We start from the raw sequence: 72,089 nt of genomic DNA, 5'->3' as shown, positions 1-72,089 counted from the left end.
AGGGGGTATAATTTTTATATGGTTGAAAATAATTTTGTCCTACTTGCAAATATATTGTGCAAAATACATTTTCAAATGAGAGAAGAAACATATTGACAATGTTTAATTAAAGAAAGTAAGAAGGGCGGGAACTTCTACAAGTTCTAATATTAAAGTAAATTATTCTTTTTTTACTTACAAATACCATTTTTCAAATATTTTGTATACTCAACTACAGTAAAGACAGAAAAGGAAAAAAAAAAAAAGAGGAAAATACAAACAAAAATATATCTTTTGTTTAGTTGAAGAGAAAATAAAAATGATAATGAACCAAAAAGATAATTTCTAAAAACTATTTTTTTTTCTTAATTTTCTCCTTCTGAGTCAAACAGAGGACATGTCTTTAAGAGATAAAAAATTATTCACAAGTGCTAATTGTCGCGTCTTGTTCTCTCTCCCTATAAGAATGAGGTGGGTAACATCAAATACGGCCCAAATGAAAAGTAGAGAATGAAAAAGAAATAACCTTTTGCAGTTGAATTATTACTGCGTACACTCTTCCCTTTATTTGAGTGCACCCCGTTCCTCTTCTTTTTCCCAAACTACCCTTACTAAGAACACTTACATCATCTTCTTCTTCTTCTTTAGTAACTTCATTATGAAGGAAAACGGAAAAAACTCATTCTCCCACATGTCAAGGAATTGGTACCAAACTTTAACAAACGGGCTTTACTACTTAAAAATCACGGAGCTATTTCTTACTGCAATCCGACAATTACTAACTGCACCTCCCAAAATCATAGTAAAAGCTCAAACTCCCTTTATCACTGCATAGCACCACTGTTACTGTCACCATTGTGTCGCTTCCATCATCATAGTCTTTGAAGAGGAAGAAAAAGAGAGAAATGAAAAAAAAAAAATGTTTCAAAAAGTTTTTTTCCGAAACACATTTCATTTCATGTAAGAGTGTTTTAAAAAATTCATTCCATAAGATATTACATATGTTCCAAAGAAAAATTCCCAAAAAGCCTATGCCAAAATGCACTTATTCCAAAAGGTTTTCAGAAATTGTGTTTCTAAAGTTTCATTCCAAAAGTTCTGTTTTGAAAATCTCGTTCCGAAAGTTTCGGGAAACTTATTCCGGGAAGTTTCCGAAACATGCATTTTTTGAAAGTCGGTTCACGAATGATAAAATTATCATTTTAAAATTTTGAGGTGGTGCACAAAGAAATCATAGAGGTGCAGAAAGTAGAATTCGAATCATGTGCGTGGCAGTTACAAGTTGGGCATTTTTCCTACATCTTCATGATTTTAATCTGCACTCCCATAGGATGGTGAAATAATCAATTTGCCATGAAATATATAATTTTAAACCTAAATTCTCTCATGTTCTTCATTGTTCACGCATCCCCCTCTCTCTTTATCTTCCTCGAGTCTTTGTTTTAGGTTTATTATGAAAAAAACCCTATGTTGTTGTTAAAGAATGATCTTGGAATAGGGATGGGTCTGACCCACAGGTCCGTAAAAAAAAATCACGGGACGGGCTAAGATAATGAACCCACAGGTCCGTAGTAACCCGACCCATATAAGCTCGGCCTGTGCAGGCTGATCCACAAGCCTGCATAAAAAAAAACTTGCACTTGTGTATATTAATTATTTTTTTATGGACTCTTGCATTAACGTTCCAAATTCTTGTATAACTGAAAAATATAAGTATTATGTATTTTTAATGTGCTGAAATTTAAAGAATACATTGTGTATGTCATAGTATGAATATGATGAAAATGATGAATTATCAATTTACCACCGAACTTCCCAAAGCCTTTACTTAATTGTGTGAACTTCTTAAAGTTTCCAAATTTTTAAACATTGAAAGTTTTATCATAAGAATTAAAAATAATTAAAAAAAATAGGTCGGCCCACGGACCCGCGTGCCAAGTGATATGCAATGTGGACCAATGATTGCAGCCCGTATAAATTGGGTGGGACGGGACTGGCCAACTTGCGATGTGCGGACCGGACCTAAATGAGCCAGGCCGGCCCATATTGCCATCCCTATCTTGGACACCTATTACCTCACCTTTTCGGTTCAAGAGATTGATTTTCATAAGGCTTAAATATATTTTTCGTCCTCATTTTCGTAGTGTTTGTTGTGGATGGTCCTCATTTTGACCGAATGTTTAAAATGATCATCATTTTCGCAATTTGTGTTTTAATTGGTCCTTTTCTATGACGCCGTTTAAATCAGTAACGGAACATCGTACATGTGGCACTGTTTGTATTACGTTGCATTAGGGTGTGTTACGTGTACTGTACAAATGGCTAATCAACGTTAACTTTTCAATTTGGGGGAAATTTTGCAGTTAGGGTTTAAGTTGGATTGCAGTCGCACTCTTCATAATTGGAGGCGATTTCTTCATCTTCTTATTTCTTGAGCTCGGATTTGCAGAGGAGGCAGCTAATACTTGCCATTTCATCGTTGGATTGCAGTCGCGCTTTTCATTTCAATTCTCCAGTTAATCATCATCAACGAGGTAAGTGGGTTTAGGGTGTTCTGGGTTGTGTTTGCTCGTGGGTTAGGGTTTTTGTAATTCTATTTCAGGGTTTGTTTGTGCTTGGATTGTTGTGATGTTCTGCATGGTTTCTAAATTACCACACCTGTACAGTACACGTAACACACCCCAATGCAACGACGTAATCCAAACAGTGTCACCCGTATAGTGTTCTGTTACTGATTTAAACAGCGTCACAGAAAAGGACCAAATAAAACACGAATTGCGAAAATGATGACCATTTTAAACATTTGGTAAAAATGAGGACTATTTTAAACATTATGTCAAAATGAGGATCATGCGCAACGAACACTAGAAAATGAATACGAAAAAGGTATTTAAGCCTTTTCATAACTATTTTGTTGTGTGATTATTCAAGAAAACTTTTAAATTTTACAATCTAAACTTTATTTTCAAAATTTGAATAAATTCTAGATTATACATCTTGAAATTCAAAAAAATTATGGATTATACCACAACCTTCACAAATATATGCAAACACTCTAACACCAATACACTGCCCGCTGTAATGATTTTATTTTCAGAGGGCTATATTTGAAAAATTGAAATTATAGGGTGCGGGGAGAAATTGCTTAAGTAACAGAAAAATAACCCTCTCAATATAGGCCAAGCACTGGGCTTTAGTTGTTAACTTGTTAGGTGCATAGAAAACAAGATGAGTCACTGATTGATTCAAAAATTATTACGACTTGATTATTAAAAAACAATTGTGTTTTTTTTTTCATAATGCTTTTAGATCAACTATGCTGACAAATTATTGAATAATATAAGTCCATTATCTTTTAATGGTGAACATTTAAAATTAATTTATTATAAAAATTCAATAAATCTTTTATAGTATTTCAAAAACAAAAAGTAAATAAAAATAAAAACCGACGAATTATTAAATTAAATAAGACACCAATTTAGATTTTGGGCCACACGTTTCTACATATGACGCCTAGAAAGCGTGTCTACGTCACCGTATTGGATAGATTATGCAAGTGATCATTTTGAAGACACTTTATAATACGAAATGAAAAGGATACTTTTTTTTTGTTATTATTTAAGTGGTATTTAATATAAAAAAAAAAAACAGAGAGATGAAAAAGTTATTTAAATGTTATACTATACACATAATAATCCATATCAGTAAAGAAAAAAAAAGTAGCAACATATGGTCGGTTAAAATAAAACTAAACCTGAATACCTAAAACAAAATTTGATTCAAGTTTCGTAGGTAACAAAATTTGTTTAGAAAATTAGTCATCATAGTAAACCCAGAAAAAGTACACAGAGCAATCAGAAAAGAACAAAAGTGAGTAATAGGTAGATGGTAGAACCGTAGGAACTACGAATGAAAATGGCTAAAGAAGATGATGCATAACTACGACCCCAGCACCCTTTGGCAATCATCACACGCCATACACAAAAGTCCAAACCTGGCCCTCCCCTTCGACCCTTCCCTTGGAAATCCCGATTAAAGCACTAATACAATAGTCTTTAAATCAAACACTTGCGAAACTCCCAAAACAACGCTTTGAAAATCATCATATACCACCCTTTTTTTACTCCCTTTTTTACAATGTTAAAGTCTCTTTCATATGTGTCTACTGTGACATGAGTTTCACTGGAATTGGTCTTGCTGCTTGTAGCTGATAGGGAGTTGAAGTTTTGAAGCTTGGAACAATCAAATGGATTCAATCCAAACACAGAAAGTTTATGTTGCTGTTGGTAATGATGCACAGGATGGATTTAAGACTTTGAATTGGGCTCTAAAGAAATGGAATTCTCATCCAATTTCCGTTGTTATTCTCCATGTCACACACAATACTCCCATGGATTATGTCTATACACCATGTAAGTTGGACTTGTGTATCGGCTTTGTTTTCATTCTCTGCATTGAAATTCAACAGGGTTTAGCTTAGTTTTGTGATTCTTTTGCAGTTGGGAAACTGCCAGCAAGATCTGTGAGTGAGGAGAAACTACAAATTCTCAGGAAAGATGAACAAGAGAAAATCAACAAGCTGTTTTCCAAGTATGTTGCTTTCTGTGGCAAGGTGTGTACATTTTAAGTCCAATTAATTACTCAGATCATATGAAATGAAATTATGTTACAGTGTTTTCTGTTTCTGCATATAACAGGTGCCAGCAGAGATTCTTCAAGTTGAGAAATCAGATGAGCCAATGCAAAAGCGAGTCATAGACTTGATCTTTGGTCTAGGAATAACCAAACTGGTCATGGGATTTTCATTCATGAAGCCCTCCATGTATGTAACTTCCTTGGTTTTCTTATCAAAGAGTTTCATTTTGCAAGTAGAGCTAAATTGTCTCGTTTTTCCTTAATATGTGTTCGGTCTCTTGATTAGGAAATCTAAAGGTGCTATTAGTGGATTGTTCTATGTTCATCAGCACAAGCCTTCCTTCTGCGAACTGTTCATTATTTGTGGGGGAAGCAAATTTTCCTGAGAGGAAAAAATGATGAGAAAATCATGGAGGATGATCATGGAGTCATGGTTGCAAGAATAAGAGATAAGATAACCTTCAAAGATTGGTTAGACAAATGGTTCAATGACAAAACCCACGATTCTCCAGATAAAAGTGAATCACTTTCCTCAAGCAATTTGGAGTCCCCGGTGACCAGAAACCAGTGGGAATTTTACCTGCAGGAAATTGAAAATTATTATCAAGAATTGTTGTCTTCCAAGTTGGAGGAAGGAAACTGCGGGCTAGATAATGACGACTCACAGATTGGTCCAAACGAGCCACATGTCACTGAACACAACAATTATAATATGGTATCTTACAACAATGACAGATATTTTTCCTCAAATATGTGTGTGGCCTTCATTAATGCTAACATTTATCTTCTTTGTTTCCTTTCGTTTTGTTTCTTGTAGAGAGTTGTTAGATGATTGGTTCACTTTTTGCATATAATATGATTTGTTTTCATTGTACAATATTGAAAAAGAAGGCGCCTCTTTGTGAAAGTCCAAATACCCATCTTTCTTAAGAAAACTCTCACTTTGACTCTTGTTAACATTTGATATGTATGTTGAAAGAAATTGATGCCCATTGGTATTTATACTAATATTTAATGTGTTTAGTTTTCAATATGTGGAACCAATTTTCAACACTCAATCTATTGGTTTGTGTAAATTTTTTGAAAATATTACCACGAGTTTGAAAATGAATTCACTTTATGGATGTTCTTGTTCCCTTTTGAAATTTCACATGGTGTTGTCAAAAGTAATGCCTAACACTGTATCCTACTCAGAGTGGTGCAGAGAAAATTGAAGATCTGAAAAGTCAGCTGAAGGAAGCTCAGAAGACCATTCTATTGAAGAGGAAAGAGGCCAAAGATAGTAAAGAAAGGCACGCAAAAGCTGAATGGGCAATTTGTCTGTGCAACAATAGAGTAATACTCTAAATTTTTATTGAGATTAGAATTTTGTATATTGATATATGGATTAAAGAAAACATCAAAGATTAATGCATGCATGTAATGTTATACTTTAATTTTATTCATTGATTGTGATTATAAACATAATCTATCTTCTTGTTCAGCATTCTAGGGATTTGTTTTTCTTGCATGTGAGATTCACGTAAATTGTAATGTATGAATGCGATGGTTAGGCTGAGGAGGTGGAAGGTCGAATTCGAGAAGAGGTGGGTGCTAAGGAGGAGCTAAAGAAGGAATGGGAAGCGGAGAGGGAGCAGACGGAGGAGATGAGGATGGAGGTGGAAGAGAGGAGGAGGAGGCTCATTTCTCTGACGGAGGTGCAATCGGAGCTCTCCAACAAGCTTCAAATATGGATGCTGGCCAAGACGCGGGCGGAGACGCAGCTCGAGAGGGCGGTAGGGGAGAGAACGGAGATGGTGAGGGAGATCGAGGAGCTCAGGCGCCAGAGAGACGTGCTTAACCGAAGGATCGAGTTCTGCAAGCAGAAGGACGCAATTGGAATGGCCGCCAGACTCGCCGACACGCGCTGCACCTTCCGCGAGTACACGGCGGAGGAGATCCGGCTGGCCACCGACAACTTCTCCGAGCGGCTGAGGTTGAAGTCCGGCGGAGATTGGAGCAATGTGTACAGGGGACGCTTCAACCACTCCACTGTTGCCATCAAGATGCTCCCTTCTTTCTCCCTCCAACATTTCCAATCGAAGGTGCATTTTTTTCGTTAGGTTAAATTCTTATACAATTCATTCAAATTCCACGTTCAAATCTAAATCTACTAAATAATATGTTAATTTAGAATCAGAATCGATTATAGGAAATTAAAAACAAAAGTTAATGTGCATAGAATACTAATTTAGATTGCATTTTCAGGTGAGGCTTCTTGGTGATATTAGGCATCCTCATCTGATTGCCATGGTGGGGTTTTGCTCCGAGCCCAAGTGCATAGTTTTGGAATACATGCGCAACGGAAGCTTAAGAGACATGCTGTTTTCTAGGAGAAAAAACCGCGCTTTAAGATGGCACGACCGAATACGAATTGCCATAGAAGTTTGTTCAGGTCTGGGCTTTCTCAATGGAGCTGAACCAAGGCCCGTCATTCACTGCCATTTGACTCCATCCACAGTCCTCCTAGACCGCAATTTGGTGGCAAAGATCACGGGCTTTGGGCTCCATGATTGCACTGACGAACAGTGTAACGTCGAGTCAGATTTGCAGGCTATAGGGGTTTTGCTGATGCATCTTTTGACAGGAAGAAATTGGGCCGGGCTCGTTGAGGAGGTGATGACAGTGGATATGGACAGAGAGGCTTTGGCTAGCGTTCTTGATGAGATGGCTGGACAATGGCCATTGGATCTAGCAATAGAACTTGCAGGCCTGGCTTTGATGTGCGTGTCCACCAAAACCAAGCCTAACTCAGAACTGAGCATTGCAAAGGTGTTGGAGGAACTGAATGAGATAAGAAGAAAGGGGGATGAAATAGTTGGAAGGGAAGGACGAAAAGCAATTCTTGGTGGGTGTATAGATAGAGAGGGAACCAGTGATGTGCCTAGTGTTTTTCTTTGCCCCATACTTCAGGTTGGTTTCTTCATCTTTCAAAGAACTTTCTTTTACATATCCTAAATAAGGTTTATCCTTTCTTTTTGTTTCATGCACTTAAGGTTGTGTTGTTGGCTGCAGGAGGTAATGAAAAACCCACACTTGGCAGCAGATGGGTTTTCCTATGAGCTTGAAGCAATAGACCACTGGCTGCAGTCTGGGCGTGACACATCACCAATGACAAATATGAGGCTGAAACACACATTTCTCACCCCGAATCACACTCTCCGTTCCCTAATTGAGGATTGGCAGACCAATAAATCACCTAAACTTACACACTAATACCGAATTCTTTTTAGTTCATTAGATCATATGTACAGATTAGTTTGTGACTAGTGCTGATTTTTTGTTCTCATTGCCACCGGTGGACCATTAACTCCAAATAAAAAGTTACCAATTGAATTAGCATGTCATGGGTAGGTTCAAGCCTCCTTTCTGACTTACTATTCTTTTTTACTGTCAGAGTCAGAGACTTGCAACAACTATGAAGTATTAACTCAACATGAAACAGCAAAAATGGAATACTTATTCATATAAATATATCAATACAAGTATAGTATCTGGTTTTTCAGCAAGACAATTTGACAAGTAAAAAAATGCAATTTCCCAAGCATAATAAATGTTCTACAGCTATCACTCTATGGCCAACCTAATGTCACTATAACTATATTACACTGCATAATTTACGTTTGCCTTCACGAGCGGCAATACACATATCCAGGAGTGACCTTTATCTTGAAGGAATATTACCAAGATTAAAATGTCAGAGTGAACCAAGCATTATACTCCCAAACATTTAAAATTGAAACAACAGCAACACCGGGCGACCTTCTTTGGCAGCGAATATTCAGATAGCAAAGAGGGATCAGTGGAAATGTCTTCGGCTCTTGACCAGACAAACACCCCTCGCTCTTCTTGTCTGCCAGGGACAGTGTTGTCCAGTAGGAATGACACCAACAGTGTAACCACCATGTTCAAGGACATAAGAGCATTGATTGCAAAATCAAGCTTCAAGATTGAAAATGACAGGTCAGCACATATGCATCCAAAAAGGAAACAAGATATTGCTTAATTTGCAAGAAAAACAAGCTAAAATGAAGATTTGTCGTTAAGGACAAGTCTGCATGGTACCAATTTCAATAATGATAAATCATTTAGGATATGTTAGAAAGCGTGTGATTAAGTAAAACTTAAGATTCACATATTCATCTAACCTGTTTAATGCCTGAACGGAATGGTCCGCTTGATGCTGCTGCATACGGAACCAGATAACTGGGTAGTATCAGACTTGACTCAGCCTGGTATTGTTGAAAATAAGCAGGGATAGACATGCCAAGGAACAGTGAAACGCCAACTATTGTAATGTTCCTGAAACTGGTTGATTGACTATACCGTAAATTAGAGAGGCCTAATGCTGCAGTAAGAGCCCACATGAAACATAGTACTGAAGCAGCCAAGGCCTGTGGAATGGAAGCGAGAAGGGCACCCACTTTCCCTACAAAATTATATTAAAAGTTGTATTTTGAAACTCAAAAAATGAAACCACTGCACATCCTTAGATCCATCTCATCCAGAATGGAGAACAATGAGAACGTATAAAGTTGAACAAGAATTTTGGCTCCAGGAGTTATTTACCTATAAATGAGAACAAGATCAAGAAAGCAGCTCCAACCACCACTACCTTCCGACTTGCCACCTTGGTGATGTCAATTGTGTGTATGTTTTCTGTCAAGGTTGTTGAGCCTGTACCTGAACCCCAAAGCCCAGCCAGTATGCTACAGAAACCCTCAAGAGCAATTCCTCGGCTCACAACACCGGGAGTAGGAGGTCTTGAATTAACTTGCAGAGATGTAGCACGATAAGTTCCAACCTGGAAAAAGGATATGCTGTTCACAGTTACAATTGCAGTTTCATCTATTGATGTTTGATCTCTGCTTTTCAGCATGAAAATTCATCTTAATATTTAACTGAGATTAGGACCTATAGACAATGATACTTACCGAATCCACAGAAGCAACAAGTGCCACTATGACCATGATTATGGAAGTCCTAAAATGGAAAACAGGGATGCCCCACTGTAAAGGGTAAGGAATTCTGACCCATGCAGCAGTAGCCAATGCATTGGAAACATCAGTCCTGCAATGCTGCATGGTATATGCATGTTTTCTACATGCATCCAAAAGAATGTTTGAACTTGGTATATTAGGATTGCATCCTTTGTAATTATATGCTCCCCCAGCTGTTAAAAAGGATGCATATATCCAAATTATTGTCAAACTCAAGGGAACCTGAAAATGTTAAAGAATTAAGTTACAAGAATTATTACTGCATACACATGCTAAAGGAAAGACATAGCCAGCACTCTCCAAGATTGCTCAAGAAAAACAAAAATGAGAGAATGACATAGGTCATCAATTTTAAAAATGAACAATTATCGTAATTTAGATACTTACAGCATAAATTCGAAATAAGTGGCGCCCGAAGATAGATATTCCTCGAAGATACTTCAAACAAGCAAAAAGAGGAGAGAATGAGTTTTTGAATGATCCTTAAAGCATTAAATAAACAACCAAAAAGCCACGACCTGTTTACAACAGACAGCCTCTAACATAAAATAACTAATTCTACAAATTACAGCAACTAGAAAACCACTTCAGATACAAAATATCCTGTACTGGTACTGCTCAAAATGCATATATGACTTACCAAAGTGAATATCAGAACCAGTGCTATCTGTGGAATGGTAATTTCTGGGCAAGTGCCTGCTTGTGGAAAACCGTAGCTGAAAAATGCTAAACCTACAGCAGCAACAGTTGGGGCAACCACAATTGGGTTGATTAACCTAAAATTGTACAGAATAAACAGATCAGGCTAAAGTGTTTACGGCCCTCTAGAGATAAAAGTTCAGTAGCTTCTACAACTTCATTGATCAATATAAATTCCCTTTATGCATATGGCTATTCCGTGTGCTAATGCAGGCAGAGCAAATAAATATTAAGCAAGGCAGAGCAAACTAACAAACTTTACTAAATCAAGCACAAGACAAAAGACATTTACAAACTTAAGACATGTCATGTAACTTCTTACCTGAGTAGAACAGACATTAAACCACTAAATCCCAGGATAGATTGGAATATTGAACCAACAATTATAGCTCCTTGGAGTTCCCTCATTATATGTCTAAATTTCTGCAATTACAGGGCTTTTATATGTAAGCTGAGAACATATCCAAACTAACAGAACAAAAGTCAAAGTTGTATGTGATTTGTGAATAAAGAGGTTCGTAATAGACAAAGTCTGTTAAAAGATAACATATACATAACAGCAGAAAGGATAAAAGACAACTTATGCTGGTGATTCAGATATATACAAGTTTAAATGGTAAACAAGCCAAGAGAAAATTAACTCCTAATTAATGTCTAGTTTATGGATTTATATAGTATAATTTTATCTGCCTAAACTAAAAGGGCCTGAAAGTGATGCTCTAATGAATTAAATAATGAACTTACATGCTCGGTAAGATTCCGATATTCTTGAGCATTTATGATAACTAATGCCGGTGCTAAATACACAAACGAGCTCCCTTGAACTAAAGGCAGTCGAGTACCAAAGTAGGAGTGCAGTATTGTGGTGATGCCAGAAAGAAACAGTATTGTAGAGATTACGGAAGCAGTATCCTTCTGTCCTCAGCGATTAATGTAAAATTAAAATAAATAGATAAGCATATGAAAAAACTATCGATTTTGTTGAGTTACATGCAGTAAACTGTAAATAAAAGCATATACTTACATCTGTTCCACCCATGACCGGTACCATTACTAAGGGAATCAACACAAGAGAACCAGCTAATGATAGATAGTGCTGCAGGCCATAATAGATAAGAGGTACTGCAATTAAAAACGCAAAGACGTAAGTAAAAACAAGGTAAAAAAATTGTGGCACCTACAGAAACATGACTATGCAAGTAAATCTGGTAAGTATTGAGATAATAAGTTAAGAAAATGGTATGGAAGAAAGAATTGGGAAAATGGGTTCTTTCGGAAAGTCCTTTTATCAAATCCATGTTGAAGGAAAATCAAGAATTGGTATTCTTAAATGAGATTTGTCTAGACCTATTCTTCACTTCCTATGACTCTATTCGGAAAGAAATCAAGGGGTTCGATGGTATTCACACCAAAATCCAAATAAACTCACTGATGGTACACACCACTACAGACCAATTCAAGCAGATATAAATTGAACTTAATGGCAAGAATCAGAACATCCAAGATGGGAAGTTAACAACACACCACTCACATTGCTCAACTTATAGCATTACACTTCAAAAATTATAAGATAAAATATAAACTCATAAAACTAAAGAAATAAAGGGTGCAAAAGAATCTAAAACCGACAGAAAAAAAGAAGAAGAGCACAAACTAACCAATCCCAGGATTCTCTTTGAGCCCGCACTTCAATCCCAACGGACCCTGCCACCCTCCATCACGATGCTCCTCCTCTGCCGGAAACACATTGACCTTAACATCCCCATTCCCCTCCTCCCCCTCCTTTTCCTCATTCACCGGAGCAACTGCAGAGGCTCCATGCCCATTCCCTTCCCTATTCACCACCCCATTATTGGCATTACCATTCAAACCAACTTTCCTCTCCTCTTTTCTCCCCCTCTCATCCAAAACAGCACCATTCTCAGCCCTCGGTGCACCTCCACGAGACTCTGTTTCGATCTCGTTTCGTCTTGTCCTCCCCACCACCGGATCTATCTCTATCTTGGGAGATGACCCTCCTCCCTTCCTCTCAAAAGCTTCAAACTTTGCACTCCCACTTGTCCCTGCTTCCCCTGAGTAATCAGACACAAAACCCGTTCTCTTCGCCCACGACCGTAACTCTCTCGGGTTGTGCTCATTTTGTGATACAAAAGGCTCCACTTTCCCTGCTACTCCACCTTGTTTCTTCCCAGTGCCACCCCTCACACTCATGCCCACATTTCTGTTCAATGATTCCGAGTTCAACGACCCAGTTTCCATTCACACCCAATGACACTGCTCAACTCTACCCAATTTAGTATAAAGTACAAAGACCAGATTTCAGAAGCGGAATGGAACTAAAATGGTGTGAAAACGAAGAAGAGAGTTCAGTGTGTAACTGTCGAAAGCGACGGTGGAACGAAGGAATGAGTGGAATTACCGAAACATCCCTGTGGAATAACCCTGCCTCATCTTTTATTGTGGAAAAGATGAGATTTTCTATGTTTGGCTCTTTGCTTATGCTTCAAGTTTCTTCTCCTGTGTGACTAATTACAAGCTTCTGAAGTGGTTCAGTTCATTAGATTTACACATGATGGAAATTGGAAAGGGCACAGCTAAATCGGTCCAATAACAAGTTGACTCATTTCATTGTTTTCTATCTTTCTATATACATGTTTCTTCCTTTCTACTAATTCAATTCATTTATAAATGTTAATTAGATTATTTAAAGTAATTAGAAAATAAATCTTACCATTAATTATGTTATTATTCCAAAATTACTCTTCTCATATTTAAAACTTAAATAGTTGAATAAGACTTTTGATGTATTCTCCAATTAAATTAGGAAAGACAAAATTTGTATCATTCATTTCACTTACCCAAAAACAATCTAGAAAAGAATTAATACACCATCTAATAATCTTATAAAATAAACGAAACACTTTTAAAATGCTTTATAACTAATACAAGAAATAGTTTAAAAATAATTTCTTGATAATATTCTTTGTGTGAAAATGTGAAGAAAATAATAATCACTCTAAAACTAAAAATGAAAATATTGTTGGAAAAAAACATGAAGAGTTGAGTTCAACGGTTTTGATGATTTTGACGATGACAATCGCAAGGAACCTAAAGTAAATATTGGAAGAATGTTTAATTATTCCTTTTGTAATAAGTTTGTATTGTATTTAGTAGTGTAAGTAACCTTAGAAATGTCATGAAACTGCAATCAACACTTAATTCTTCTCGGAACGTTTTATTTTTTCAAAAAATATATCCTGATAATCGATTATCACTTAGATAATATATTATGTTTTCTTCAGTTTTCATAAATGTTACTAGAATAATCAATTATCAACGAAAAATATTGTTTTTTAGAAAACTACTATGGAATAATTGATTATCATAAGTGATAATCAATTATTACTGGTAGTTGAAACTTATTTTTTTAGTTTCTTGATCTAATTTTCGAACCTCTACTTATAAAACTCTTTTCTACTTTCGAATACACCTTTCAGAATATTAGAAGTTGAGTGTTGTGATTGCTAAAGAACTCTCTAAGTGTTTTTAAGAAAGGAGCCTTAGAAAATTTAGTATGGGTAGAGCGATAACTTTCATTGAGTGAGTTCAGTTTTGAAAAATCTAGTGTAGATAGAGCTGACCAAAGTGGGTTATTGGGGGATTAAGTGTTGTTGTTGCTAGGAAAGCTAACCATCTTCTATGTGTTTCATAAGAAGTGTTTTCATCTCGTGTGTCTTCAAGAGAGATGTTCTTTAAACTTTTATTCCTTATCTGATTGCACTAATTTATTTTTAGAAATTTTAACTTTTATTAATAAACTAATTAAACTCCCCTTGATTTTTGTCCACATGCTAAACATTACATTGCGCCATTCTAAGAAATATTATAGAAGGTCGGCTTAAGGATAAAACAAGTAAAGGTCATTCGCTTTAGGCCTCAAACAGAATAAGGCAAAAAAAAAAAAACTTTTACTACTAATATTTCCCTATTAATCAATTAATTATAAAATTACTTTTAAGGAAAAAAGTCTCAAAAAACATTTTTTGTACTAACATATCTCTATTAAATTAATTATAAAATCATGTTTGAGATAAAAAAAAAGCCTCAAAAGAATATTTTATTAGTAATATAGCTATATTACATTAATTATAGTTTCTAAGTTTATGTTTGATTATAAAATTTAATTAAATTATTATTAGTGTATGATGATTTTAAATGGTACTAAAATGATAATTAATGAGTTAAAACCTTTATTTAGTAAATTATAATTTTGTTATGTAGAGAATGATTAGTTATTTTTATATTATCTTATAATTTTATTTTCTTCTTTTATCTTTTTATCTCTTTGTGACTTTTATTGTCTCTCCTTACTTTATTCTATTGTAAGAGTCATTTTTTAAGGTCTTGATATATTACATTCTTTCAATCTCATATTCTCGGTGTGTACAAATTTTTATCATCATTTCTGATTAATATGTTTTTTTCTTTCTATTTATGTTGTTGTTGTTTTTATTCTGTTTTGGAATTGTACTACAATTAGAAATGCGTTTTTTTTTTTTGCATAGTTTTGTTTTTTGGTATTTTTCGATTTACGAGTTTCAAGAGTTTTTTTGTATATATTTTGATGAGGAATTGAATTTTTTCTACAAAATTATTAGTTAGATTAGGAGTTAGTCTTTCGGTAGATAATAGATTAGTTGGAACATAATTCAAAATTAGGTTTATTTGTAGAAAGATCATCCAAATTTAGTGGGAAAAAACTCACTATCGAGTTGAAAAGAACTTAAGTTATGTGAAAAATGTATTAGACGCAAAAAAAAAAAAAACAATTTGATGAAAGCATTGATAATGAAATTGTAAAATCTCTTCAAGAATTGTTTATAATTGGTTACTTTTTGTATATTTGTAGATAAAGAAATTACTTCAAAGTAAATTTGAACAATTTAAAACATATGAAGATATATTTTTGTTTTTTATGTAGTGTTAAAAAAATTAAAGTCACTTGATTGTACATTTTTTAAAGAAAAATGCTTTTGAAAAATCTTTAAAACATGATAATTTGTTAAATAGTTTTGGATTTGATTTTTTTATAATTAAATATCTTAAGAAAAATAATAGATTTGGAAAATGATAAACCAATTGACATTTTTAATTGTATAAAAAAATTATATTCTTTTTCAAATGCATATATAACTTAATGTTAACAATTTCGATATTAACAATGTCTCAAATAAAAATTAAATGGATTAGTTTTATTATTTACCAAAGAAAAAATGTTAAATGAAATTAAGTATGACAGTTTAATAAATAATTTTGTATTGAAAAATAAAAACATAATTTTAAATAAAATATCTCATTTTTTTTACTTTTTTTTAACACTCCATCGTTATATTATATAAGATGAATTATTGTTAATAATAATCTATATACCTATATATAAAACAATACATTTTGTTGGTGTCCATATTTTCTTTTCAGTTTTATCATTCAAATAAAAGTTTTTTAAATTAAAATCATTATTTTACTAATTTTACTCTTCAAATAACCTTTATTTTTAAATTTAACGATTTTCTCAATTTGACATTTTTATAACTTTAATAATTTTTTAATTAAAAAATTATCTAAAAAATAAATATAAACTCTTTATAATTAAATTACATAATTTATTTATATTTAATTTGATAACTACAATAAAAAAATTATTATTATTTTATTATTTTTTACTGCGATAAAAAAGTAAATACACATGCGTTATGTGTTTTTTTACTAATTATAATAGTGAGGCTCTTAATAACTATAATAATATTTTTTTTAAATATTAACATTAATAAATATTTTAACAGTAATATTAATAATTATTGTTTCACTATTGCTTCTATGTTTATTTTTATTGTAATTTTCCCTGTATATTTATAAAAAAATCATTAATCTTTTTCAAGGCACTTTATAAATCATAATAAAAAGGCACTTTATAAATCATAATAAAAAGGACTAATTCTTCTATTTACAAATGTGAGATAGGAGAATTCTTGTTAAAACAAGTCATACATAATGATTACTCTAAAATTAAAATTAATCTCCAAATATCTAAGAATTTAAACAAAATAATTATATTAAATGTTTTAACATTTATTTAACCCAACTTAAAAATAAGTCTGTAAAAATATGCACCTTTAGTCACTATTACTATTATCGTAAAATAGTGATAATAACGATGATATTAATGATCATCATGATATTCATGTTAATGAATATTCAGTACAAATAGGGTATACATAATTATCATCGCAAGTAAAGATGCTAAAAAAAATCCTTATCTTAAGGTATTCAGGGATAAAATTTATAACAGGAAATAAATATTATGAATATTAAAAATGATATACATAGATAATGAGTATGGATATTTTTTATATCCGCATATTAATGGAATAGATACGGATATCATAGTATTTGTATTCATGAACTCGTACCTCTTATACTTTAATTTAAATTAAAAAAAATATTAAAATATTAACACGTTAATCTTGAATGAGTTATTTTTTATCTATTTCTTTTAAAAAATCTTCATTTATTTGTAAACTGTCATCCATCACTAGTTATTATTTTCACTTTGTTTGAAAGTTATAAAGTTGTGCATTGTATTTTTATTTGAATTTATAGTTAAATTTTTTTGTTAAATATTAAATATTTCTTTTGTAAATACCTGCGGGTACCCGTAAATATCCGTAGATATTAAAAAAATGTGCATGTACCCGCATAATAAATACCCGAACGAATATAAGTACGGATACAAGACAAATATTTATCCAACAGATAAGGTATAGAAAAGTTACTACCCGTACCTTACTCGACCCGTTCACATCCCTAATCTCATCTCTAATATTTCATCTACTATTATCATGATTGTGTCACTATTATCACATTAGTCATGAGTACTAATAATAATAATAATTGGGATTGTTTATTCAAAAGAATTATAAATTAGTTATAATTACATATTTATTCAGCCGATGACTTATGGTAAAGAGATGAGACTAAATGCTCATAAAAAAGCTATAAAAGCTATTATGATAAAGACTTATCATGATAAAAAGATAAAGAGAGAGATTTATCTTGACCAAAAGAGTATTGTTTTTTAAATTTATACTCACTATTTTTCTGGCAAATTGAAATCAGAGTGATATGTTTCCTTTCACCATCAAAAATAGTCTGGTCACATAGTGCAAAAGAGTTAATGAGTTTCAATTTGGGAGTGAACGTAACTTAGAGTATCTTTGACTCAGGTTGTGTTAAAAAAATTAGTGTTTTTAAATGTGGGTCAAATATAATTTGTTAATTAAACCGATTTTAAATAAGTTGAAGGTGTGTTGACACGTATAATTCACCAAAAATAATTTTTTATTAATTTTTTATTATAATTATTTATTTCTTAGAATGTATGCTAAAAGTTTCATACTTTTAAATAATATAATAATGTTCGATAATGATTAAATAATTTGGAATTTAATTCATCTTTTTGTTAAATCAGGTAGATTGACCCTTAAACTTTTAATATTATATTTATAATAATATTTAATAAAATAGATGAACATTTTGATTGTATTATTATATAAAATAGTAAGTCAAGTTAGTTTTTTTTCTTTATAATATAATAAATATATAAAATAAATTAAAAAATAAAATATCTTTTAAGTTAGTCAAAAAAAAGTTTTATTCATTAAAAAATGAATAAGTCGAGTTGAACCAAATGGTATTATTTTTGGTAAGGTTTTTAGTACTTTTTCTTCTCCTCAGGTAAACGTCAATTTAGTGGTCTTGTTTGTCCATCAGGTGCCAATTTTGCTAAGCAAATCATGCTTTTGCATAAAACATAAATTCTGAGTTTTACAAAGTTCACCCAACAATTCACACACTTGCACAACCAATAAAACCTATCCTGCTAAATGGAATTTTTAATTATGTAACCTAGAAAATTTATTTTCAATATTTTGTTTGGTTTTTAGGTTTAATTAATCGGAAGGTACCCAGTTTGGTACTAGAGTGTCAAATTGGTACCCGCTTTTAAAAAAGTGTCAATTGCATCCCAACTTTTGAAAATTGCTTCAATTAGGTCCCTTTCAGACAGAGTTGACTAACACCGTTAGTCAACGTGCCACGTGTCAATCTGTGGTTTTTTTGATTTTTTTTAAAAAAACTTTAATTTTTTTAAAAATTTTAAAATTTTGTTTTTTAAATTTTTTTTAAAAAAATTAAAAATGCCACGTGTCAAGTCACTGTGTGTGACACGTGGCATTGTCAGTGCCACGTTGCATTGTAATGCCACGTGTCAGTGTCACTATTAGATGTCATTGTGTTGATTTCGATTTGGTCCCCACATATGTCTTTTTGTTTCAATTTAGTACCTAAGTATGTGTATCTGATTCAATTTTGTCCCAATTTTTTTTTTAATAATTAAAATATGTTTGTAATCCATTTTTTATAAGATTAAAAATAATTAAGTATAAATATTTTTACAAAATTAAGTACTAATATTTATAATGTTTCTCTCAATTTCAGACCAAATTTATTATTTGTATGAATGTTATGCTATTTATAAGTACTAAAATGACTTTTACCACTAAATTTTAATATAAATATCAAATACTTAATTTTTTATAAACTTTTATACTTAATTACTTTTAATTTTATTAAAAAATATTTTAATTATTAAAAATTATTAGGTCAAAATTGAATCAAATACACATAAGTAGATACTAAATTGAAACGAAAAAACATAAATGGGGACTAAATCGAAATCATCACAATGACATCTGATAGTGACACTGACACGTGGCATTACAATGCCACGTGGCACTAACAATGCCACGTGTCACACACAGGGACTTGACACGTGGCATTTTTAATTTTTTTTTAAAAAAATTTGAAAAAAAAATTTAAAAGTTAAAAAAAAAAATTTAAAAAAAATCAAAAAAACCACAGATTGACACATGGCACGTTGACTAACGGCGTTAGTCAACTCTGTCTGAGAGGGACCTAATTGAAGCAATTTTCAAAAGTTGAGATGCAATTGACACTTTTTTAAAAGCGGGTACCAATTTGAGACTCTAGTACCAAACTGGGTACCTTACGATTAATTAAACCTTGTTTTATATACTTCACTTTTTTTTTTTTCATTTCCCCTCTCAATTTGTTTAACTCATTTTATATTGGTCAAGTTACTTAAATTTTCAGAGTAGTTTTTTTCTCATCATAATCTATATTTTTTTTATGACCTTATTCAAATGAGGCGTAGCATTTTAGGAAATACAGACTTTATTTTTTTCAAATTAAATTGTTTTTAGATACACGTTTTGATATTTTATGTTTCATTTTAATTTAGAGTGTTTAATTATGTACATCTTAGTTTATTAGTAACGTAAAAATTTTAACTTTTCTTTTTTCTTTGGTTATTATTTTAATTTAATTTCAATAACTCTTATTTCGATATAGAATCTTTCATCCTCCTTGAATGATTCAACTCTTAAATCTCCAAAGATCTATCCTTCAATGTTGATAGAAATATTCTTTGTCTGTGATCCAAGTTTTCTTCAAAACTTTTATATTATAAAAAGAAATTAACACCCAAAAATTATCTATTAAAGATTCACCGCTTCCTCTAAACATTTGAAAAAAAAAGATGTTTTACTTATAAAATATCAATTGTGTGACTGTTTACTATTTTTTGCAATCAGATTTGTAGTTGTTATTTGATAGTTTATTTTAATATTAATGTAATTCTAATCCTTTTAGAGTTAATATTCAAGAAAAAATTATATTATTGACGGTAAATATTTGATAATATTATAATTTTTTTACAATTTTAACTTTTTCAAGAAAATTATTTAATTAATATTTAGAAGTACACCGAGTGAATGTAGCAGACATATCAATGTTTCTATAATCTAACGTGAATAAGAACTAACCATAAATTTCATACCTAGTAAGAATAAATATTAATTTTTATTTCAAAAAAAAAATGTATAATTAAACTTGCCCTGATTTCATTTCATTATTATCGTTCTCTTGAAGTAACAAATTTTAAACTGTTATTCAATTAAAATATTACTTAAATAATTATATATATATATATATATATATATATATATATATATATATATATATATATATATATATATATATATATATATATATATATATATATATATAACATAAAGTTCACTAAAACTAATAACATGGCATCACTATAGAACAGTTACTTCCTGCATGTTATATTTTCTTCCGTACATCCTATTATTTTGCAGAATTTAACTTTGGAATACAGTAAATATTTTTGAGTTTATTTTCTCCACAAATCAATCATCCGCTCCTTTTATGGACAATTATTTTCAGAAACTTTATGATGGGATGGGAGGAGAAATTGGATTTTGGTGTAGGAAGCAATTGTCTCAGTTCGGGAAGTTCCCATTGAATTTATGCATATTATCATTATCATTCTCAATTATTTTTATTAGAAATTCCAGTAATTTGAAAAATCACGAGTCATGTAGGAAATAAAAATATAAAAGCACAATAAGTATATTGAGTGCATGGAACATTACATTTGTTAAAGTTCATGAGAATGTTGCATTGATAATAAACTAATTTATTTAAATGAATATAACATCTCAGGCAAATTAGCAGACAATTTTACCCTCGGTCTAACTTTATTCGCAATTATCCAGCAATCTGTCTCCATCATCATGTAGAATTTGATTTCAACTTTAATCCTACTCGATTGTCATCTCCTGAAATCCAATAATTTCATTAAATTTGCAGTAGATATTTTTAAATTTTCTTTTCATATATGACAAGATGGTAATGGAAGAAAACAAAAGTTAGTTATATACTAAAAATGTAAAACTTATTTAAGCTAATAACGAATTTTGAAAAGGAAAACTTCATTCTACTTACGAATTTTGAAAAGGAAAACTTCATTCTACTTATAAAAAGATATCATAATTATTTTAAAGCAACACAAAATAATCTTTGAACGTAATAACTATTTTGTCTCCAATAATTATACGGGAAGAGTTTAGTATAACTCTTTTGCTCACCAGTAAAGAAGAAACCTTGGTGATTTGATTAAGCTCTCTGATAACGTCAACCAAATTCATTCTTTCTTTTGGTGATTCCACAGAGCAAGCAAGTCCGATTCTGAAAAGCGAAACTACACACTTTTCAGCCTCTGCATTAAGATTACCGCAGTTTCCTTCCACTGCAGTTGCTTCATACTCTGAAATGATTCTTTGATCCAAAATCTGCAAAAGATTATTAGGAATTGAAACTGCAACGAAGTTACGAAGATTTTGACCATCTTTAAACATTTCATCTGTAGGTCTTCTTCCGGTAAGCATTTCCAATATAAGAATTCCAAAACTATACACGTCACCGTAAGTTGACACCTTGTACCTCTCTCCATACTCTACAATATATACAGAAAATTGTCAATAGATAATACTGATAAATAACAAGTAGACAAAAAACAAAGTAAAAATTCAGAGAAAAACTAAGGATTAAAATCTGAAAACAATACCCGGAGGAGCATAGCCAACTGTACCCTTTATTCCATTTGTACTTGTTTGCCCAGAAGTGGTGTGATTGAAAGTTGACAAAAGTCTTGCTATACCAAAATCACCCACATGTGCAACCATGCTATCATTAAGAAGAACATTGCTTGGTTTTATATCACAGTGAATGATCAATTGTTCACACTCGTGGTGAAGATAATGCAATGCAGAAGCAACATCAATTGTGATGTTTAATCGTTGATGAAGGCTCAATCTTCTCATGTGTTGTGCACTTGGTGTCTCAGGATGAATCCACTGTTCTAGGTTTCCATTTGTCATATACTCAAAAATTATAGCTTTGAATTCTTGACCTTTGTAATCTGTGCTAGAGCAACAAGTCAAAGTCGGAACCAGATTTCGATGTCTAATATTTTTAAGTGCATTGCATTCAACAATGAAACTTTTGTCTGCTCCTTTCTTTTGAAGGTTTAGGACCTTTATGGCAACAATCTTGTCTTCTTGCTCAAGAGTTCCTTTATATACAGAGCTAAAACTTCCTGATCCGATCAAGTTTGAAGATGAGAACCCATTTGTTCCATTGTATAGGCTTTGGTATGAAACTTTAGGCAGTTGGTCTATTGTTGGTGAATCCAAAGATGGTTTATTACTCCTTTTCCTCATCCAGTAGATTGTTAGAATAACCAACAATATGAGAAGAGAAGCAACTACACTTACTATAATTGCTATTAACCTGAGTGAGTGATGCCTTGCTTGTTTGGTGGCTTTGGCTGGACATAATGGTAGATGCAGCTTTGAAATACCTCCACAAAGATTACTATTTCCGGTCACAATTATCCCACTTGCATTACTAAATATGCCTTTAGTTGGTACCTCGCCATCCAACATGTTAAATGATACATTGAAATATTGCAACAAAGAAATGCTCTGCAGAACACTAGGAATCGATCCAGACAAGAGGTTTCGCGAGAGGTCTAAACTTTGAAGACCTCTGAGTGATGCCAAAGAAGAAGGGATGCTTCCTTGTAGAGAATTCCCATTCAAATAGAGTTCCTCTAACATTATGCATTCTCCAATAGTTTTTGGAATGTGACCAGACAAACGATTCTCATACAAATATAGCGAGTTGAGATTTTTCAGGTTGCCCACTTCTTCTGGTATATTGCCACTCAAAAAGTTTTGTGATAATGAAAATACAGTAGCTAGAGATGAAAGATTAAAAACCTGCAGTGGTATTGTTCCCGTGAGATTGTTCTGGGAAAGGTCTAAATGTTGCAAATCTTGGCAATTTCCTAGACTTGGAGGAATACTTCCTTGTAACATGTTTTTTGCCACGTCCAAATAATACAGTCGACTGAGATTGCCTATAAAGGTTCCTAAGCTTGACAATTTGTTTCCTCTTAAGTCCAACACTTGCAACTTCTGTAGCTTCGCTAAAGTTATTGGAATAATTCCATGAATGAGATTTCGTTCCATAGTAAAAAGAATTAAGCCAATTAGATTTCCACATGTGGCTGGAATATCTCCTGATATTTGATTGCCCCCGAGATACAATTCACTGAGTTTGGTGGATAAATTGCCCAAAGAATTTGGCAAACGTCCTCCAAAATTATTGTAAGCCAAAGACAACACTTGTAACTCACTACAGTTTGTCAATGATTTTAAAAACTCCAAATCATTTGGTGAATTGTCACCTAGATTGTTTAGACCTAAAGTTAGAGATTGAAGATGTCTTTGCTTCCCCATACTTGGAACTTGCCCATAAATATTGTTATCATCCATACCAAGTATTGAAAGGGTGGATGCATTTGCTATGGAAGATGGGATTGGTCCTGAGATTTGATTCCCATCAATATAAAGCGCTTGGAGATTGGAGAGGGTGTGGAACATGTTAGATGGCAAAGAACCATTAAGTTGATTTTGGTTCGCAGAGAATACAGTAAGAGATGACATATTATAAAGACAAGAAGGAAATACTCCGGTTAATTTGTTGATGTCTAATGATAGAAATGTCAATCGTTTGAGACGACAAATTTCTTGTGGAATGTTTTCATTAAAGTTGTTAACACTTAGGGAGAGATAGATTAGGGATGAAAGATTCCCCATGAAGGATGGGATTCTTCCAGAAAAATTGTTCTTCCAAAGGATTAGTTGTTGAAGCTTCTGAAGTGAGAGAATTTCGACTGGTATTTCACCAGTAAGATTGTTCCCATATAGGTGCAAGATTTTGAGGCCAGTGCAAGCAGTCAAGTTTGAAGGAAATTTTCCTTCCAACAATAAGTTATTTGCAACAGAAAGGTACTGAAGTTTTGACAACTTACCTATTTCATGGGGGATTTCTCCGTAGAAGCTGTTATTTCCAATGTTGAAATATGTCATGTGAGATAGATTGCCTACATATGGAGATATGAATCCCTTCAACTTGTATCCTTTCAAATTCAACTCTGTAACTCTTTGAAGCACAGAATTGCACGTGATTCCATGCCAGTTACAGAAGTGCGTAGAAGTATTCCAAGAAAGCATGATTCTACTTGGATCATTGGATATGGATTCCTTGAACTTCAGCAATGCCAAATGCTCTGTTTCATTTCCTGATGCAAAGACAGTGATGTTTGGAGTAAACCATATTGATTTCAATATAGAGAGAGAGAAAAGATGAATGAGTATAGACCAAAATGTAAGTAGTGTACGACAAAAATACTTCATTTTGATTAAGAAGTGGAAGCTAGTAGATGATGGTGTATGTGTTCTTATGTAAGTTATATAGAATTCGGTAATCGAATGTGGTGACATGTTTTTCATGTCAAGTCAAGTAACCAATGAACAATAAACACCACGTCAACTTAATTTATGCAATATCACAAAAGTTTTGTCCTACATTATAGGTAGCTCTACTTTAAAGGAAAAAATAAAAAGCAAGCATAATGATTAAAGGGACGGACAATGATTTAATAATACAGCGACGAAGACATAGCTAAACTGGATATTTCTATTTCTGTTGTTTCTACATTTATTTTCACTTTTATATTGAAATACAAGACTTGTACCTACCCAAAGACCAACTCACAAAAAGAAAGTATGAGAGAAATATAAAATAAAATAAAAAGTCTTTGGGGATCTCTTTTATAGACTTTAGAATTTAAGTCTTGAGAAAAATGATATAAAAATAGATGAAAATAAATATAACACAGAGCAAATAAAAAGTGATTATAAAACAAAATACAGAAACAAATAAAAATGTGTAAAACATAAAAGAAATACTAATAACTTTTGTCACATTTTTAATTGATGCCACATTAATAATCTCAGCAATTATGTTACCAGTATCAAATGCTTAGCACTCAAACAAAAGCTATATATATTAATTGGTCACAACTCTTTTTATTTATTAGCTCCACGAGATTATATTATATTTCAATCCGGCTTCGTCCTCCATCGTAATGTTAAAAAACAAAAAAAGTTCTTGGATGGAAAATTAATTTACTTTTGTTTTTATTCACGTCATCATCAATATAACTTGTATACTTATAATTTTTATCAGTTGTACTTCTGACGATTATAAACAACTAATCCAATAACTATCCAAAAATTAGTACATTAATTATCTAACGACTAATATATTAACTCTCCAACACCATTGAACGGGTACTATACTAACTACCAACTTTATTCTATTTCAGTCCACCTTAGACTAACTTTCTCGGGTTATGCTAACGACTAATATATTAAGTATCCAACACCATTAAACGGGTACTATACTAACTACCAACAACTTTATTCTATTTCAGTTCACCTGAGACTAACTCTATCGGGTTGTGCTCATTTTGTGATACAAAAGGCTTCACTTTCCCTGCTACTCCACCTTGTTTCTTCCCATTGCCACCCCTCACACTCATGCCCACATTTCTGTTCAATGATTCCGAGTTCAACGACCCAGTTTCCATTCACACCCAATGACACTGCTCAACTCTACGGTGGAACGAAGGAATGAGTGGAATTACCGAAACATCCCTGTGGAATAACCCTGCCTCATCTTTTATTGTGGAAAAGATGAGATTTTCTATGTTTGGCTCTTTGCTTATGCTTCAAGTTTCTTCTCCTGGGTGACCAATTACAAGCTTCTGAAGTGGTTCAGTTCATTAGATTTACACATGATGGAAATTGGAAAGGGCACAGCTAAATCGGTCCAATAACAAGTTGACTCATTTCATTGTTTTCTATCTTTCTATATACTTTTCTTCCTTTCTATCCTATCCTAATTGCTAATTCAATTTATTTATAAATGTTAATTATATTATTTAAAGTAATTAGAAAATAAATCTTACCATTAGTTATGTTATTATTCCAAAATTACTCTTCTCATATTTAAAACTTAAATAGTTGAATAAGACTTTTGATGTATTCTCCGATTAAATTAGGAAAGACAAAATTTGTATCAGTCATTTCACTTACCCAAAAGCAATCTAGAAAAGAATTAATACACCATCTAATAATCTTATAAAATAAACGAAACACTTTTAAAATGCTTTGTAACTAATACAAGAAGGGTGCTTTGAAAAATCTAGTGTGGGTAAAGCGATAACTTTCACCATCCTCTATGTGTTTCATAAGAAGTGTTTTCATCTCTTGTCTTCAAGAGAGATGTAAAAATCTTAATTTTTATTAATTCACACGCTAAACATTACATTACGCTATTCTAAAAAATATTATATAAAGTCGGCTCAAGGGTAAAACAAGTGAATGTCACTCGCTTTAGGCTGCAAACAGAATAAGGTCTAAAAAAATTTACTACTCTGTTATTAATTATAAAATTATGTTTGAGATAGAAAAGACAACAAAAGAATATTTTATTAGTAATATAGCTATATTTCATTAATTATAATATATAAGTTTATGTTTGATTATAAAATTTAATTAAATTATTATTAGTGGATGATAATTTGTTTTGGTATTAAAATTGATAATTAATGAGTTAAAGCCTTTATTTAATAAATTATAATTTTGTGTATGTAGAAAATGCTTAGTTATTTTTATTATCTTATAATTCTATTTTTTTTTTATTTTATCTTTTTATCTCTTTGTGACTATTCTTGTCTCTCCTTACTTTATTCTCTTGTAAGAGTCATTTTTTAAGGTCGTGATAGATTATATTCCTTCAATCTAATATTGTCCGTGTGTACCAATTTTTCATCACCATTTCTGGTTAATATGTTTTTTCTTTTTATTTGTGTTTTGTCCAGTTTTATTTTTCGGTACTTTTTTATTTTCGAGTTTCAAGAGTTTTTTTTTTTTTGCATATATTTTGATGAGAAATTCAATTTTTTTCTACAAAACTATTAATTAGATTAGGAGTTAGTCTTTCGGTAGATAATAGATTAATTGGAGCATAATTCAAAGTTGGATTTTCTGTAGAAAGATAATCCAAATTTAGAGGAAAAAGGACTTATTATCCTATTGAGAAGAACTTAAGTTATGTGAAAAATGCATTACACGCAAAATAAATAATTTGATGAAAGTATTGAGAATGAAATTGTAAAATCTCTTCAAGAATCATTTGTATTAGTTCTTGTATATTTGTAGATAAAGAAATTACTTCAGAGTAAATTTGAACAATTTAAAATATGTGAAGATATTTTTTTGCTTTTTATGTAGTGTTAAAAAAATTAAAGTCATTTCATTGTACATTTTTGAAAGAAAAATGCTTTTGAAAAATCTTTAAAACATAATAATTTGTTGGATAGTGATGAATTTGATTTTTTTTATAATTAAATATCTTAAAAAAATAATAGGTTTGGAAAATGATAAACCAATTGACATTTTTAATTACATAAAAAGATTATATCCTTTTCCAAATAGATATATAACTTAATGTTAACAATTTTGATGTCAACAATGTCTAAAAAAATTTAAATAGATTAGACTTATTATCTATCAAAGGAAAAAATGTTAAATGAAATTAAGTATGACAATTTAATAAATAATTTTGTATAAAAAATTCAAAAAATAAATTTTAAATAAAGGGTGAAGAACACACCCTTTGCTTGATTAAACTAATCACTCATATGAATAATATATCATGACAACTGTAACATATCTCTTATACTCATATCTCTCATATTTTCACAATCCCTATCCCTACAAATTTCTGACACTCATAATAGTTGATATTGTAATTATATGACCCATAATATTTCATATTGTAATATGTCTCATAAAATTTTATAAATCCATATCCTAATAAAATTCGCATCAAACTTCCAAAATTAAAATAAAGACTTAAACAAATGTTTAATATATATATATATATATATATATATATATATATATATATATATATATATATATATATATATATATATAACAATACATTTTTTTGTCCACATTTTTTTTTCAGTTTTATCATTTCAATAATTTTTTTAAATTAAAATCTTTATTTTACTGATTTTACTCTTCAAATAACCTTTATTTTTAAATTTAACGATTTTCTCAATTTGACATTTTTTATAAATTTAATAATTTTTTAATTAAAAAATTATCTAAAAAATAAATAAAAACTCTTTATAATTAAATTATAAAAGTTATTTATATTTAATTTTATAACTATAATAAAAAATTATTATTATTAGTTTTATTATTTTTTACTGCGATAAAAAAGTAAATACTGTGTTTTTTTATTAATTATAATAGTGAGGCTCCTAAGAACTATAATAATATTTAATAATTTTTGAATAGTTTGAATATTTAATTAATTTGTTTGTTAAATTATATAGGTTGACATCTCAATTTTTTTATAATAATATTTAATAAAATAGATGAATATTTTTGATTATACTATTATAAAATAATAAGTCAAGTTTCTTTCGTTATAATGTACTACATATATAAAATAAATTGAAAAAACAAAATATTTTTTAAGTGAATTAATCAACTAATCCAACAATTCGAGGTGAGTGAGTACAAAATATTTTATTCACTAAAAGATAAGTCGAATCGAACTAAGTATAATAATCGAACTAAGTATAATAAGTTATAGTCTATGAGTATAGTTTGGGTTTGACTCAATTTAATGCTCCTAATTATAAATGGTTAGTGTATTAATTCTTCACTACCATGGTTCTTAAGAACTTCCACTCAAGTTAAAGACATTGGAGAAAGGTTTATTAGAAGCTACCAAATGGTTGTTGTTTTCAGTAAGGTTTTTAGTACTTTTTCTGCTCCTTAGATAAGCATCAATTTATTAGTCTTTTTTGTCCATCAAGTGACAATTCTTCTAAGCAAATAATGCTTTTGCATAAAACATAAGTTCTAAGTTTTACAAAGTTCACCCAACAATCCACACACTTGTCCAACGAACAAAACCTATTCTTCTAAATGGATTTTTTTAAATTATGTAACCTACAAAATTTATTTTCAATGCCTTGTTTGGTCATTGTTTTATTTACTTCACTTTTTTAGTTTCTCTCTCAATTTGTTCGACTCATTTTATATTCGTCAAGTTACTTAAATTCTCAAAGTAGTTTTCTTCTCATTACAACTTTAGTTATAGTTTTTGGTATAATTATTGATTTGATCTCCAATATTTTTAGTTTTTTTAATTTGGTCTCTAAATTTTTAGAAGGTTCAATTTGATACTTTTATTTTTTTAAAGTGAATCAATTTCGTACCATAGTGAATACACTTGATCAAGAAAACATTAACAAAGATAATAAAATGATATTAACTACACCCAACAAACAAACCAATCCAATTAACAACTTCATACATATTTCTATTACACAGTGATAACTCACCCGTCTACGTTGACTGAAATGTATTGAGAGATACTAAACTGAACCATTTAAAAAAAAAAAAGGGTACCAAATTGAACCTATAAAAAACTCAGAGATCAAATTGAACATTTCAAAGATTTGAGGATCAAATTGAACCGACTCAAAAAATTGGGATACCAAATAAATAATTATACTTTTTTTTTTGCCCTTATTCAAGTGATATGAAGCATTTTAGGAAACACTGATTTTAATTTTATCAAATTAAATTATTTTTAGGATACACATTTCGATATTTTATGTTTCACTTTAATATTTATTTATTGTTTCTTATAATGTGAAATGCTAAACTAATAATTTAGAGTGTTTAATCATGCACATCTTAGTTTATTATTCTTTGTGTGTGATCCAATTTTTTCTTCAAAACTTTTATATAGTTTAAAAAGAAATTAACAACCCAAAAATATTTATTAAAGATTCACCGCTTCCTCAACTTTTGAAAAAAATAATAGATGATGTACTTATAAAATATAAATTATGTGTAAATGTTTACTATTTCTTACAATCACATTTGTAGTTCCATTTGTAGTTGTTATTTGATAGTTTATTTTAATATTAATGTAATTCTAATATTTTTAAAGTTAACATTGAAGAAAAGAATATGTATTATTGACGGTTAATATTTCATAATATTATATTTTTTCTTATAATTTTAAATTTTTTAAGAAAATTACTTAATTAATATTTAGAGAATAAACCGAGTAAATTAGCACATATATAAATGTATATGTAATCTATAGTGAACAAGGACTAAACATAAATTTCATACCTAGTAAGAATAAATATGAATTTTTGTTTTGGAAATAAAACATACGTATAAATTAAACTTTTTATACAATGCACCCATATTTTAATTTAGGTTATATATTTGTGTTTGTCACCTATATGTGTTTGATATTTTACAATACTTTGTCAATATTTATTAATGAAATATCTAATCTATAAAATAATAATACTTTTATGATGACAATAATTTATATTTTTTCATGTTAATAACTTTAATACATATAATTTTAATTTGGATTAATACACTGACATTCATATTTTTATCAATAAAATATCTAATCTATAAAGTAATAGTATTTTTCTCATGACAATTATTTAGAATTTTTAATTTTAACAATTTTAATTCATATGGTTTTAATTTGGATTCACCCAATAACATTTATATAGTTATCATGTTTTCAAAAATTATTGTACATATTTCAATATGCATATATCACATATCACATATCGTATTTTATTATTTTTAAAAATAAACGTATCGACATATCAAATACGTGTCATATTCGATAAACATGTTATATTTGCTCTTATTCCATTTCATTATTATCCTTTTATTGAAATAACAAATTTTAAACTTTTATTCGATTAAATATATTACTTAAATTATATATATATATATATATATATATATATATATATATATATATATATATATATATATATATATAACATACATAAAGTTCAGTAAAACTAATACAGAACAGTTACTTCCTGCATCTTATATTTTCTTCCGTACATCCTATTATTTTGCAGCATTTAACTTTGGAATACAATAAATAATTTCGAGTTTATTTTCTCCGCAAATCAATCATCCGCTCCTTTTATGGAAAATTATTTTCGGAAACTTTATGGGATGGGAGAACAAATTGGATTTGACGTCGGAAGCAATTGTCTCAATTCACGAAGTCCACGTTGAATTTATGGTACACATATTATCATTTCAATTCTCAAATATGTTTTATTAGAAATTCCAGTAATTTTAAAAATCACGAGTCATGTAGGAAATAAAAATATAAAAGCACAATAAGTATATTGAGTGCATGGAACATTGCATTTGTTAAAGTGCATGATAATGTTGCATGGATAATAAACAGATTTATTTAGATGAATACAAACTCAGGCAAGTTACCAGACAATTTTGCCCTCGATTTAACTTTATTCACAATTATCCACCAACTTGTCTCTATCATCATGTAGAATTTGATTTCAACTTTAATCCTCGATTGTCATCTCCTGAAATCCAATAATTTCATTAAATTTGTAGAATTAGTTATTTTTAAATTTTATTTCATCTACGGTAATGAAAAAATAAATAAAAGTTAGTCTACTTTAAAACTAAGAAAACAAACTACTAGGGATATTACCGTAACACCCCTATCTAATTATCTGACACGTGTCCAATAAATAAGTTTTTTTGTCATTTTGGTACCCTGTTGGAATGGTTTAAGCAGCTGAAAACGTTATTACTGTTTTGTCCCTGTTTTCTGCTCCGTAGTGAATTTGTGTTTGGGTATTTGGTAATTTCACCCACTTTTAAATGCATCTGAATTCGCTCAGTCGTGATGATGGACATGTCTGCATTTATGAGCTTTGATGACATAATTCAAATTCAAACATCAGATTCCAAAATTCCCATTTACACTCCCTCTGATTTTTCCCCCTAAAACGAAAACCCTAAATACATTCAGACCACCCAAACACCACTTGCGATCTGCACCATTTGCAACACTCATTCTCGATTTGTGAATTCTTCTCCTTCCTTTACCAGGTTTATGGTTACTTTCGGATCTTCCAAACCTTTCACCTTTATTTTTGGTTCGTGGCTCCCTTCCACACCTTTTTTTCTTCCAACTCTTCCTCTGCAATCCCTTCCAAACCTTTCAGATCTCCTTTTTCTTATTATCTTCTTTGTCCGCAAGTCGAAAGGCTTGCTCATATTATTTTTTTTCAGTTAAAAGGTATGATATATAGGTTTGGTTTCCAACTTTTACTTTTTCCTTTTTTTGATTGATATATTGGTCTAATAACATTGTTATTTATTAGTTGTTTAATCTTTTATTTCTTAAACTTAATACATGCTTTAATAGGTTCTTCAATGTTTAGGGTTTTTTCATTTGACGAACACAAAACAACAAAATAGTTCTTGGATGAAAAGGTAACATTTTTGTTTATATTTTGTTCATTAAATTTATTTTATATATCAATTTGTTGTTTTTCAATTTTTTTGAGATTACTTGCATTTTCTAAGGATTGATTACTTGCAAAGGATGAAAAGTGGGAAGTTGGATTTGGGTGTTAGGAGGGACATACTTGATTGGGTTTGGAAGGTAATAGCTTTGTTGATCTCTGATTTTTTATGTTTCAAAGTTCCCATTTTCATTCCATGCGAACTAGAAATAAGTGATTTTTAATTATTATTTTTAATTGTTTGTTGATTTGTGTGGATTCATATATTTTAGGAGCATACTATTTGTTATTGGATGTTAGGAGGGACATACTTGATTGGATTTGGAAGGTAACAACTTTGTTGATCTCTGAATTTTATGTTTCAAGTTTCCATTTTCATTCCATGCAAACTAGAAATAAATGATTTTTAATTAATTTTTTTAATTGTTTGTTGATTTGTGTGGATTCATATATTTCAGGAGCATACTATTTGCTTTGTTATTGGATGATCGATTTTGTTTATTAGTTGTTTAATCTTTTGTTTCTTAAACTTAATATATGCTTTAATAGGTTTTTCGATGTTTAAGGGTTTTTCATTTGACGAACACAAAGCAACAAAATAGTTCTTGGATGAAAAGGTAACATTTTTGTTTATATTTTGTTTATTAAATTTATTTTATATATCAATTTGTTGTTTTTCAATTTTTTTGAGATTACTTGCATTTTCTGAGGTTTGATTACTTGCAAAGGCTGAAAAGTGAGAAGTTGGATTTGGGTGTTAGGAGGGACATACTTGATTGGATTTGAAAGGTAATAGCTTTGTTGATCTCTGATTTTTTATGTTTCAAAGTTCCCATTTTCATTCCATGCGAACTAGAAATAAATGATTTTTAATTTTTTTTTTAATATTTTGTTGATTTGTGTGGATTTATATATTTCAGGAGCATACTATTTGTTATTGCATGTTAGGAGGGACATTCTTGATTGGATTTGGAAGGTAATAGCTTTATTGGGAATTTTATGTTTCAAGTTTCCATTTTCATTCCATGCAAACTAGAAATAAATGATTTTTAATTAATTTTTTTAATTGTTTGTTGATTTGGGTGGATTCATATATTTCAGGAGCATACTATTTGTTTTGTTATTGTATGATCGATTTTGTGTTTCTGCTTTTTTGTTCTATTGGTTATGTTGGAGTCCATGGTGGGTTTCTTAAGTTCTCCCAATATTTTTAATATTTCATAAACAATAATGGATCCAAAGGAAGGAAATGTGGGAATGATTGCATAAGGTTTTCCATTTTTCAATGTAATAGTTTATGTTCTATGTTATAGTTGGTTCTGTTATGGAATTTTGATTGTTCTGTGTAATAATATTGTGTTTGTGGGTTTGGTTGTACTTTGGGTAGCATGTAAGTTGTTGAGATGCTTGTGTGTATGTTGAACACTGAGTAAATGTTAGTATATTTTTTTAATGCTTTAGTATAGTTGTATTGTTTATTAGTATGTTTTGGCTATTAACTTTTGTTTTTAACTCTTACAATTTTAATTCCATATTGCAGTCAACAAGCAGGTTATCTTACAACTTTAGTTCCATATTGCATTCAATAAGCAAGTAACATGTTCTTTTTCTTTTATTTTCTTGACATTGATATGATTTAGTAGTTCAATTGTATTAATAATTAATATAAATTGTGGATTTGATTAGATAATTATGATTTGATGGAATTTATTATTGAATGAATGTCATTACAATATATTATGGAGTTCTTTATGAAATTATGGTGGTATGGCATTATATAGTAACTTTTGGTAGTTCTTTTTGAAAAAAAAAATGTTAAGTCATTGGAAAGTTATATTAGTTTTGAATATTGTAAGCTTGAGCTCCATATTCCAGTGGATAAGTAGGTTATAAGTTCTTTTATTGTGTTATTGTATTGTGTATTGTGTTTGAATTTGTTTATATGCATGGTCTTTCATGGTTTTAAGTTCATTATGTATTGTGTTTGCATTTGTTTTTATGCATAGTCTTTTATGGTTTTAAGTTTGTATTATACTTATAAGAAAAAAAGTAATATGCATATACTTTGTTTTGTAGTACAATATTGTGATTGGTTGTTTTTATAATTTCAGACTATAAAGAACTTAGACAACATTTGAGTCCTCATTGATCATTTGAAAATTGAGATTTAATATGTATAGCAGAATGTGAAATTTGTAATTAAGTATAATGTTGTGAAGGTTGCAGTAGAGGAGATCAAGAAGTTTGAGGTTTTCACAAAGATTGTTGAAGATTTAAGAGGACAGAAAATCATAAAGCTTCCCCGTACTTAAAGATATTATTCTTTCTCCTCAAAGAGTAATTGTTGTTTTAGGACAATTCATTTGTTCTGTTTCTGTTTCTGGTGGAATTTTATGATTTTCAGTTATAATTTATTCATGAAAAGTTGTATTTATGTTGTAAATAAATATTGGTAAAGTGTATTACTTTGGTTTGTGTAGGAAGCTAAAACTTATTATGTTCAGACAAAATTACACCATTGAAATGTATTTATTATTATTATTATTTTGTGAGATGAATACATTTGTGTTTAGCACATTGTGTGATCCAGGTTTTATTTTAAGTCCCAATATTTGTGTTTTACTGCATAACTGGTAAAAGAAAAGAAATATGTTAGGTTAACAATGTCAAATGTTTAGTACTTAATTTCTTATTTTCATACACTAAAGATGATAATATGTATTTCTTATGAGTTTTTTTTTTTAAAAAAAAAATAACATATTGAATTAGGATGATTCAAAGTATATCTAAAATTTAAAAATTTTAATTGTTGATTCCAATATTATAAAAATACAATTTTGAATGTATTAATTAAAGAAATGTATATTATTTACAACAGCATTATATTGTATATGGTTAATAACGTACACTAAAAATTTCGAAAGAGTTAACATTTTTGCATTGTTTTTAAAATATTATAAATGTGTTAGTCTTTAGTTAAAATATCAATATATTTAGATTTTTTACAAAATATAAGTAAGTTAGTACATTTTTTTATGTATTTTTCTTCTATTCTAGAATAGAGGTTTTTCCAACTGGATTATGTGATGTTGTCTGCATAATAATCTGTTTTCATTAAGTGACCAATTAATTTCATTCATTGTTTTTAATGTTCTAATTATGAATGGATTTTTTTTTATTCCATATAATTTGAAATCTGTTAAACTTATACATTTGTAATTAATAATTATATGATTAGTTTCTAAAGATTTATTCTCAATTAATTGATTTCATTAATTGTTTCAAATTTTTTTAATTATAAATGAAATTCTAATTGGCAACTGCTATCATAATTATTAGTATTTTTGTTATTATTATTTGAATCAATAAATAAAATATTTATTATTATTATTATCTTATTATTATTGTTTTGTATATATTCCTAATGAATACATTTCATTTTAGAAATGATCGTGCATATGCATTTTTAATATATATTACTTTTGTTTATCATATTTCAAGTTTAACTGTTTTTGTAATTTTATATGGTTATTTTTTTTTAAATATTGTTTTAAGTTGTTTGTATCTATGTGTATTTCTATTGGTAAATTTTAAGTTCAACTTTAACTTTGTTTTGTGTTTGTATTTATTTTATACAGATGTGTAACCAACAATGTACAATGTACGGACATCTTACATTAATAATGAGCATGTGTAGACATTTCATTTATATGGTAAAAATTTTAATTATACAAAAATATTGTTTTACTTCACTTAACTAATGTTACTTTACTACTATTAATATTAATATGATTTGATTTTATGAATAATTAGTATTATTAGTAGTAATGTTACTATTCATTATTATCATTATTATTATTTTGTACGGGATCGATAATACAATGATATGTTTACATCTTATTTTTATAATCAATAATTATATGATTTTTTTTCTAATTTTTTTAATATTTGATCAATTAATTTTATTAATTGCTTTTAGTTTTATAATTATGAATGAATTGTTTTTAATTCCATATTTTTTGAAATCTTTTAAATATATACAGTTGCAATTAATAATTATATCATTAATTTCTAATTTTTTTTTTATAAATTAGTTTATTTCATTACCATGTGTAGACATTTCATTTATATGGTGCAAATTTTAATTATACAAAAATATTATTTTACTTCACTTAACTAACGTTACATTACTACTATTAATATTAATATGATTTGATTTAATGAATAATTAGTATTATTAGTAGTAATGTTACTATTCATTGTTATCATTATTATTATTTTGTACGGGACCATGATATGTTTACATCTTATTTTTATAATCAATAATTATATGATTTTTTTCTAATTTTTTTAATATTTGATTAATTTCTTTTATTAATTGCTTTTAGTTTTCTAATTATGAATGGATTGTTTTTAATTCCATATTTTTTGAAATCTTTTCAATATATACAGTTGCAATTAATAATTATATTATTAATTTCTATTTTATTTTATAAATTAGTTTATTTCATTAATTATTTTAAATTTATTTAATTATGAATGAAGTTTTTATTTATAGTTGATAATACTGATATTTTTCTATTCCATACATTTTAAAATCTTTTAATTTATATACTGCAATTAATAATAATAACAATAATAATAATAATAATAATAATAATAATAATAATAATATTATTATTATTATTATTATTTACGAGTATTTTTATTAACAAATTTTAAGATCGACCTCGACTTGATTATGTGTTTACTTTGTGCGGAATTCATAATGTAAAATATATACATTTTACTTTAATAACGAAAGTGAATACATATTTCATTTTAATAAAACATATGTAATGAATAACTCAAAAATTTAATTATAATCTGTAATCATACAATAATATTTTTTTCTTCACGTAACTAATAATATATTACTTTTATTAGTATTAATGAATATTTATTATTGTTATTAGTATTGATATTATTCTACTACTACTATTACTATTATTATTAATATTAATATTACTTTGTATTATTATTATTATTATTATTATTATTATTATTATTATTATTATTATTATTATTATTATTATTATTATTATTATTGTGTGTACACTATCATCATTATTATATTATTATTGTTGTTATTATGTTTACATTTTAGTTTAGCAATGGATATATATATATATTCCATGTGTTTCTATTCAAAAATTTTAAGCTCAACTTCAATTGTTTTGTATTTATTATTATTATTATTATTATTATTATTATTATTAATATTATTAATGTTAATATTTTATTACTAATTGGAAATTGAATTTATATTTATTGAAAATTAGAAATATTTATTACACTTTATTATTTTTATTTAAAATGTTAGTATAAAATAATATTATTATTTTTAATTATTTTGTTGCAAAAGATATCTGTGAATAATTATTTAAATTTTTTCATATTATTATTATTATTATTTTGTACGAGATTCATAATCTATAATAAATTTACACTATCGTATTATTATTATTATTATTATTATTATTATTATTATTATTATTATTATTATTATTATTATTATTATTATTATTATTATTATTAAAAGTACTTGTATGAGATATTTAATTATTTTTATACGGTTATTATTATTATTCTTCTGATCTATTACATTTTCATATAATATACAAACAAACTTTTTTTTATCATTATTAGTAGTATTAGTATAACACATAATATATTAATATTAATATTATTATTATTAGGATTGGTATTAAAATTATTATTAGTGTAAAATATTATTATTATTATTTATTTAATTTATTACAAAAAGTAATTTGTTTATTTACTTTGATTATTAGTGTTATTTTTACTACTATTTGTATTTGTTATTATAAATGTAATCAATTTTTATATTCTATTTCTTTATTTATTGATTTATTAATGTTAATATTTTATTACTGTTTGGAAGTTGAATTTATATTTATTGAAAATTAGAAATATTTATTACACTTTATTATTTTTATTTAAAATGTTAGTATAAAATAATAATATTATTTTTAATTATTTTGTTGCAAAAGATACCTGTGAATAATTATTTAAATTTTTTCATATTATTATTATTATTTTGTATGAGATCATACTCTATAATATATTTACATTATCGTATTACTATTATTATTATTATTATTATTATTATTATTATTATTATTATTAATATTACTAAAAGTACTTGTATGAGATATTTAATTATTTTAATACAGTTATTATTATTACTCTTCTTATGTATCACATTTTCATATTATGTACAAACAAACTTATTTTTTTTAGGATTAAAACAAGGTTACAAATTTTGGTATTCTTTCGTGCACAATCTTCTTAATATAGTCATGAAATTCTTTTTTCTTTCCCAGGTGAAACTTTCTCTTAGAATGCAAATAAATCTACCAAACAGTTTTTTCCTTCTTTAAACATCCTTTTCCATCTATTACTTTCAATATTTGTAATTCTGCACTCGAAATATTAAAAGAAAAAAAAAATAATTCCTCACATTTGTAACTATATTTAAAATTTTAATTAATATATCCGTCCAAAGATTATAATAACCAATAATCATATCACATTTTAATATATAAATAGCATAATCAAAATAACCATAACTTAACCAATTTATTTATTAATAAACAATTAAAAACCATAATATTTTGTTATTTAACTAAAAAGATATTTATGATTATTTCTAAACAATTTTAAAGCAATCCATTAAAAAATATAATATAAATTTATTTATATTAAAAAATGTCTAAATTTGTATGTAACCAAATTTGAATTACTCCATTAAAAATATAACTACAAAAATTAAAATAATATTAATCTATACTAATTATAATAATATCTATCTACAATATTTATTATTATTATTATTATTATTATTATTATTCGTATAAACAATAATACTGTACAATGATATATATGAAAAAATATTAATTACAAAATATAATTAATATTTTTTATTTTACAAATACAAAATTAAATAGAAAAAAAACACACCACCCGTGCGTACGCACGGGTATAACACTAGTTATATACTAAAAATATAAAACTTATTTAGCTTATACCTAATTTTGAAAAGGAAAACTCCATTCTACTTGCGAAATCATTTATAAAAAGAGATCATAATTATTTTATTGAAACGCAAAATGATTTTTTAATGTAATAACTATTTTGTGTCCAGTAATTATACGGAAAGAGTTTAGTATAACCCTTTGCTCACCAGTAAAGAAGAAACCTTGGTGATTTGATTAAGTTCTCTGATAACGTCAACCAACTTCATTCTTTCTTTGGGTGATTCCACAGAGCAAGCAAGTCCAATTCTGAAAAGCGAAACTACACACTTTTCAGCCTCTGCATTAAGATTACAACAGTTTCCCTCCACTGCAGTTGCTTCATACTCTGAAATGATTCTTGGGTCCAAAATCTGCAAAAGATTGTTAGGAAATGAAATTGCAACAAAGTTACGAAGATTTTGACCATCTTTAAACATTTCATCTGTAGGTCTTCTTCCGGTCAGCATTTCCAATATAAGAATTCCAAAACTATACACGTCACCGTAAGTTGACACCTTGTACCTCTCTCCATACTCTACAATATATAGAGAAAATTGTCAATAAATAATAATGATAATAACAAGTATACAAAAACAAAGTGAAAATTTAGAGAAACAATAATGATTAAAAACTGAAAACAATACCCGGAGGAGCATAACCAATTGTACCCTTTATTCCATTTGTACTTGTTTGCCCAGAAGTGGTGTGATTGAAAGTTGATAAGAGTCTTGCTATACCAAAATCACCCACATGCGCAACCATGCTATCATTAAGAAGAACATTGCTTGGTTTTATATCACAGTGAATGATCAGTTGTTCACACTCATGGTGAAGATAATGCAATGCAGAAGCAACATCAATTGTGATGTTTAGTCGTTGATGAAGGCTCAATCTTCTCATGTGTGGTGCACTTGGTGTCCCACGATGAATCCACTGTTCTAGGCTTCCATTTGTCATATACTCAAAAATTATAGCTTTAAAGTCTTGACCTTTGTAATCTGTGCTAGAACAACAAGTCAAAGTCGGAACCAGATTTCGGTGTCTAATATTTTTAAGTGCATTGCATTCAACAATGAAACTTTTGTCAGCTCCTTTCTTTTGAAGGTTTAGGACCTTTACGGCAACAATCTTGTCTTCTTGCTCAAGAGTTCCTTTGTATACAGAGCTAGAGCTTCCAGATCCGATCAAGTTTGAAGATGAGAACCCATTTGTTCCATTGTATAAGCTTTGGTATGAAACTTTAGTCAGTTGGTCAATTGTTGGGGAATCCAAAGATGGTTTATTACTCCTTTTCCTCATCCAGTAGATTGTTAGAATAACCAACAGTATGAGAAGAGAAGCAACTACACTTACTATAATTGCAATTAATCGGAGTGAGTGATGCTTTGCTTGTTTGGTGACTTTGACAGGACATAATGGTAGATGCAGATTTGAAATACCTCCACAAAGCTTACTATTTCCCGTCACAATTATGCCACTTGCATTACTAAATATGCCTTTAGTGGGTACCTCTCCATCCAACATGTTAAATGAAACATTGAAATATTGCAACGAAGAAATGCTCTGCAGAACTCTAGGAATTGATCCAGACAAGAGGTTCCGCGAGAGATCTAAACTTTGAAGACCTCTGAGTGATGCCAAAGAAGAAGGGATGCTTCCTTGTAGAGAATTCCCATTCAAATAGAGTTCCTCCAACATTATGCATTCTCCAATAGTTTCTGGAATGTGACCAGAGAGACGATTCTCAGACAAATATAGCCTGTTGAGATTTTTGAGGTTGCCCACTTCTTCTGGTATATTACCACTCAACAAGTTTTGTGACAATGAAAATATATTAGCTAGAGATGAAAGATTAAAAACCTGCAATGGTATGGTTCCCGTGAGGTTGTTATGGGAAAGGTATAAATGTTGCAAGTTTTGGCAACTTCCTAGACTGGGAGGAATACTTCCTTGTAACATGTTTTCTGCAAGGTTCAAAAAATACAGTTGACTGAGATTGCCTATGAAGGTTCCTAAGCTTGACAATTTGTTTCCGCTTAAGTCCAACACTTGCAACTTCTGTAGCTTCGCTAAAGTTGTCGGAATAATTCCATGAATGAGATTTTGTTCCATTGTAAAAAGAATTAAGCCAATTAGATTTCCACATGTGGCTGGAATATCTCCTGATATTTGATTGCCCCCGAGATACAATTCACTGAGTTGGGTGGATAAATTGCCCAAAGAATTTGGCAAATGTCCTCCAAAATTATTGTAAGACAAAGACAACACTTGCAGCTCGCTACAGTTTGTCAATGATTTTAAAAACTCCAAATCATTAAGTGAGTTGTCACCTAAGTTGTTTCTAAATAAGCTTAGACGTCGAAGATGTATTTGCTTCCCCAAACTCGGAACTTGGCCAGAAAAATTGTTGTCAAGCATACTAACTGTTGAAAGGGTGGATGCATTTGCTATGGAAGATGGGATTGGTCCCGACATTTGATTCACACCAATTTGAAGTACTTGGAGATTGGAGAGGGTGTGGAACATGTTGGATGGCAAAGAGCCGTTAAGTTGATTTAGGGCCACTGAGATTATAGTAAGAGATGACATATTATAAAGACAAGAAGGAAATGCTCCGGTCAATTTGTTCATACTTAATGATAGAAATGTCAAATGTTTGAGACGACAAATTTGTTGTGGGATGTTTTTATTAAAGTTGTTAGAACCTAGGGAGAGATGGGTTAACGATGAAAGGTTTCCCATGAAGGATGGGATTGTTCCATATAAATTGTTCCTGTAAAGGTACAATTGTTGAAGCTTCTGAAGTGAGAGAATTTCGACTGGTATTTTACCAGTCAATTTGTTTCCGTTTAGGTGCAAGATTTTGAGGTCAGTGCAAGAAGTCAAGTTTGAAGGAAATTTTCCTACCAAGAATGAGTTATTTGCAACAGAAAGGTACTGGAGTTTTGACAACTTACCTATTTCTTGGGGGATTTCTCCGTAGAAGCTGTTGTTTCCAATGTTGAAAGTTGTCATGTGAGATAGATTGCCTATGTGTGGAGATATGAATCCCTTCAAATTGTATCCTATCAAATTCAACTCTGTAACTCTTTGAAGCATAGAATTGCACGTGATTCCATGCCAGTTACAGAAGTGTGTAGAAGTATTCCATGAAAACAAGATTCTATTTGGATCACTGGATATGGATTCCTTGAACTTCAGCAACGCAAAATGATAGGTTTCATTTTTTGATGCAAAGACAGTCATGTGTGGAGTAAACCATAGTGATTTCAATATGAAGAGAGAGAAAAGATTAATGAGTATAGACCAAAATGGAAGCAATGTGAGAGAAAAAAACTTCATTTTGTTTAGGAAATGGAAGCTAGTAGATGATGGTGTCTCTGTTCTTGACTAAGTTATATAGAATTTGGTAATCGAATGTGGTAGCATGTTTTCCTTGTCATGTCAATAACCAATGAACAATAAAGACCAAGCCAACTGTATTTGTGCTATATCACAAAAGTTTTGTCCCAAGTTATGAGAAATATGGGCGTCCAGGTGCTCACACCTTCCTTACACGTAACCTATTCCCAGATTTAAAATTTGGTTTTTCGCATATATTTTTTATTTTATGATTTTTCATAATTTTTTAAAAATAACTGTGGTGGCGATTCCTAATCTCTTTTTAAACTCGTGTTTTCTTTTTCAGTTTGCCTTCCTGTTGCGATTCCGGTTACGACACTGTGTTACACTTTTATTTTAAAAAAGGAGTGATATTGAAAATAAAAATTGAGATAAAAAGAAGAAATAGAAATACAAAAGAAAAAAATGAAAAAAAGAAGAAAAAGTATGTATGATATTTGAAAAATAAACTTAATATAAATAATATAATAATATATAAATAAATAATATAATAATATACAAATAAATAATTTAAATATACATATAACAAATTAAATAAAAAAAATGGCTCCCTTGTGTCACGCTGAAGGTCCGTTTGTGTACACATACATTTTAACTCGAGTTGACGACAAAGTGAAATACCAATTTTATGAGCTCAAGTATATTTTTATGGAATATTAAGCTTATTTTGACAAAAAAAATTAAAGTTGTCATTAAGAAATAACTAGTTTTTCTATTGACAGAGTACTAGTTTGTATATGCCTTCTTTTGAAGTTAAAAATGAAAATGTCTAATGCAGTTGCAAAATTGATAAATTTTATTCACATAATATTGACTCATATGAAGAGTTTAGCATAATTTTTATTTTTAAAAAAGAGCCATAATGATTAAATAATACTGTCATGATAACTGAATTGAACTTATTTATTTTTATTTTTATTTTGAAATATGTGGATAATAATAATAATAAATTAATGATATATACAAAATGGTTGATTAGTTGAGTTCATCTGTATTTATTATTCTCATGAAAAGTTTAGTATCTTAAGTCGAGTTGACGACAAAATGTAATACTTGAATTTTTTGAGCCAAGTATATTTTTAGGAATATTAAGTTTATTTAGACCAAAAAGTAAAGTTGTAATTAAGAAATAACTAATCTTTCTACTCACATAGTATTAGTTTGTATGCCTTTTTTTAACTTAAAAATGGAAATACCTAATGTAGTTGCAAATCTGATAAATTTGATTTACATAATATTAACTCATATCAAGAGTTTAGCATAATTTTTATTTGAATTAAATACGTTTTTATCTCTTATTTTTTAGTGAAAATTAAAATTAGTTTTTTTTTAAATTATGATTTAATCTAGTCTTTCAACTTTAAAAATGTATAAATATAATTTTTTGATCAAATTTTGTTAAATTTATTTGACGTTTTAAATGTATTTTCTAAAGATGAATAAACTTAACATAATTTAGTTAAAATGACTAAATCTACGTATTTCTAAATATAATTTTGTTAAGTTTATTTGACGTTTTAAACGTATTTTCTAAAGATGAATAAACTTAACATAGTTTAGTTAAAATGATTATATTTACATATTTCTAAATATAGTTTTGTTTGGTTTATTTAACGTTTCAAACGTATTTTTCAAAGATAAATAAACTTAATATAATTTAATTAAAATGATTAAGTCTACGCATTTATAAATATAATCTTGTTAAGATTATTTGATATTTCAAAGGTATTTTCTAAAGATGAATAAACTTAACATAGTTCAGTTAAAATGACTGAATCCATACACTTCTAAATCTTGAGAACTAAATTGGTCCAAAATTTCACAGAAAAATTAATTTTAATTTTCATTAAAATTAAAGAACTAAAAATAAATTTAACCATTTTTATTTTTAAAAAAACGCATAATGAATAATACCGTGATGAACACGATAATTGAATTGAATTTATTTAATTTTCATTTTTTGTTTTTGAAGTAGGTGACTTACATTACATGAGAGAGAGAGAAAGAGAGACAATACTTTTGAATGGAAAATAAGAGGTGCTGGGTGGGTGGGTAGCAGTCGGTCAACTCACCCATAAAAAACGACGAACAAATAAAATAAAATAAAAAATCTTGTTCTAGACTTTAGAATTTAAGTATTGGAAAAATGAAATAAAAATATATGAAAATGAAAAAAAGTATAAATAAAAATAGAATGAAGTAAAATAAAATATGGTTATAAAAAAATATAGAAATAAATTATAATATGTAAAACATGAAAGAAATACTAATAACTTGTATTACATTTTTTATTCAATCAAATAATCAAATTTAATATTTTAATTTTACAAAAGTATAGATTCCTTGACTTGAGCAATGCAAAATGATTCGGTTTCATTTCCTGATGCAAAGACCATAGTAATTTCAATATAAAGAGAGAGAAAAGATGAATGAGTATAGACCAAGATGTAAGCAGTGTGAGAGAAAAAAAGCTTCATTTAGTTTAGAAAGTATAAGCTAGTAACTGTTCTTAGGAAAGTTATATAGAATTTGGTAATTGAATGTGGTGGCATATTTTCTTGGTCAAGTCAATAACCAATCAACAATAAAGACCAACTCAACCGTATTTGTTGTGCTATATCACAAAAGTTTTGTCCCAAATTATGGGTTGCAACTTGTTTTAAATGAAAAATAAAAAAAATTAACTCGTTAAATTTAAATTTCACATACACCGATGGAGTATCATAATTTTGAAGTTGTAAATGATATAAAACTTATTTTAAATTAGCTTTTTAATTTCATCTCTTACATTTATTGGATATTCTCATATCTGAGAACGTTTTTCTGTAATATAAAATAAGTTTCAAAGGATTAATATGAAACTTTCTAACGGTAATTATTTGAATTTTAAAATAAGGGTTCATCTAATTCAACCATTGCATCCTTAATATCATGTTTGAAAATATGTGAAGAAGGAAGTAAATATGTATTGTTATCATCTTCACGGATATCTTTTCTTATACTACGAGAAATGAATATATTATTTTATTCTTCATCGATGTATCAATTTAAAAAAATAAGACTATAAAATAATTTTCAAAATTTAATCAAAAATTAAGTAATGTGATAACTAAAAAAATCTATGATAAAAGTCACATTTAAAAAATAATTATGAAAAAACATATAATATATAATTTTCCTTTTATATTTATAAAAAAAATACACCAAAGTAATGAGATGAAATAAATATTAAATATCAAACTAATATTTCAGTATTAAATTACAGAGTTATCTTTTATATCTTTAAAAATGGAAGAGAACTCATGAGAGCAAAGAAGATGAATTTGTCTAACTTTTTTTTTTTTCAAAAACAAAAAAAGATAGATAAAAATAAAAGATGAATACAATATATAAGACAATGAGAAACAGAAAAAAAATCTCAATAGATTTTTCTTTTTCTATTATAATTAATTTCATATTTTATTATTTATTAATATTAAATATTATATTTTATAAATAAAATTTATTTAAAAAACTCATTTTAAAAAAATTAATATATATTTTTTAAAAAATTTAAAAATTTTGGAAACCATAACCCCTTGAGATCTATTAAGATCCGCCTCTGCCAAAATACCAGTTACATGAGAGAGGCAATACTTGATTTGAATGGAAAATAAGAGGTGCTGCTGGGTAGTCGGAAAGAAAAGTCGACGAAAAAATAAAATAAAATAAAAAGTCTTTGTGGTCTCGTTCTATAGACTTTAGAATTTAAGTCTTAGGGAAAAGTGGTATAAAATAGATGAAATAAATAAAACACAAAATACAAAAAAAATTATTATAAAAAATACAGAAATAAATAAAAATATGTAAAACATAAAAGGAATACTAATAACTTTTTTATCATATTTTTCTAATCAAGTTATTTTCACGTCTATTAAATATCGCAATTTACGTTTATTAAATATCGCAATTTATGTGTAACTTTTATAAAATCAAAATTAATTTATAAAGTAAGGCATATAAATTTTTATAAATTATAAATTTATTTTATTTTTAATTAATCTGAAATTTCTAACCTATTCCACCACATCAAACAGTGATGGTTTAAGGGTTTCGAAGACATAAGACAAACTTAAGATTTTTTATTTAAAATTTATTTGTTGATTTTTTATGTAAAATTATATTAAATTGTCGTGATTAATTTTATATAACTTTCACACTGTTATCTAATTTTAGCTAGTATTTATCACTTATTTCATTAGAGATTTCATCTTTATTATCTACCAAAAGATTTAACACTAACTTAGTTAATAGTTATGTAATAGAATCCAAGCAAAATTTTCGATTCCTCATCAAAATATATACAGAAAAACTCTCAAAATTATAAATCGAAAAGTACCAAATAATAAAACTGGATAAAAGAAACAGATTTATAATTCCAATACAAATTCAACAAAAAGAATAAAAACAACATCAAAACAAAAATATACTAACAAAAGATGAGGTTGTGAATTCAATCACTCTGTTAACAATTTGGAGAAATAAGGTTGGTTTGGTGGGTTTAGAAGGGAGGGTGAGAGAGATTGTGGAATTAGCTCCCTCCACTAACAAAAACTAACAACTAACATTTGTTGACAAAAGAAAAACAAGAAACGAGAATAAAAAGATTATTACATATAGACAACATGATATTCACGAAATGCAATATACTAAAAACCTAAAAAAACATAACTCTATAATAGAAGAAAGCAAGAAAAGACAATGGGTGAAATCACTAAATGAAAAGTCATACAAAGATAAAATAAAAAAGAAATCAAATTGATTATATTAGTACAGAGATAACTAATTATTCTCTTTCTCCTAACAAAAATTAATAATTATAATAATTTGAAAGAAGGTTTTAACTCATTAAATACATTTTTAATACCAATAAAAATTAACAAACATTGATAATAATTGAATTAAATTATATTCTCAAACATAAAGTTATAATTAATCAATAAAGGTATATTAGTGCTAAAAAAAGAATTTTAGACCTTTTTTTTGTTAAACATAATTTTATAACTAATTTAATACAGATATATTAGTTCTAAAAAAAATCATACCTTCTTTTCTTAAAGATAATTTTATGATTAATTTAATAGAGAAATATTAATATTAAAAAAAAAGACCTAAAGTGAGTGTTTTACTTTCTTCACTTTTGAGATCTTGATGTCGATGCATATACATCAAGAATGTGAGACTAGACATATGGGTGATCCAACAATGGATGACAAACCCAACAAACAACAAATATATTTATGATAGGTTCAAGCTTATGACTTTGATATCATGCTAAGAAGTGAATTTTAAATCTAACTCAACCTCACAAAATCAATTTATCAAATGAAGTTAATTTGTATCCATTATATACTATAAATTCGCCTTATCTACCATTATAAAATTTTGTAATTCCATGTAAAAGACAAATAGAGCAAAGAAATAACCTACGTAAAAAAAGAAAGAGAGGCCATGGCTAAAGAAGAAAATCAACATGAATGAAAAACTGAACGTAAATGTTAGTGTTTATTACATTGGAAAAGAGAAAAGAGAAAAAAGAAATAATATATATATATATATATATATATATATATCTAAAATAAAAAAAGTAATAAAAAAAGTTATAAAAAAATAAAAAAATGTTAAACCGTAACATGAGTGCTGAGCGAGAACAAACTAGCGCCGGCGACGAAAGCTGTAAAGCAGAGATGAAAATCTTATCAATTTTGAAGGAGCAAAAATTATCTTGATCTCTCAAATTTAGGTTACACACTCTTACTTATATTATTCATTTATTACTTCCCTCATACAATGATTAAAAATAAACTTAATCATAATATATTAATATTGTTTAAATTATAAGATATTGTTTAACACTAAGAGATATTACTTGAATGATATTCGATTTGAAAGCCTCCAAAACAATAATAGAAGAAAATAACAAAAGATGAAGAAGAAAAATAATAAAATAATGTAAACATCCCATCCAACATCTCTTAATCAGACAAGACAAGATATCCTTATTCCCAAAAATAATTTATTTTCTTTATTTTGTATTTCTTGAATTCATAATTAGGAAATGCGTTGATTGTATTTTTATTTTTTTTTGTCGAGTGGGAACTTAAACAAGGGAACTTAAAATTTTAAACCTCCAAGGATTTCAACCAATGAGCATCTTTTAGGATTTTAATTTTGATTTATTTTGCACACGAAGATAAACACTTTTGATATATTGAATTTTGAGAGAGAAAGTTCTTTGAGACTTATCGTGATGGTTAAGAGTTAAGTAATTATTTTTCATTTGAAGTTTATCTTGGAAAAGCATAAAATTACCTCCCTCTTAACCATTTTTTTGTCTCTCAAGTACTTTCATATTTTTCTCTTTATTTTTTCCTTTCATTTCTGTCATTATTGAAGTTTCTTTGTTCTTATCCTATTTATAATTGCAAAACTTTCACATTTATATAATCATATAGATTAAATTTGTAGTAGTCATCATATTTGATCTTTGAGTTTCTTTGTCTTTATTAAATCCTAAAACAAATAAATTCTTAGACTAATTTAAGTTAATTCATACAGAGACACTTATCGTGAAGTACATACATATTTCAAATAAATCCAAAATCATACTAATATATAGATTTTTCATTGTTTATGTGCATAGACTTTACAATTCTACCAGCACATAATTTTACACATCTAAACAATCAAAACATTGCATAAATGTCATTATTAACTCCCTTTTTTACTTTAATTAAAACAAGCCCATTGAAAAACCTCCTTGTGACACTTTATATAATCTAAAACAATACAGATAAGCTCTCAAAGATTAAACCTACACCAAAGAGAATAACAAAAGAAATTAAACCTAGGTTAGGAACTATTTACTTGCCAAACTCATAACTAATCGCTTCACCTTAACCTTGTAGTTCATTCAAAAATTAGTTCGATAGAATAACAAAATTAGAAGATTTTCTAAATTTGAGAAGAGTTTTAGTGTAATACAATTTTGAATAAAATAAATAGTGAAGGTCTAATTTTTTTAAAAAAAATTCAAAGATTTATTCATTTAAAATTTATCTTAAAATAAAACTCAACTCTTACCATTTTTAAAATGTAATCACTAACACCAAAAAGGTTTCTAACGTCCGATATTTTTGATAGGTTATGGTTATAGTCATTGAGAGATTGTGGTTCTATATGGTTATATGACATTAGTCCTGAGATTTGATTCCCACCCATGCGAAGTGCTTGGAGATTGGAGAGGGTGTGGAACATGTTGGATGGCAAAGAGCCGTTAAGTTGATTTAGGGTCACAGCCAATCCAATAAGAGATGACATATTATAAAGACAAGAAGGAAATGCTCCGGTCAATTTGTTGATAGCTAATGATAGAAATGTCAAACGTTTGAGACGACAAATTTCTTGTGGAATGTTTCCATTAAAGTTGTTAGAACCTAAAGAGAGATCGGTTAAGGATGAAAGATTCCCCATGAAGGATGGGATTGTTCCAGATAAATTGTTCTTGTAAAGGTACAATTGTTGAAGTTTCTGAAGTGAGACAATTTCGACTGGTATTTTACCAGTCAAGTTGTTACCGTTTAGGAACAATATTTTGAGGTCAGTGCAAGAGGTAAGGTTTGAAGGAAATTTTCCTTCCAACATTGAGTTATTTGCAACAGAAAGGTATTGGAGTTTTGACAACTTACCTAATTCTTGGGGGATTTCTCCGTAGAAGTTGTTGTTTCCAATGTTGAAAGTTGTCATGTGAGATAGATTGCCTATGTGTGGAGTTATGAATCCCTTCAACTTGTATCCTCCCAAATTCAACTCTGTAACTCTTTGAAGCATAGAATTGCACGTGATTCCATGCCAGTTACAGAAGTGTGTAGATGTATTCCAAGAAAACAAGATTCTATTTGGATCACTGGATATGGATTCCTTGAACTTCAGCAACGCAAAATGATCGGTCTCATTTCCTAATGCAAAGACAGTGATGTTTGGAGTAAACCATATTGATTTCAATAGAAAGAGAGAGAAAAGATGAATGAGTATAGACCAAAATGTAAGTAGTGTACGACAAAAATACTTCATTTTGATTAAGAAGTGGAAGGTAGTAGATGATGGTATCTCTGTTCTTATGCAAGTTATATAGAATTTGGTAATTGAATGTGGTGACATGTTTTCCATGTCAAGTCAACTTAATTTATGCTATATCACAAAAGTTTTGTCGTAAATTATAGGTAGCTACTACTTTAAATGGAAACGCACAATGAGTATAGGAGACTTATACGTTCCCAAACACTAGAAACACGAGAAAGAAAGTATTTGAGAGAGAAAATATTTGACTTGAATGGAAAACACGATGTGCTGGGTTAGTTGTCGGCCAACTCACAAAAAAAAAGTCTGAGAGAAATATAAAATAAAATAAAAAGTCTTTGGGGATCTCTTCTATAGACTTTAGAATTTAAGTCTTGAGAAAAATTATATAAAAATAGATGAAAATAAATATAACACAGAGTAAAATAAAAAGTGATTGTAAAACAAAATACAGAAATAAATAAAAATATGCAAAACTTAAAAGAAATACGGATTGTAAAGCCCAATTTTATTTTATGTCCTAAAGTTCAAGGGCTGATCTTAATCTGTTGGGTCTCAGGACTGGTCCATAGGGTGCTAAGGCCCTAAAGCTGCTAGGGTTCCCTTTCAACCTCACTTTTACGAAAACAGAATCTAAGAAACTTCCCTCTTCCTTTTCAGAACGCTTTGCTAGGTTGGCCGTCAACTTCCCGAAGCGAACTTAAGCCCTTCCTCTCCATGTAAGTTGCTTCTGAACTCGTAGTAGTCTTCCTTTAGCTTTATTTTTGGCATTTCCTTGAGGCTAATCTTAGTGACCCGTTCTGTTTGTCCCACTGTTTCCTTTCAGCCACTGATCCTTGTTCCTAGAGCTGATGCACTCTTTGTTCGGTGTCGAGGTCTGATAAGTGCCAAAAATGAGTAATTTTCATATGAAATGAGGGCACTTATGTTCTTAATTTGTGTTTATATCATGATTGATTCTTCCTAAATCTAGAAAAGAATGAGCTTCCAAGTTTTTGTTGAAAAGAAGTCACTTGATCCCTGTTTTGTGTAAATTTCAGGTACAATAGAGGAGCAAAGGAGAAAGCAAGAAACAGAGAAAATAGGGAAGAAATGTTGTCACAGTCGCTCAAAACCAAAGCATGCTCGCCTAAGCTAAAGCCACTGCCACCATTCTCGCCTAAGCAACGCAGGACCTCACTTAAGCGAGCGATCGTGCAGTGGAGACCCTCTCTTGCCGCCATTCTCGCCCAAGCGAGATCAGATGCTGCCAATCTCGCCTAAGCGAGATCCTTTCTTCAGCTCGAAGTACTCTTGCTCGCCTAAGCGAGATGTTGGCTTCAGCACGTCTCGCCCAAGCGAGAGGCTTTCTTTAGGATGAAGAATGTTGTCTCGCTCAAGCGAGACTCAGGTAGCTTGAGCGAGACCTTCGTGGGTATAAATTCTCCGTGCATCAGGAAGTGAAGGCAGCTAGAGATTTTGGGAGAAGAATTGATCCTTGCTGCAGAGCTGTGACCACGAGCAAACACAAATCATATTTCTTCTTCTTCTTCTTCTTTAGTTCTTAGGATTTGATAGCTACCATGAGTGGCTAATCTTCTCCTTTGGGATTGAATGTAATCTACTCGAACTTGGATGTAATCTGGTGATATTTATATATAGCATTTCTGTTTTACTCAGTATTGGTATTATTGTTCTGCTCTTAATGCTTACTTCTATCTGATCAATAGATGTTTTGATTTTGATTTTTAGATCTGACTGGAAAGTATTTATGAAAATCTGATTTGAACAATGATACTTGATATACTGTGATGCTAGGAATAGATCTCAATATATCAATTGTTTTTAACACTCGACCGTAATGCTGGATAGTTTGTTGAATATGTGAGGAATCAATATTCAGGGAACTAATCTTATGAATTTTATACGCGAGGGATCGGTATAAATGATTTTTGAGTGTGCATCAATATTGGTATTTTCAGATGTCATATATTATATTCATCCAGATTACAGACAAGGGAGATAGATGAAATTCAATCCCAGTTTCTTTTATTGATCTTTTAACTAATTTTCTGTTTTACTGTATTTTATTTATGCAATTTAGTTTAACTACCGATGATCCATCGAATTAAAATTTCTGCATATATATGCTGATTGAGATAATTATTAATTTTCACTGAATCCGTTCCTCGTGGGTTCGACACTCTTACTTTAAATCATTATACTACAGTTGACTTTTGGTACGCTTGCCAAGAGACCAACAAGGTCGCGTAGGGATAGTCCACTAGCTTATTTCCAAGTAAGGGAAGTTAGGTTTTTGCCAAATCTGTGTTTCTTTCGTGATTGCTTGATGATATTGCATGATTTGATGTGATGACATGCTACTATGAGTTTATGAGATGATATTGCGTTGGTTTGGTGGTAATATTGGACTGTTGCATGAGAGAACAGTGGTGGGCACCGGTTTTCTCGCCCAAGTGAGCATGTCTCGCCTAAGCGAGATCAACAGGGGCTTGCCCAAGCTGCTTCACGCGAATAGTCGCTCAGGCGACCCACGTCCTTTCTGAGCGAGCGAGCATCTCGCCCAAGGCAGAGGGGTCTCGCCTAAGCGAGATCCCGCGTGAGGCTATTGTTCCCCTTTTCGAGCCCTCGCCTAGGCGAAGTGGGCTCGCCTGAGCGAGACCCTTCAGCTTGAGCGAGGAGCTGGGCGAGGTAGTGTGACGCTTGGTTGTTTATTGTTCTTGAATGATTGGCACTTGCTTGAGTTTGATTGTTATGATGAAAAACATGTGATGAGCTACTATATATATGGGTGATATGATTCATGGATGGTGAGTGATGGGTATGGTATGAACTTGGCATGTAAACTAAATAAGATGGTTGGTGTTAAAGTGGCATGGTATTGGCATGAACTAAAATCCCATATCTATGGTTTGGGAGTAATGGATGGGTATGGAACCACTGGGAAAGAAATGAAGGAGGTGAATTATCAAGAGCTGGTACGTGATGTATATGTGTATGTGTGATAAGTCTTTCTTGATTGGTCTGGTATGCTTGGTCCGTGTCAGTGCGTAATTCCTTGAAAATCTCTAGGTGGGATTCCAGGGTCGTGCTTTAGTGGTCGGGACGTAATTCCATGACCCTTGTTAGTGGGTGTCCATGGTGGTGCCCCATCTATATAACTTGGTAAGGATTCAAGGTAAGGATTGCATCCTGACACTTTAAGGAGTTAGTTAGTCTCACTTAGAGCGGACTGACCCCTGTGGTGAGAGTAGCAGGAGGCCTTAAACTCATTAAGGGCTAACCTTGTGTGTGAGGGAATTGATTCATTGTAATACTTGTAACACATAGCTCGGGGGTGAGCAGAGGTATCCACCACAAGTGCAAGCATCTGCTGAATCCGACCAGATTATATGTATCCGGATGAGTCGAGTCGAGTCTTAGTGTATTGATTGAAAGGTCATAACATGCTTGGATGGTATATGTATGTTGGACTGTGAAGGTATATTTGATTACATGATAAAAATCTTGTTGGCTCTAGCTTACCCTTTGCTTGTTTGATTGCTTTGTATGTTGTTCTTCTATCCTTGCGATGATCATCAATTTATTGATGGGAGCAGATGAGAGAGGTACTCGCGGTCAACAGAGGAGGGATGATTCCGCTGCATAGTCTGCATGGGCTGGACTTTAATTTCTTATTGGGCTTTTCTTTAGGGCTATGACCCATGTACCTGTTCGTCTTTTGATTTATATACATTATGTTAAACTTTTTAGCTTGTTTCCTTTCGGTCATCGTGGTGTGTCTTGGATTATAAGGAGTTAAGTTTTAAACTCCATGATTGCACTATTATGTTATCTCTATGTGACGCTTCCTTTAGTTTCGCTTATTAAATTAGATGGGATGTTACACTGATAACTTTTATCACATTTTTATTCAATGAAATAATCAATTATTTTTACTTAAGTATTGATTTTGATGTCTGGTATCGCATTTGGGTAGGTTTGGAATAGTTTTCTTTTTTCGATATACTCTGGACAACTTTCTTTTACGAACACTACTAAAATAAACAAACAAAATGGAGAATTAAAATATTTTTTTATGAATTAAAAATAGTTTATAATGAAATTAAAAAAAGAATCTGGATAAATTATAATTGAAAATATCCATACATTAATCATGTATAAACCAATCTTGCATGACAAAGTAACTTATTTTTTTTATTTTGTGGTTAAATATCTCAATTTATATGTAAAATAAAAATTCGTTTATTTCTTAAATTTTGATATATAAACTTTAAAAACATATTGATATAGATATTTTAAACTAATGATATTTATGTTTTAATTTGTCAAATGACGATTTAGATTAGTATTTAAATTAATTTTTAAAATAATGATATTTATTTTTTGATTTGTTAAATGATGTTGTAGATTAATATTTAAGTTAGAATATGTTAAACAGTAAAGAATTCAAATATTAATATGAAATGTATTTAACACATACAACAAGATTAACCCAACTGAATTAAAAAGATTATATCAATGTATTTTAAGACTTGAAAACCATAGTGACAGATGAATTTTAATTTTTCATTCAAATCTATTACATATTAAGAAAAGAAGATACTACCAAAATTACTACATTACCCATTTTCTTTTATTGACATGTGTCAAAAAATTTAATCTTTTCATGATTTTAAAACTCTGGTACAAAAGGACCGGATTCAAATCCTACAAAAGTCAATTTATTTTTATTTTTTTATTTATTTATGATTTCAGCTATAATATTAATTATAAATAATATTATTATTTGTAATATTTTTATAAGTATTAGTATTTCTAATTATTAATAATATTATTATTATAAATATTATTTATAGTGATAGTAGTAAATTATAACAAATATTAATATTATTATATGTTACTATTATATATTATTACTATTAGTATTATTAACATTATTAGTGGTAAAGTTATTACTCTTATTTGTAATATATAATATTATTATTATTATATATTTTTGTTAGTAATCACGTCTCAATTTTTATTAGGTTATGATAAATTATTTTTTTGTCTTAAACTTAAAAAAAAAATAGGTATATTGATAAATATATGATTAGTTTAAAATTTCACTCCAACATGTCATTATTGATTAGAGATAACAAATAAACCCGTCCTCGTGGGTATTGTCCGAACCCATGCCCGTTTTGACGGGGAATCCCCGCATTGACTAGGTATGGGTATGGGTATGGGTATGGAGAATCTCCGATTTTTTCTATTGGGTATGGGGATGGGATGAAGATGTACGTATCCCCACCATAATACTCGTCCCCGTCATATCTCCATATCGTCTAAATTATTAAAATATTCATAATTAATTAAGTAACCCTATATATATATATATATATATATATATATATATATATACTTTCTATTTTTTATTTCTTTTAATTACTTGGTTTGTTATGAAACTCATTCGCATATCTAATATATTTTTTATCTTATCATAACCTTTATGTAATTATGTTAAAATGATGTATGTCAATTAAAAAAAATTATTTCTAACATTTGAATATTTCTATTATTTTTTAATATTTTAATTTATTGTATATTTTCCTTTCACACGAGAATGTTTAATAATCTCAATTTAAGTGTTTAATAGCATAAACATTTCATTTACTAGGTAAAATAAAAAAAATTACTTGTTATTATTAATTTTTGTTTCATTTGAATAACTCTTTTGTTTCGCTATTTGAAAAGTTTTCTTAGATCTCTAAGATATTTTTCATCTTATCATACCCTTAATCATACATTTGTTTTTCTCTGTGTGCGATTCCTTTCAATAGTCTCCAAATTGTTTATAAGACACACATTTGTTAATTTTTTAATATTTTTATTTTTTGTTTATTTTCATCATGTAGAATACTATTTTGATATATTTTATCTAATTACTTTTTATTTTCTGACTCATTACAATCATACTTAAATTTTTTCACTATAATTGTATAAATATTTTTTATTTACTACAATATAAAAATTTAATGTAATTGCCATGAATATTTTTTATCACCATCCAACATATATTGGAGTTCGAAAGATACAAAATCTGTTAAAATTTTATTATTATGTTTATTATTTGTTCTTTGCGTCATTTTGATTAAATGATGTATTATAACTTTTATTTGTTTATAAAAAAGAGATTCATTATAATTTAAAAAATTGAAGTAAACAAACATTTAAAATATATTTTAATTTGAATATTTTTTTCCTTTTATATTTTTTTAAAAATATTTTTAAATTTTATCAACTAGGTTTCATTAATGTTTGCAAATTTAATAAATGTTTTGGTTCTCATGAAATTTTATTTGGTATTCTAATCTAAAATGTAAACAATTATAATTTATTTCAAAGTATTTGATATTGAAGAAGCAACCATCCTCCTAATATTGAATATTTGATAATATTTATGTTTCCTTTATCGTAATTTTTTATTACTTTATAAAAATTAATTAAAACTAATATTAAAGTAGTAAGAAAATGGGTACGGGTATGGGTACGAGATTATACCCGTTACCCGATGGGGATATGGATGAGACAAAAGTTTGATACCCGTTGGGTTTGGGTATAGGGATGGGGATGAATTTTTTTTAGGGGGATGGATATGGGATAGCGAAACCCGTCCCCGCCCCGCCCTCTTACCATCCCTATTGTTGATGTTCATGCCCATTCAAATTTGAAGGATTTGTCCACCATTATTGAATTATGTCAATCTTTGACAAAAACAAACAAATTAAAGATATTTTACTTTATTGATTGTCTAATTCATTCTATTTAACTCTTAATGTTTCGTTTTCTACAACGAAGATTATCAAAACAAAATTTGGAATAAGATGAAAGATGAATTTCTTGAACACAATATGGTTATTTACATTCAAAAAGGAATAACTGGAGATTTTTATTCCGAATAAATTATTGATGAGTTCAAATTTTTTTACTATAAATTATTTTGGCTCCTCCAAAATTATTGGTCAAGATCCGTCACGTGTTATTATTATTAACTATAATTAATAATCATTATTACTATCAACTATAAATATTATTATCATTATTATTAATTATAATTATTTCTATTATTATATTACTATTATTATTATTATTATTAATAATAAGAACTATAAATATTATAATAGTTATTATTATTATTATTATTGTTTTTATTATTATTGTTAGATACATATCTTACTTTTACTTACTATGTAGGAATCATGTTTGGTTTACTTGTCATTTTTATTTGTTTTGTTGTTTATTTATCTTTCCATTTGAACAATTATTTCAATTTAAAAAAAATAGATACTAAAATTAGTAAAATAATAAAACTGAAAAATAATTTTTTAATTATAAATAATTATTTAAATTTAAAATTTAATAATTAAGAGGATAAAATTGATAAAATAAAAAAGATATCAAAGATGTTTATCTCTTTATATATGTAATTGTATTAATATTAATATTATTATTAGTAGTAGTATTAGTATTATTTTTTTTATCACTACACGATATTATTATAGTGATATTATTATTATTATTATTATTAGACACATATTTTACTTTTATTTACTACGGGGTCATATTTCAATTACTTGTTTTTTGTATTTGTTTTGTTATTCATTTTATCTCTATATCTTGGTATTTCTTGAATTGAAAAAAATAGTTACTAAAATTAGTAGAATGATAAAAGTGACAAATAATTTTTTATTATGAATATTATTTAAATTTAATAAATAATAATTAAGAAGATAAAATTAAAAAAACAAAAAAGGACATAAAAAATGTGTAACTCTTTATATATTTAGTTAGTGGATTATTATTATTATTATTACTATTGTTATTATTATTATTATTATTATTATTATTATTATTATTATTATTATCACTGACACTGTGGGATATTATTATAATGGTATTATTATTATTATCACTACGGGATATTATTATAATGATATTATTATTATTATAGTTAGACACACATCTTAAATTTATTTACTACAAGATCATATTTTAATTAGTTGTCCTTCTTAAGTATTTTGTTGCTGATGTATATCTTTATATATAATTATAAATTATTAATATGTCAACATTAGCCTGGATATTTGCATTGACATTAATATTTATAGCATAAAAATTATTGTTATTATCATTTGTTTATTATTATTATTATTATTATTATTATTATCACTGACACTGTGGGATATTATTATAATGGTATTATTATTATTATCACTACGGGATATTATTATAATGATATTATTATTATTATAGTTAGACACACATTTTAATTTTATTTACTACAAGATCATATTTTAATTAGTTGTCCTTCTTATGTATTTTGTTGCTGATGTATATCTTTATATATAATTATAAATTATTAATATGTCAACATTAGCCTGGATATTTGCATTGACATTAATATTTATAGCATAAAAATTAACATTATTATCATTTGTTTATTATTATTATTATTATTATTATTATTATTATTATTATTATTCATATTAGTATAAGTTCTTTTTTTAATTATAAAAAATTGTTATTATACTAAATTCTTTTGCTAAATAGATTTTTAATATTTTTAATATTTCATAATTTATAATTTATATTATTATTATTATTTTAATGGTTAAATAAATATAATAACAATAATGTTGTTATTCTAAACAGATTTGAAATAAATAAAAAAAATGTGCACGGGTCATATACTATTATAATTATTTTGTAAAATTAATTAACTGCACCATATTGTGTTATTAATTTTATTTATTATATTTAAGACTGAATTTACACTTCATTTCATTAATAATAGCATTTACAACAATATAACCTAATTTTCATGATATTTATTATTTTATTTTTATATTATTGTTATTATTATCAATTATAACTCTAATTATTATTATTATTATTATTATTATTATTATTATTATTATTATTATTATTATTATTATTATTATTATCAACTCTAATTATAATAATAATAATAATTATTATTATTATTGTTAACTATAATTGTTGTTATCAACTATAATTATTATGATCAATATTTACTACCAACTATAAGTATTATTTTTATCATTATTAACTACAATTATTTATATTATTATATTACTATTATTATTATTATTACTACTATTATTATTAATTAGAACTATAATTATTATAATAGTTATTATTATTATTTTTATTATTATGGTTACATACACATTTTACTTTTACTTAATATCTATGAATCATGTTTCAATTACTTTACCCTTTTATTTGTTTTGTTGTTTATTCATCTTTACATTTGAATAATTATTTCAATTCAAAAAAATAGTTACTAAAATTAGTGAAATAATAAAACTGAAAAATAATTTTTTATTTTATTTTAAATAATTATTTAAGTTTAAAATATAACAATTAAGAGGATAAAATTGAAAAAACAAAAAAGGAGACCAAAGTTGTTTATCTTTTTATATATGTAGTTGTATTATTATTATTATTATTATTAGTATTATTTTTTTTATCACTACGAGATATTATTTGAGTGTTACTATTATTGTTATTATTATTGTTATTATTATTATTATTATTATTATTATTATTATTATTATTATTATTATTATAGTTAAACACACATTTTACATTTATTTACTACGAGATCATATCTTAATTACTTGCACTTTTTGTTTGTTTTGTTGTTCATTTTATTTTTATATCTGTATAATTATTTGAATTGAAAATATAGTTACTAAAATTATTAAAATGATAAAATGGACAAATAATTTTTATTATGAATAATTATTTTAATTTAAAAAATAATAATTAAGAGGATAGAATTGTATAAACAAAAGAGGACACAACAAATGTATATCTCTTTACATATGTAGTTATTGTATTATTATTATTATTATTTTATCACTACGATATACTATTATAATGATATTATTATTATTATTATTATTATTATTATAGTTAGACACACATTTTAAATTAATTTATTATGGGATCGTATTTCAATTACTTGTCATTTTTATTTGTTTTGTTGTTAATGTATATCTTTATATATAATTATAGATTATTATAGTTTACATTAATCTTAGTGTTAGCATTAATATTAATATTTATAGCATAAATATTATTATTATTAGTATCATTATTATTTTTATTATTATTATTACTATTCATAATTGTGTTATTATTATAAGTGTGTTTTTTTTAATTATAGAAAATGTTGTTATACTAAATACTTTTGCTAAATAGAATTTTAATCTTTTAAAAATTTCATAATTTATAATTTATAATTTATATAATATTATTATTAGTAATTTTAATGGTTAAATAAATATAATAACAATTATATTATTATTTAAAAAAATTAAAATAAAAAAAATATACACACAGATCATAGACTATTATAATTATTTCGTAAAATCAATTAATTATATTATATTGTGATATCAATTCTATTTATTATATTTAAAACTGAAATTATTATTGCATCACTTAGATTTACTAATTACTTTAATAACAACATTTACAACAATATAATTTAATTTTCATAATATTTCATTACATAATACTTTCAATATTTTATTATTTTAATATAGGGATGACAACAAGACCAGACAGAGACAAGTTTCACTATCCCATACAAATTATTACTTTAATTTAGATTTTTTTATGAGGATGAGTATGAAATTGCAAAACCTCACTCCGTCCCGTTGTTATCCCTATATATAATATAATTTTAATATATATTGTTAGAGTTCAAAGCTAGTATTTATCTCTTTTTTACTTAACATTAAATTACTGTTTGAGTCATATAAACTTGTTAAAATTCTTTCAACAAATCCAAGAGCTTTAACTACAGTTTTATTGGCACTTGAGTGTTTAATTCTTAATTTGAGTGACTTAACGTATGTGCATAAATTATCAAGTTTCAATTAAAGTTACGTTGATCTCTCAAACTAAAGTTACATACTCTTGTTTGAGCTAAATAATGGTGAATAATAAGCCTAATCATTACATACTGTCTCACCAGTAAAATATTATTCGAATGATATTTTCACTTTATTGGGAATAATTCAAGTATGAGTCAAAAGTTTTACATTAAATATAAAAGATAAAGATAAATATTATATAAGAATAAAGACTCATAATACCATTGCCTTCAAATTTTTTAGTAAAAGTGGTGTCAAATATTTTATATGTGTAAAACAAATGTCATATATAGATATAGAACCACAATCTCTCAAATAATAGGAACTTATCCTTGAAAAGAGATTGTCAAGAATAATTCAAGTTTAAGTTAAAAATCTCACATTAGATAAAAAAGACAATGAAAGCACCCTCCAACATTTCGTATATCTCACAAATACATCTTTAACCTTGTTTTCAACTTTTAATTAGACAAGACATGATATTCTTGCTCCCTATTATAATTTATTATTTTATTTATTTTGTATTTTATTGACAATTAGTGGGCTAACGAAGATTTAATGGAAAATTTTGAACAAAAAAGAGAAGGGTGAACTTGGACTTTATTGTGTGCAAAGAGAATACAAGGAAAATATGACCCAAACATCACACTTGATATACTGAATTTTGTGGGAAAAAAAAAAGTTTTTGAGTCTTACCGTGATTCTTAACAGTTAAGTAATTTTTTTCATTTGAAGCTTATCTTGGAAAAGTATAAAATTATCTTCCTCTTAACTATTCTTCATCTCCTAAGTTTTCTCATATTTTTTCTTTCTTTTCTCCTTATCATTTTCGCCGTTCTTTTTATGTTACCTTCTTGAAGTTTCTTTGTCCTTATTTTACTCATAAATGCAAATCCTTAAACAAAGCAAATTCTTCCAATAGTTCAGTTAATTCATAAGTAAATATTTATCACTAAATAAACACATACTTCAAATAAACCCAAAATCATACTAAAATATAAATATATCATTGTTTATGTACACAGATTTTACAATCTGTCCAACACATATTTCACACATCTTAAAAATAAAAAACATTGTATAAATGTTATCATTGACTCTCTTTACTTAAATTAAAATATGCCTATTAAAAAATCTCCTTTTGACACTTTTGTAATCCAAAACAATACATATAAGCTGTTCTAAATTTGAAAAGAGTTTTAAAGAGAATAGTTTTAATGAGATACAGTCCAGAATAAAATAAGTAATGAATGCCTAGTTTTATTTATAAACTTTCAAATATTTATCCATTTAAAATTTATCTTAAAATGAAACTCGACTCTTACCATTTTTTAAACGTAATATCCATATAGAAGTCACAGAAAGCTATTATTTTATAATATTTAATTTAAAAAGAATACTAAATTAAATAAATATGTGTCATAAGAGCAATGAAGGGTATGAGAATTTGAAAGAAAAAGAAAAAGTTATTGTTTGAAGACAAAAAATTATAAAAATATTGCAATACTACACATTGGTATATTAAAGACGATTAAAATAGATTTCAAATGACAGTTTTTAAATCGTCATTGTCTTAATTGTCAATAAAAGTGTAAACAAATGACGACAGTTTTAGAATCGTTATCAAAACTTTAAACAACGATGATCATTGAAAATGTAAAAAGAAAAAGAAACTTTTAATTGGACAAACAATGCCGTCAAAACTCATCATTCAAAATATAAAGAGAACCATTTATATAATGAACCGTCATTAAAAACACAAATGATAACGATTTTTGTGAAGAATTACCACTAAAAGTACAAGCGACAACGATTGTTTTAAAGAACTATTGTTAAAAGTACAAAGGATGACGTTTGTTGTAAAGAACTATCGTTATCTTCTATTTTTTAAATATCAAATTTTTTATTTTAAAAGTTACAATTCTTGCATAAATTTTCAAAACTCATTTTGCAACCATTCATGACAACAATTTACCATATGCTAAACAAAACTTAATAAAATAATTTCTAATTTGTTAAGAAAACTAGGCTTTCTACATGTGTAACACACAAATTTTTTTAAAATGCACTTTCTTTGATTGTTTTAAATTAATCTAAATTTTAAATACTGTTGAAAAAAGAAAGTTTGTAATAATAAAAATAATAAAAGTAATTGTCAATGATTATTGAACAATTATATATATTGTATGTAATAAGTTTAAAATATATTGTAAAAGAAATAACTTTTTAAAACATATGATAAACTTTACATACCATCGTTTGTAAAGAAATATATATTTTTGTAAATTTTTTAAATGAAATTTTAATAAAAGTATAAAAATTATGAAATATAATACAAATTAAATTAAATAATAAATTAAATTAAATATAATTTTTATTTTATTTTAATTAAATTTAACATAATAAAAATAAAATAAATTTATTTTTTCTCTCGTAAGGTATAATATCCAAACCTACCTCGTTTATAAATAAATATTAATATACTCGGTACTCTCTATCTGCATAAATATCATCACAAAGTACTAACTATCTATTATCCGCCAATTTTCGTCATCCTACCCTAAGTGCTCCTCTGTTTTATATATTTTCTATTCCAAATAAAAACAAAATGAAATCGGCATAAAATCATCATCAATGCATTAAAATTAACAGCAATGACATCAGTTCAGTAAGTTCACATTGAGTTTTCATCTTCTACATGTATTATCATATTATCATTCTCAACCTCGATTGTTTTGTTGGGAATTCCGATAGATCAAAAAATAATGAATCACGTAAAACATACAAGCACAACGTAAAATATATAAACACAATAAGTATATTGAGTGCATGGAACATTCAATTTGTTAAAATCGGTCATGAAAATGTTACATTGATATGAATTGATTTATTTAGATAAATACAAAACCTCAGGCAAGTCAGCAAACAATTTGTTGTCCTTGGTTTATCCAACAATCTCTGTTTCCCTCGTCATGTAGAATTTGATTTCAACTTTAATTCTACTCAGTAGTCATCCCCTGAAATCCAATAATTTCATTAAATTTGAAGTATTAGATATTTTTAAATTTTCTTTTCATTTATGATGAGATGGTAATGGAAGAAAACAAAAGTTAGTTATATACTAAAAATGTAAAACTTATTCAAGCTTATACCTAGTTTTGAAAATGAAAACTTCATTCTACTTGCGGAATAATTTATAAAAATAGATCACAGTTATTTTATTGAAACACAAATTAATTTTTAAATATAATAACTATTTTGTGTCCAGTAATTATGTATGGAGGGAGTTTAGTGTAGCTCTTTTGCTCACCAGTAAAGAAGAAACCTTGGTGATTTGATTAAGCTCTCTGATAACGTCAACCAAATTCATTCTTTCTTTTGGTGATTCCACTGAGCAAGCAAGTCCGATTCTGAAAAGCGAAACTACACACTTTTCAGCCTCTGCATTAAGATTACCACAGTTTCCCTCCACTGTAGTTGCTTCATACTCTGAAATGATTCTTGGGTCCAAAATCTGCAAAATATTATTAGGAAATGAAATTGCAACAAAGTTACGAAGATTTTGACCATCTTTAAACATTTCATCTGTAGGTCTTCTTCCGGTCAGCATTTCCAATATAAGAATTCCAAAACTATACACGTCACCGTAAGTTGACACCTTGTACCTCTCTCCATACTCTAAAATATATACAAAAAATTGTCAATAAATAACATCGATAAATAACAAGTAGACAAAAACAAAGTGAAAATTTAGAGAAACAATAATGATTAAAATCTGAAAACAATACCTGGAGGAGCATAGCCAACTGTACCCTTTATTCCATTTGTACTTGTTTGCCCAGAAGTGGTGTGATTGAAAGTTGACAAAAGTCTTGCTATACCAAAATCACCCACATGTGCAACCATGCTATCATTAAGAAGAACATTGCTTGGTTTTATATCACAGTGAATGATCAATTGTTCACACTCATGGTGAAGATAATGCAATGCAGAAGCAACATCAATTGTGATGTTTAATCGTTGATGAAGGCTCAATCTTCTCATGTGTTGTGCACTTGGTGTCTCAGGATGAATCCACTGTTCTAGGCTTCCATTTGTCATATACTCAAAAATTATAGCTTTGAATTCTTGACCTTTGTAATCTGTGCTAGAGCAACAGGTCAAAGTCGGAACCAGATTTCGATGTCTAATATTTTTAAGTGCATTGCATTCAACAATGAAACTTTTGTCTGCTCCTTTCTTTTGAAGGTTTAGGACCTTTATGGCAACAATCTTGTCTTCTTGCTCAAGAGTTCCTTTGTATACAGAGCTAAAGCTTCCGGATCCGATCAAGTTTGAAGTTGAGAACCCATTTGTTCCATTGTATAGGCTTTGGTATGAAACTTTAGGCAGTTGGTCTATTGTGGGTGAATCCAAAGATGGTTTATTACTCCTTTTCCTCATCCAGTAGATTGTTAGAATAACCAACAATATGAGAAGAGAAGCAACTACACTTACTATAATTGCTATTAATCGGAGTGAGTGATGCTTTTCTTTTTTGGTGGCTTTGACAGGATGCATTGGTTATGGAAGATGGGATTGGTCCTGAGAATTGATTCCCACCAATATAAAGTACTTGGAGATTGGAGAGAGTGTGGAACATGTTGGATGGCAAAGAGCCGTTAAGTTGATTTAGGGTCACAGAGAATTTAGTAAGAGATGACATATTATAAAAACAAGAAGGAAATGCTCCTGTCACTTTGTTGAGAGATAATTCTAGAAATGTCAAACGTTTGAGATGACAAATTTCTTGTGGAATGTGTCCCTTAAAGTTGTTAGAACCTAGGAAGAGATATCTTAAGGATGAAAGATTGCCCATGAAGGATGGGATTCTTCCAGAAAAATTGTTCTCGAAAAGGAACAGTTGTTGAAGCTTCTGAAGTAAGACAATTTCCACTGGTATTTCACCAGTAAGATTGTTCCCATTTAGGTACAAGATTTTGAGATCAGTGCAAGCAGTCAAGTTTGAAGGAAATTTTCCTACCAAGAATGAGTTATTTGCAACAGAAAGGTACTGGAGTTTTGACAACTTACCTATTTCTTGTGGGATTTCTCCATAGAAGTTGTTATTTCCAATGTTGAAATATGTCATGTGAGATAGATTGCCTATGTGTGGAGATACGAATCCCTTCAACTTGTATCCTTCCAAATCCAACTTTGTAACTCGTTGAAGCATAGAATTGCACGTGATTCCATGCCAGTTACAAAAGTGTGTAGAAGTATTCCAAGAAAACAAGATTTTAGTTGGATCACTAGATATGGATTCCTTGAATTTCAGCAACGAAAAATGATCGGTTTCATTTTCAGATGCAAAGACAGTGATGTTTGGAGTGATCCATATTGATTTCAATATAAAGAGGGATAAAAGATGAATGAGTATAGACCAAAATGTAAGTAGTGTACGACAAAAATACTTCATTTTGATTAAGAAGTGGAAGCTAGTAGATGATGGTGTTTCTATTCTTATGTAAGTTATATAGAATTTGCTAATTCAATGTGGTGACATGTTTTCCATGTCAAGTCAAGCAACCACACCAAGTCAACTTAATTTATGCTATATCACAAAAGTTTTGTCCTAAATTATGAGAAATTATGGGTAGCTACTTGTTTAAAATAAAAAATAAAAAAAATTAACTCGTTAAATTTACATTACACATATTGATGGAGTATTATAGTTTACTTATTAACTATCCTATATTAATATTAAGTTTGTAAAAAAAATTATTGAAATAAATAATTAAACCTTTCCGATAATTAGTTTCAAAACAATAATTTTTCATGTAGTATAATTAGAAAAGTTAATTATGATGCCTCCGAGATATGTTATCCTTAAAATAAGTTTCAGAGGGTTAAATAAAGAATGGTTATTTAAACCTCATCTAACCTCAATTTCTCAGTTATGTGTGACTATTGAATGTAGTCAATTTCTTAGTTATGTGTTATTGAATGTAGTAAGAAGAACTAATTTAATTTAAAAAATAGTTTAAGTGTTAAAGTTTAATTAAGAATGTGGTTAAAACTTAATTTCAGATAATAATAATAATAATAATAATAATAATTCAATGAGATTCTTGAAAACTTAACCAAAAATAAATACAAACGAAAGCATACTAAGTTAATTCATATGTTTTATATTTTTCTAATAATAATAGTAAGTAGAATGATATATATACAAAATGGTTTATCAGTTTCATATGTTTTATATTTTGAGCCAAGTATATTTTTATGGAATATTAAGTTTATTTAGACTAAAAATTAAAGTTGTAATTAAGAAAAAACTAATCTTTCTACTCACATAGTATTAGTTTGTATATGCCTTCTTTTTTAACTTAAAAATGGAAATACCTAATGCAGTTGCAAATCTGATAAATTTGATTTACATAATATTAACTCATATAAAGAGTTTAGCATAATTTTTATTTGGATTACATATATTTTTATTTTTTATCTTTTAGTGAATAGTTCATCTTCGAAATTGTGATTTAATTTAGTCTTCTAACTTTAAAAATGCATGGATATAATTTTTAATTGAATTTTATTAAGTTTATTTGACGTTTCATATGTATTTTATAAAGATGAATAAACTTAACATAATTTAGTTAAAATAACTAAATTTATGTATTTTTATATATAATTTTGTTAAGTTTATTTGACGTTTCAAAAGTATTTTCTAAAAATGAATAAACTTAACATGGTTTAGTTAAAATAACTAAATCCATACATTTTTAAAAATATAATTTTGTTAAGTTTTTTGACATTTTAAACGTATTTTCTAAAGATGAATAAACTTAACATAGTTTAGTTAAAATAATTAAATTTACATATTTCTAAACATAATTTTGTTAAATTTATTTGATTTTTTAAACGTATTTTCTAAAGATAAATAAATTTAACATAGTTTAGTTAAAATTACTAAATTCATGTACTTTCAAATATAATTTTGTTAAGTTTATTTGATATTTCAAACTTATTTTTTAAAGATAAATAATTTTAACCTAATTTGGTTAAAATATTAAATTCCCATATTTTTAAATATTAAAAACTAAATTAATTTAAAATTTATAAAAAGAATTTCAATTTTCACTAAAGAAGTAACAATATATTTAACCATATTTATTTTTAAGAAAGCGCATAACGAATAATACCGTAATGAAAACGATAATTAAATTGAATTTATTTATTTTTCATTTATATTTCCTTTTGAAATGGAAAATTATCTTTTTTGACAAACTTTTTTAACAAACTTTTTTGACAAAGTTTCTATAAATAGAATTAAATAGATTATTTTTTATTTTTTAATCAAAATAAAGTAATAATAGTAATATTTTTTTACTAGAAAAGATAATTGTCAAAAGATTGTCAATCTTTTTTATTAAACTATCGTCTTCCTTTTGAAATAGGTAGGTTACATTACATGAGAGAGACAATACTTTTGAATGGAAAATAAGAGGTGCCGGGTGGGTGGGTGGGTGGCAGTCGGTCAACTCACCCATAAAAAAATGACGAACAAATAAAATAAGGGGTTAAGTATCTTTTTAGTCTTTGAACTTTGGTCCAAAATTGAAATTTATTCTCGGACAAAACTTTGATAAATTTTGGTCCTTAAACTTTAAAAATGAATGAATATAGTCCTTTTAACCCAATTTTGTTAACTCTTTTTTAAGTTTCGAACGCATTTCTCAGTAAATATTGGAGTTGTTTACGCCGTTTGACACATTCTCGACTCAATATTTATTGAGAAATGCGTTCGAAAAGTAAAAAAAAGTTAACAAAATTGGGTTAAAAGGATTATATTCATTCATTTTTAAAGTTTAGGAACCAAAATTTATCAAAGTTTTAACCAAGAACGAATTCCAATTTTGAGTCAAAGTTCAGGGACTAAAAAGTCTTGTTCTAGACTTTAAATTTAAGTATTGGAAAAGTGAAATAAAAATATATGAAAATGAAAAAATATAAATAAATATAACATGAAGTAAAATAAAATATGGTTATAAAAGATATAGAAATAAATTGTAATATGTAAAACATAATACTACTAACTTGTATTGCATTTTTATTCAATCAAATAATCAAATTTAATATTTTAATTTTACAAAAGTATAGATTCCTTGAACTTGAGCAATGCAAAATGATCGGTTTCATTTCCTGATGCAAAGACCATAGTAATTTCAATATAAAGAGAGAGAAAAGATGAATGAGTATAGAAGCAGTGTGAGAGAAAAAAACTTCATCTTGTTTAGAAAGTATAAGCTAGTAACTGTTCTTAGGAAAGTTATACAGAACTTCGTAATTGAATGTGATGGCATATTTTCTTGGTCAAGTCAATAACCAATCAACAATAAAGACTAACTCAACTGTATCTGTGCTATATCACAAAAGTTTTGTCCCAAATCATGGGTTGCAACTTGTTTAAAATGAAAAAAAAAAAAAACTCGTTAAATTTAAATTTCACATAGACCGTTGGAGTTAGGGATGTCAAAAAAATCCGTATCTACGGATATCTGCGGATAAAACCCGCAACGGGTAAAAATGGATATTAAAAATGGATACCCGCTACCTGTGGGTACGTGTATTTTTGATACCCGCATGTTAATAGGGCGGGTACGGATATTATAGTATTCGTACCCGTGGATACTCGTACCCGCTAAACTTACCCCCTTGACATTCTTTTCTCTCCTTTCTTTGAAATTGGACAGATACATCAAACCTTATGTAGACAATGACGTTTATGGTATGCCTGTTGTCAAATGATGGAATCAAAATAAGAATACTTGGCACATGACAATTGAGGTTTATTATTTGTTTATTTTGTTTATTTTTCAGTATTCAATCGGAGAAGGTGGGTGAGTTTGTTGATCAAAGCACTAATTAAAGAATTTTCATTGTGTTGAATGTCATTTTATATTTACTTTTACAATTATTTGGACTTGTATCAACTTGAGTTTATTTGAACTTTATTTAAAATTTATGACAGTGATATATTTTATTTTATTTTATTTGAATTTATGATTAAATATTTGTTTTTTAAATAATTTTGCAAATACCTACGAGTACATGTGAATACCCGCAAATATGAAAAAAAATAGGTGGGTACCCACATAACAGATACCCGACGAATATAAATACGAATACGAGACAAATATTTATCAAGCGGGTAGGGTACGGGAGAGCTACTACCCGTACCCTACAGCCCGTTGACATCCCTAGTTGGAGTATCATAGATTACTTATTTACTATCCTATAAAAAGTTGGTAAAAAAATTATTGAATGAAATAATACGACCTTTCAGATAATTAATCTCAAAGCAGTGATTTTATTAAGAAACTGTACTTATTTTAGGCTTTTATATATATATATATATATATATATATATATATATATATATAGAGAGAGAGAGAGAGAGAGAGAGACCGGTGCAAAAACAATGTGGATCTTTATCAAAAATTTTGAAGGGTCAAAATAATGCATTTAAATCTTATGTATTTTAATCATTTTCCATTAATATAATAACATAATAAAAATATATAATTTAATATTAGTATCTCCTTTTTTTTTAATAAAATGATAATTTTGAAATTGTATGTGATATCAAACTCATTTTAAATAAGCTTTTTAATTTCATCTCTTACACTCATGGAATATTCTTATATTTGAGAATGTTTTCCTGTGAAATATAAAATAAGTTTCAAAAGATTAATATGAAACTTTCTACCGGTAATTATTTGAATCTTAAGTAAGAATTCATCTAATTTAACCCTTGCATCCTTAGTACCATGCTTGA

The 72,089-nt window shown here is 28.1% G+C and overlaps 4 protein-coding genes, 1 long non-coding RNA gene and 1 pseudogene across 9 annotated transcripts; 2 read left to right on the top strand and 4 right to left on the bottom strand.

Moving 5' to 3' along the window:
- The first annotated feature begins 3,934 nt into the window (after nt 1-3,934).
- LOC114169586 (putative U-box domain-containing protein 50) lies at nt 3,935-8,026 on the top strand. The gene is given in 9 exon segments (XM_028054816.1): nt 3,935-4,391; nt 4,479-4,591; nt 4,677-4,801; nt 4,901-4,983; nt 4,986-5,329; nt 5,809-5,949; nt 6,168-6,698; nt 6,862-7,566; nt 7,669-8,026. Coding segments are annotated over 9 exon segments (2,409 nt in total). The 5' UTR covers nt 3,935-4,225; the 3' UTR covers nt 7,870-8,026.
- A 66-nt stretch (nt 8,027-8,092) lies between these two features.
- LOC114169591 (nucleobase-ascorbate transporter 11-like) lies at nt 8,093-12,882 on the bottom strand. Its single transcript, XM_028054828.1, has 10 exons — nt 12,011-12,882; nt 11,377-11,474; nt 11,097-11,267; nt 10,675-10,775; nt 10,294-10,429; nt 10,041-10,091; nt 9,588-9,875; nt 9,223-9,457; nt 8,802-9,082; nt 8,093-8,595 (listed from the first exon to the last, which is right to left on the bottom strand). Exons 1-10 carry the CDS (start codon nt 12,609-12,611, stop codon nt 8,368-8,370), a joined length of 2,190 nt encoding a protein of 729 aa, XP_027910629.1. The 5' UTR covers nt 12,612-12,882; the 3' UTR covers nt 8,093-8,367.
- Nucleotides 12,883-20,915: 8,033 nt separating this feature from the next.
- Nucleotides 20,916-24,628, bottom strand: LOC114173161 (probable LRR receptor-like serine/threonine-protein kinase At3g47570). The gene is made up of 3 exons (XM_028057408.1): nt 21,925-24,628; nt 21,446-21,813; nt 20,916-21,136 (listed from the first exon to the last, which is right to left on the bottom strand). Exons 1-3 carry the CDS (start codon nt 24,620-24,622, stop codon nt 21,119-21,121), a joined length of 3,084 nt encoding a protein of 1,027 aa, XP_027913209.1. The 5' UTR covers nt 24,623-24,628; the 3' UTR covers nt 20,916-21,118.
- A 6,948-nt stretch (nt 24,629-31,576) lies between these two features.
- Nucleotides 31,577-51,318, bottom strand: LOC114173234 (probable LRR receptor-like serine/threonine-protein kinase At3g47570). The gene is made up of 4 exons (XM_028057501.1): nt 50,924-51,318; nt 40,439-42,751; nt 39,962-40,329; nt 31,577-31,761 (listed from the first exon to the last, which is right to left on the bottom strand). Exons 1-4 carry the CDS (start codon nt 51,306-51,308, stop codon nt 31,741-31,743), a joined length of 3,087 nt encoding a protein of 1,028 aa, XP_027913302.1. The 5' UTR covers nt 51,309-51,318; the 3' UTR covers nt 31,577-31,740.
- LOC114173235 lies at nt 32,156-35,224 on the top strand. Of its 5 annotated transcripts, none has more exons than XR_003602477.1 (8): nt 32,156-32,486; nt 32,632-32,683; nt 32,795-32,855; nt 32,988-33,043; nt 33,265-33,332; nt 33,444-33,504; nt 33,636-33,691; nt 34,935-35,224. It is a non-coding gene; the product is annotated as an uncharacterized LOC114173235 (long non-coding RNA). The 5 variants fall into 5 exon arrangements; XR_003602475.1 differs by having other exon boundaries at nt 32,777-32,855; nt 33,282-33,332; XR_003602476.1 differs by having other exon boundaries at nt 32,777-32,855; nt 33,282-33,332; nt 33,426-33,504.
- A 13,950-nt stretch (nt 51,319-65,268) lies between the features above and the next one.
- Nucleotides 65,269-67,727, bottom strand: LOC114174582 (annotated as a pseudogene).
- Between the last annotated feature and the right edge of the window lie 4,362 nt (nt 67,728-72,089).

This window comes from Vigna unguiculata, chromosome 2 (assembly GCF_004118075.2).
Source record: "Vigna unguiculata cultivar IT97K-499-35 chromosome 2, ASM411807v1, whole genome shotgun sequence".
Lineage (NCBI taxonomy): Eukaryota > Viridiplantae > Streptophyta > Magnoliopsida > Fabales > Fabaceae > Vigna > Vigna unguiculata.
This window is presented reverse-complemented; position numbering and strand designations above follow the sequence as displayed.

Bases quoted from the DNA above. Each gene is read 5' to 3' on its own strand.
- LOC114169591 (XM_028054828.1), bottom strand. From the start codon at position 12,611: ATGGAAACTGGGTCGTTGAACTCGGAATCATTGAACAGAAATGTGGGC. The intron at 11,475-12,010 runs GTTAGTTTGTGC...TTTTAATTGCAG, and splicing joins CAAAGAGAATCCTGGGATTG to TACCTCTTATCTATTATGGC. The intron at 9,876-10,040 runs GTAAGTATCTAA...TAACATTTTCAG, and splicing joins ACTTATTTCGAATTTATGCT to GTTCCCTTGAGTTTGACAAT.
- LOC114173161 (XM_028057408.1), bottom strand. From the start codon at position 24,622: ATGAAGTATTTTTGTCGTACACTACTTACATTTTGGTCTATACTCATT. The intron at 21,814-21,924 runs GTATTGTTTTCA...TATATATTGTAG, and splicing joins AGTTGGCTATGCTCCTCCGG to AGTATGGAGAGAGGTACAAG.
- LOC114173234 (XM_028057501.1), bottom strand. From the start codon at position 51,308: ATGAAGTATTTTTGTCGTACACTACTTACATTTTGGTCTATACTCATT. The intron at 42,752-50,923 runs GTAAGTTGTCAA...CCCAAGAAATAG, and splicing joins AGAAATCCCCCAAGAATTAG to GTAAGTTGTCAAAACTCCAG. The intron at 31,762-39,961 runs GTGAGCAAAGGG...ATTGGATTTCAG, and splicing joins CCAAGGTTTCTTCTTTACTG to GAGATGACAATCGAGGATTA.